Here is a 71,311-nt window from a genome sequence, read left to right as displayed (position 1 = left end):
AACGTTTTTTGAAATGGCCCCTTCAAATTTCAGAAAACCGAAGATCTAACAACATCATACCTTTGTACGAGTGTGCCGCGACCTGCCTTTTTTTAACTTGATATTGCTCGGGCCCCTCGTTCTTTTCCTCGGAATGGGAACATTCTGGAGCCTCGGGTTTAACCCTCGTCCTTTTCCAATGTCAAGTTCTGGTTTCTGTAAATACGAAGTTTTTTTCGTATTTACAGAAATCCCATAAAATCCACATTTTCATCCCGTACGCAGAAAACTTACTCATTCTGCCTGACTGATTCAAGGAACATCGGCCTCGAAATATTACTCAAATTTCATTAGCAGTAACATTTTTGTCTCACTTCGTGTAAGTTTGAGAGAATTCCTATTCACATTTGCCAGATCTTTCAAACTACAGCGCGCGTATACACATTGCTTCCTTCAACACACGAGCCATTTTATTGTAAATAACTCTCGAAAGGGTGTAAAATCTTTGTAGGCACACTGCAGCAACAAAGACTTTTCTGTCTGTTTCCTAATGTTTTGTTTTGATTCTCTGTATGATTTAAAAACGCCAGCTAATTGTAATGGTCTACAATTATTGTTACGGATTGTTGTATTTATGTTTTTATTCATTCATTCATTCATTTATTTTGTTGGCACATTAATATTAACAAACTTGGGAAAATGCCAATAGATGGCTGCACTATGCAGGAAGCAGTTTATTCTAAGTTTTGAGATGGCTTGCCCGCCGCTAGTGTGGAAGTGTAGAATACAAAGTAATCATTAATTGTAAAGTAAAAAGTACTGTTTGATTGTACATATTACAAATTAATTTGTAAAGTGTTTTTTGTAATTTTTCTGTTTGTTTAATTGTTTTAAGGTCCTAATATTTCACTCTGTGTTTTCAACTGCAACGTTTGAACTGAAGAGAGAGAGAGTATCCTCTGTATTATATCACTGTCTTTATATCTTATGTAACCTCAAATTTCCATTATGTATCAACAAACCGCACTGCGTGCGTTATTGAAAGACGTGCCATGGTCTCTCAATACTCTTGTAAAATGGCATGTATAATTTGTAAATAAAAAATTTCTGTTCTTATCAGCTTAATTTGCCGGTTTGATTTATTTTTATAGGTTCACCGGTGGATATGCTGATAGAGTATTTGCCTCATCCGGAGGACGGAGCTGAAGGCGGAGCCAAGGTGGATCTTTGGTAAGTTTTGCTTTATTTTTCCTCTCATTTCTCCTACTGATGCTTGATGGGTTGGTGACCTTTACTTGCGTCAGTAGGAATCTTTCCTTTCCCTGTGAGCGTGCAGGTGTCTTTTCCCGCTTTCACTGAACTAGCCGTTTTCGGTTAATCCATGTGATGGGCGAGGTCTAACTTTTTCTACCTCTTTCCTGTCTATTCTTACTCTTCTTAAGTATTTTTTCGCTATTTAGTGTTAAAATACTTTCGTTGAGCCCTTATTTTTTCCTTTCCACAAACTCACTATTATGGTGGGCGTGGTCTTTCCTTTATTTCATATCTATCTCTTTCCTCTTTCTGGTATCGTTTGTTTCGTTTTATTTATTTTTCCCATGTCCAGGTTAGGTTCGAACTAACTGGTTGGATTTTATGCTTACTCGGATTAGTGTTCCGGAGTAGCCGTGAGCCCTTAGCCTGTGTTCTGCCACAGGTCAGGGATCGAGTAAGCTTCCGATTACCCATCCATGTGAAAAGGACACCCGGCTGGGTGCGGCCTTTAGTGGGGCGTAATCTTCCAAGTCCTGGTCATCGTCTTTGCTTTCCTGTCAATGGTTTTTCCTTTCGATCATTTAGTCTCGGTAGGTGCCTCGACCCCCAGTTCGTCGTGGGTCCAGGGACTTACCTCCATTGGTATCCTTGCAGACAGGCCACTCGGCTGAGTGTATCCTTAGCTCGACACCAATTTCCTTCCGAATCGGCTAGTTGCACGCGCTAGTTTCTCCGCCTACCCCGGTCATGTTTTTTTTCTACCAGAGCCACCGAATCTTCTGCAAAGACTCTTGCTCTCCATTCTCGCTTTGATCTTGCCAATTGCCAATTAGCAGTATTACTAATTATTTGTACTCTCGATTTCGAGCTCTATTTTCAGATGTCAGAGTCACCCGGCTTGCCATGCATTCCTGTGTCTCCACGGCCGCCTCGGATACCGTCGCCGACTACTGGTCTCCCTCCGATGCCACCTGTCCTTGGTGGACTGCCACAGAGTGTTGGATGCCCCGATGGATCGTTGGACATGACGCCACACAGACGTCTGAGCCATTTGCACGCTTCGGGTCACTCCTCCGTGATGACAACGCGGTCTGGTAGTCTTCACCCAGCTCCTGCTCCACGTCGCCACATCTCTGCCTCTGCTGTTCCCTCTGGTCCTCCTCTGCTGAGAAATGGTTCCCTGTGCCAGATGCTCTCCATCATATCTGCCAGGACGTCTGCCTCCTCTCGCATCTGCAATGATGTCTTCGCTTCCTGCTCCCGGACTTCGCCTCCTCCGGAAATGCTCTCTGCACCGCTCGTGCCTCTTACTTCGCCTCCTTCCTTACCTTCTCCTGGCTCCATCCTTGCTACTGCTGCCCCTTCTTCAGATTCCCCAGTGTGTCACCACACAAGGTCACGTGCTGCTGCTGGACACTCCTGCGCGCACACTTCTCCGACTAAGTCTCCTGTTCCTACTTGCTCGATCTGCCACTTCTGCTTCTCCTTCGGGTAGTCCAAGAGTTCGTTCGCCGTCCTCTGCGATCTCTGTTGATGGAACTCCTAGTGCTTCCTCCTCTCCTGTTCCTGCTCCTGCAACTTCTGGCGACAGAGCGTCTTTCCTATATTCCGACGATTCTGCATCTATGCGGGGTGTCTCCTTCACGCCCGGCTTCTGGTAATTCTCCTCCCGCTGCCGTGCCCGCGTCTCCTGGTGTCTCCACTTGCTCTTCTCCGGTTGACTGTCCGACGTGTGGTAAGTCGTTCCTCAACAAGAGACAGCTACGCTTTCACCGCTTCCGCCGTCATCGCCTTGCTCCTCCTCCCTCCTCTCCTGGTGCTGCTGACTTCTCTACCACTGGCCATCCGCAGCTTCCGTCTACTTCTCTTCAGGCCTCGCCGCCTCCTTCCAATGCTACATCTTCAGGCGCTCCTATTCCTTCTACTACCTGCCGCGAGGGTTCCACGCTCCATCTCGTCTTTCCTGTAAGCGAATTCTTCATGTGCACAGAGCCCAATTGCAGCCTCCTGTTCCGCTCCAACTCCTAGTCCTGTATGAAGAGATCCCTCACCAGACACCTTCTCCAGGAACATCTGACCCCCATTTCTTCATGTATGAAATGGTGCAGCCTTTGCAACTCCCGGCTAGCCAACAAGGTATCTGTCCATGCCTGTTTCCGCACCTCTCCTCCCGTCATCTCCACTGGTGCCTCTTTCCGCTGGAAGTGCACAGTTTGTCCGTTCTCCTGTCCTTCCCGGAAAGGGTTATTCAACCACTCCGAATTCCACCGGCGTGCTGAGAGGAACTCTTCCATTGACCACGACATTCCTCTTCCTGCTCCTGTGCCACAGCGACAGCCGCACCCTCCACCTGGTGCCTCTTCTTCACCCGCTGATGTGTCCTCCAGATCTCCGGCTACGTCCGCTCCAGCTCCTCCCGTGACTTCTGTGGACGCTCCTTCTTCACCTGCTCCAGTCCCATCTCCTTGCTCTTCCGATTCGTCTGCTGTATCGGCCTCTCACTCCCTGCCTCCTTCTCCTCATGACGTCTCCAGGACTACTCCTAATGCTCCTCGCCCAAGGCTTCTTCATCCCTCTTCGGCCGCTCCTCCTGCTCCAGTGTTGACTTCTGCCTCGCCTGCTGCCTCCTCCTCCCTTGCTGTTGTTCCTCCAGATTGCCTCGTCTCTGCATTTCCTTCCTCATCATCGTCACCTGCTCATGACACAGTCTTCTGCCGACTTCTCCGCTTCCGAGTTTCCTGATGTCAACCTTCATGAGGTTGTCCCCGTTGTGGCCGCTGATGACCCTGCTCGTATTCCTCCTGCTGACGAAATTCCTGTCACAGAGCCTGCTCTCCTGAACTTCTGGGATTCCCTGCACAGCTTTTCTTCTGGGATTACTGACGACGACGCTTGGGACTCCTTTGAGGTCTGCTTTCTGAACGTCACGGAGTCTGCCTCAGAAATTGTCAAGCTCCCTCCACCTTCTCCTCCTGCGCCTGGTTCTCCGCGCCCGGTCAACACCTCTAACCCTCGGGTCATTCAACGTTTATACCGGAGAAATCGTCGCAGAGCCATCCGTCTCCTTTCCTCTGACTGCTCTCCTCCTTGCTCCATTCCTGCAGAAGAGATTGCCCTCGAATTCTCCTCAAGGTACTCCGCCAGGGACTCCGACTCCTCTATCTTCACTACCTGTATATCGGAACGTCCTCCTCTCGATTTGTCTCCTTTCTCTCCTGCCGAGGTTCTTGCCAAGCTTCGCTCCTGTGAGAACTCTGCGCCCGGCCCTGACCGCCTCTCGTATGCCCACTGGCGAGACGCTGATCCAGACTGCAAGATCTTGTGTGAGATATTCAACATCTGTCTTCGCTTCCGGCGTGTTCCGTCTTCATGGAAATCTTCCCGCTCGTTCCTCATCTTCAAGAAAGGGGACCCGTCGGTGATTGACAACTGGAGGCCAATTGCCCTCAGTTCTTCTATTGCTCGCCTTTTCTCTGGATGTCTCGCGAAACGGCTCACCCACTGGTTATGTGACGAGTTTCTCCACCCCTCACAGAAAGGATTCATGCCGCACGATGGGGTTCTTGAGCACAACTTCATCGTCCAGCAACAGTTCCAGCTTGCCCGTAGGATGAAGTCTGAGCTCTGTCTGGCCTCTCTCGACATTGCCAACGCCTTCCGCTCGATCCCGCACTCTGCGATCTTCACAGCACTTCTCACGTCTGGTGTCGGGGAGGACTTCGTCTCCTTAATCCAAGACCTCTACAGGAATTCCTCTACCTGCTTCCTCTCTTCCGACGGTGCTTCTGGCCATGTAGACATCAATGCCGGTGTTCGTCAGGGGTGTCCCTTGAGCGGCCTCCTGTTTAACCTGGCCATTGATCCTGTTCTCCGCTCTGTTGGCTCTTCTCCTTCCTCGCCTCGTGTCCTCGCCTTCGCTGATGACGTCCTCCTGCTCGCTCCTTCTCCCAACATTCTTCAGGATGACCTGGATCACATTTCTGACGTCTTCTCTCGTCTTGGTCTCCAGCTTAATCCCGGTAAATGCCACATATTTCACCTTGATGCTTCTCGCCCTGCTAGGGTGCGTCCGACCGTCTTCTACCTGGATGGCATCCCTATCCACGCCCTCGGTGATGGTGATCAATTCCGTTTCCTCGGCAAACCCGTGGGCTTCCACCTTCCACCTCTCCGTGCTCAGCTACGTGATTTCTTGATCCTGGCTAAGAAGATTATGGACTCGAAGCTCGCTCCGTGGCAACGCCTGGATGCACTGAAGACTTTCTTTTTTCCCTCTCTCCTCTTCTTCATGAAGACTTCGCAGCACGCAAAGGGAGACTGGAGAAAGATTGACGATTTTCTGCGTCCTGCCCTCAAGAAGACCCTGAATCTTCCTCCCGAGGCTTCTAACAACTATCTCTTTATGGCCTTTCCGGCAAAGGTGCCCTCGGCATTCCACTCGCTGCGGAGGATTCAGACATCGCTGCTGTCGACTCTGCTTTCAAGCTGCTTTGAGCTAGAGATCCCTTTGTTCGTGCTTCCGCCTGGGATGATCTAACCTCCTTCGTCCGTGCACGCATCGGATTCGCTCCTTCTCCTGAGTTAGTGGCACAGTTCCTGTCTGCATCCGACGAAGCTCCCTTTGCCGCCTCTTGCAATTCCATCTCCTCTACGTAGTCTGCCTCAAGGTCCGCATCTCGGCTTCTCAAGATTGTTTGGACTATCGATGCTGGTGGGTCTCCCTCTATTTCCTGTGGTCCTAACACCATCTTCCCGAGCCAAAAGCACACCATCTTCCGGGCCTTCCGGACCCTAAGACGGGCTACCCGTATTAGAGATCTGTCCCTCCTCCCGAACCAGGGTAAGGCTATTGAATGTGTTGCCGTCTCGCGCTCGAGCTCGCACTTCTTCAGAGAGGGGTTCTTCACGCGCTTCGCGGACTGGAGATTTGTTCACCGTGCCAGGCTGAACCTGGTACCTCTCAATGCCTGCAAGCCCTGGGACCATTCACGCCGTGGATGTCGCCGTTGCAACTTCAGTGAAGAAACGCTCCCACATGTCCTCAACCACTGTATGCGTTACTCTTCCATCTTCCAACGACGTCACAATGCTGTGGTTGAACGGGTGAAGAAGGCCGCGAGTGGGCGCTGGGATGTGCTCTTCTGCAACCAAGTCTTCCCTGGTACTTCTCTCCGCCCCGATCTGGTTCTTTACAAAGGCTCCTCCGCTCTGGTAATCGACGTCACCATCCCGTTCGAGAATAGGCTTGCTGCTTTTTCTTCCGCCAGAGAGGAAAAGATTTCTAAGTATCGGCCGGTTGTTGAGCTGCTCAGGAGAGATTACACCGATGTCCAGATCGATCCCATCATCATTGGTTCTCTCGGCTCTTGGGACGACAACAATGACAGAGTGCTACGTAGGCTGTGCAGCAACAAATATGGAAACCTTTTAAAGAAACTCGCAGTTAGCGAAACCATTAAATTTTCTAGGGATATATATGTTGAACACCTCACTGGAATAAAACAATCCTAAATAGACACTGTTGGACTCAGTGACTGGTTTTCAATATGCGATCATTGGATAACATTTGTATAAAGGACCTTCACGGCTAAGTAAATTTTGTAAATTTTGTAAATATGTATATATCTCCCACATCAAATAAATATGAAATCTAAAATCGCACTGTGTGCGTTGTTGGTATAACATGCCATGGTCTTACCAACACTATGTAAAATGGCAAGAAACATTGAACAATAAAAAATTTTTCCCGTTCCATCCCGTCACCATCCCGTTTGAGAATAGGCTTGCTGCTTTTTCTTCCGCCAGAGAGGAAAAGATTTCCAAGTATCGCCCGGTTGTTGAGCTGCTCAGGAGAGATTACACCGATGTCCAGATCCATCCCATCATCATTGGTTCTTTCGGCTCTTGGGACGACAAGAATGACAGAGTGCTACGTAGGCTGTGCAGCAACAAATATGGAAACCTTTTAAAGAAACTCGCAGTTAGCGAAACCATTAAATTTTCTAGGGATATATATGTTGAACACCTCACTGGAATAAAACAATCCTAAATAGACACTGTTGGACTCAGTGACTGGTTTTCAATATGCGATCATTATATAACATTTGTATAAAGGACCTTCACGGCTAAGTAAATTTTGTAAATATGTATATATCTCCCATATCAAATAAATATGAAATCTAAAATCGCACTGTGTGCGTTGTTGGTATAACATGCCATGGTCTTACCAACACTATGTAAAATGGCAAGAAACATTGAACAATAAAAAATTTTTCTGTTCTTATCAGCTTAATATCTGATACGACGTCGACATGACGTCAAGATATTAAACTAATTTTTGCAGATAGGCTTGTGGTTAGGAATTTATTCCGCCCTCGCCACGGGTTGGCCTGCTATGGCACTACTTGCAGGATACGGCCCACAATATATCCAAAAAGCAGAAACTTCACTCCCCCACTGCATCCTCAGGAAAACGTTTTTTGAAATGGCCCCTTCAAATTTCAGAAAACCGAAGATCTAACAACATCATACCTTTGTACGAGTGTGCCGCGACCTGCCTTTTTTTTAACTTGATATTGCTCGGGCCCCTCGTTCTTTTCCTCGGAATGGGAACATTCTGGAGCCTCGGGTTTAACCCTCGTCCTTTTCCAATGTCAAGTTCTGGTTTCTGTAAATACGAAGTTTTTTTCGTATTTACAGAAATCCCATAAAATCCACATTTTCATCCCGTACGCAGAAAACTTACTCATTCTGCCTGACTGATTCAAGGAACATCGGCCTCGAAATATTACTCAAATTTCATTAGCAGTAACATTTTTGTCTCACTTCGTGTAAGTTTGAGAGAATTCCTATTCACATTTGCCAGATCTTTCAAACTACAGCGCGCGTATACACATTGCTTCCTTCAACACACGAGCCATTTTATTGTAAATAACTCTCGAAAGGGTGTAAAATCTTTGTAGGCACACTGCAGCAACAAAGACTTTTCTGTCTGTTTCCTAATGTTTTGTTTTGATTCTCTGTATGATTTAAAAACGCCAGCTAATTGTAATGGTCTACAATTATTGTTACGGATTGTTGTATTTATGTTTTTATTCATTCATTCATTCATTTATTTTGTTGGCACATTAATATTAACAAACTTGGGAAAATGCCAATAGATGGCTGCACTATGCAGGAAGCAGTTTATTCTGAGTTTTGAGATGGCTTGCCCGCCGCTAGTGTGGAAGTGTAGAATACAAAGTAATCATTAATTGTAAAGTAAAAAGTACTGTTTGATTGTACATATTACAAATTAATTTGTAAAGTGTTTTTTGTAATTTTTCTGTTTGTTTAATTGTTTTAAGGTCCTAATATTTCACTCTGTGTTTTCAACTGCAACGTTTGAACTGAAGAGAGAGAGAGTATCCTCTGTATTATATCACTGTCTTTATATCTTATGTAACCTCAAATTTCCATTATGTATCAACAAACCGCACTGCGTGCGTTATTGAAAGACGTGCCATGGTCTCTCAATACTCTTGTAAAATGGCATGTATAATTTGTAAATAAAAAATTTCTGTTCTTATCAGCTTAATTTGCCGGTTTGATTTATTTTTATAGGTTCACCGGTGGATATGCTGATAGAGTATTTGCCTCATCCGGAGGACGGAGCTGAAGGCGGAGCCAAGGTGGATCTTTGGTAAGTTTTGCTTTATTTTTCCTCTCATTTCTCCTACTGATGCTTGATGGGTTGGTGACCTTTACTTGCGTCAGTAGGAATCTTTCCTTTCCCTGTGAGCGTGCAGGTGTCTTTTCCCGCTTTCACTGAACTAGCCGTTTTCGGTTAATCCATGTGATGGGCGAGGTCTAACTTTTTCTACCTCTTTCCTGTCTATTCTTACTCTTCTTAAGTATTTTTTCGCTATTTAGTGTTAAAATACTTTCGTTGAGCCCTTATTTTTTCCTTTCCACAAACTCACTATTATGGTGGGCGTGGTCTTTCCTTTATTTCATATCTATCTCTTTCCTCTTTCTGGTATCGTTTGTTTCGTTTTATTTATTTTTCCCATGTCCAGGTTAGGTTCGAACTAACTGGTTGGATTTTATGCTTACTCGGATTAGTGTTCCGGAGTAGCCGTGAGCCCTTAGCCTGTGTTCTGCCACAGGTCAGGGATCGAGTAAGCTTCCGATTACCCATCCATGTGAAAAGGACACCCGGCTGGGTGCGGCCTTTAGTGGGGCGTAATCTTCCAAGTCCTGGTCATCGTCTTTGCTTTCCTGTCAATGGTTTTTCCTTTCGATCATTTAGTCTCGGTAGGTGCCTCGACCCCCAGTTCGTCGTGGGTCCAGGGACTTACCTCCATTGGTATCCTTGCAGACAGGCCACTCGGCTGAGTGTATCCTTAGCTCGACACCAATTTCCTTCCGAATCGGCTAGTTGCACGCGCTAGTTTCTCCGCCTACCCCGGTCATGTTTTTTTTCTACCAGAGCCACCGAATCTTCTGCAAAGACTCTTGCTCTCCATTCTCGCTTTGATCTTGCCAATTGCCAATTAGCAGTATTACTAATTATTTGTACTCTCGATTTCGAGCTCTATTTTCAGATGTCAGAGTCACCCGGCTTGCCATGCATTCCTGTGTCTCCACGGCCGCCTCGGATACCGTCGCCGACTACTGGTCTCCCTCCGATGCCACCTGTCCTTGGTGGACTGCCACAGAGTGTTGGATGCCCCGATGGATCGCTGGACATGACGCCACACAGACGTCTGAGCCATTTGCACGCTTCGGGTCACTCCTCCGTGATGACAACGCGGTCTGGTAGTCTTCACCCAGCTCCTGCTCCACGTCGCCACATCTCTGCCTCTGCTGTTCCCTCTGGTCCTCCTCTGCTGAGAAATGGTTCCCTGTGCCAGATGCTCTCCATCATATCTGCCAGGACGTCTGCCTCCTCTCGCATCTGCAATGATGTCTTCGCTTCCTGCTCCCGGACTTCGCCTCCTCCGGAAATGCTCTCTGCACCGCTCGTGCCTCTTACTTCGCCTCCTTCCTTACCTTCTCCTGGCTCCATCCTTGCTACTGCTGCCCCTTCTTCAGATTCCCCAGTGTGTCACCACACAAGGTCACGTGCTGCTGCTGGACACTCCTGCGCGCACACTTCTCCGACTAAGTCTCCTGTTCCTACTTGCTCGATCTGCCACTTCTGCTTCTCCTTCGGGTAGTCCAAGAGTTCGTTCGCCGTCCTCTGCGATCTCTGTTGATGGAACTCCTAGTGCTTCCTCCTCTCCTGTTCCTGCTCCTGCAACTTCTGGCGACAGAGCGTCTTTCCTATATTCCGACGATTCTGCATCTATGCGGGGTGTCTCCTTCACGCCCGGCTTCTGGTAATTCTCCTCCCGCTGCCGTGCCCGCGTCTCCTGGTGTCTCCACTTGCTCTTCTCCGGTTGACTGTCCGACGTGTGGTAAGTCGTTCCTCAACAAGAGACAGCTACGCTTTCACCGCTTCCGCCGTCATCGCCTTGCTCCTCCTCCCTCCTCTCCTGGTGCTGCTGACTTCTCTACCACTGGCCATCCGCAGCTTCCGTCTACTTCTCTTCAGGCCTCGCCGCCTCCTTCCAATGCTACATCTTCAGGCGCTCCTATTCCTTCTACTACCTGCCGCGAGGGTTCCACGCTCCATCTCGTCTTTCCTGTAAGCGAATTCTTCATGTGCACAGAGCCCAATTGCAGCCTCCTGTTCCGCTCCAACTCCTAGTCCTGTATGAAGAGATCCCTCACCAGACACCTTCTCCAGGAACATCTGACCCCCATTTCTTCATGTATGAAATGGTGCAGCCTTTGCAACTCCCGGCTAGCCAACAAGGTATCTGTCCATGCCTGTTTCCGCACCTCTCCTCCCGTCATCTCCACTGGTGCCTCTTTCCGCTGGAAGTGCACAGTTTGTCCGTTCTCCTGTCCTTCCCGGAAAGGGTTATTCAACCACTCCGAATTCCACCGGCGTGCTGAGAGGAACTCTTCCATTGACCACGACATTCCTCTTCCTGCTCCTGTGCCACAGCGACAGCCGCACCCTCCACCTGGTGCCTCTTCTTCACCCGCTGATGTGTCCTCCAGATCTCCGGCTACGTCCGCTCCAGCTCCTCCCGTGACTTCTGTGGACGCTCCTTCTTCACCTGCTCCAGTCCCATCTCCTTGCTCTTCCGATTCGTCTGCTGTATCGGCCTCTCACTCCCTGCCTCCTTCTCCTCATGACGTCTCCAGGACTACTCCTAATGCTCCTCGCCCAAGGCTTCTTCATCCCTCTTCGGCCGCTCCTCCTGCTCCAGTGTTGACTTCTGCCTCGCCTGCTGCCTCCTCCTCCCTTGCTGTTGTTCCTCCAGATTGCCTCGTCTCTGCATTTCCTTCCTCATCATCGTCACCTGCTCATGACACAGTCTTCTGCCGACTTCTCCGCTTCCGAGTTTCCTGATGTCAACCTTCATGAGGTTGTCCCCGTTGTGGCCGCTGATGACCCTGCTCGTATTCCTCCTGCTGACGAAATTCCTGTCACAGAGCCTGCTCTCCTGAACTTCTGGGATTCCCTGCACAGCTTTTCTTCTGGGATTACTGACGACGACGCTTGGGACTCCTTTGAGGTCTGCTTTCTGAACGTCACGGAGTCTGCCTCAGAAATTGTCAAGCTCCCTCCACCTTCTCCTCCTGCGCCTGGTTCTCCGCGCCCGGTCAACACCTCTAACCCTCGGGTCATTCAACGTTTATACCGGAGAAATCGTCGCAGAGCCATCCGTCTCCTTTCCTCTGACTGCTCTCCTCCTTGCTCCATTCCTGCAGAAGAGATTGCCCTCGAATTCTCCTCAAGGTACTCCGCCAGGGACTCCGACTCCTCTATCTTCACTACCTGTATATCGGAACGTCCTCCTCTCGATTTGTCTCCTTTCTCTCCTGCCGAGGTTCTTGCCAAGCTTCGCTCCTGTGAGAACTCTGCGCCCGGCCCTGACCGCCTCTCGTATGCCCACTGGCGAGACGCTGATCCAGACTGCAAGATCTTGTGTGAGATATTCAACATCTGTCTTCGCTTCCGGCGTGTTCCGTCTTCATGGAAATCTTCCCGCTCGTTCCTCATCTTCAAGAAAGGGGACCCGTCGGTGATTGACAACTGGAGGCCAATTGCCCTCAGTTCTTCTATTGCTCGCCTTTTCTCTGGATGTCTCGCGAAACGGCTCACCCACTGGTTATGTGACGAGTTTCTCCACCCCTCACAGAAAGGATTCATGCCGCACGATGGGGTTCTTGAGCACAACTTCATCGTCCAGCAACAGTTCCAGCTTGCCCGTAGGATGAAGTCTGAGCTCTGTCTGGCCTCTCTCGACATTGCCAACGCCTTCCGCTCGATCCCGCACTCTGCGATCTTCACAGCACTTCTCACGTCTGGTGTCGGGGAGGACTTCGTCTCCTTAATCCAAGACCTCTACAGGAATTCCTCTACCTGCTTCCTCTCTTCCGACGGTGCTTCTGGCCATGTAGACATCAATGCCGGTGTTCGTCAGGGGTGTCCCTTGAGCGGCCTCCTGTTTAACCTGGCCATTGATCCTGTTCTCCGCTCTGTTGGCTCTTCTCCTTCCTCGCCTCGTGTCCTCGCCTTCGCTGATGACGTCCTCCTGCTCGCTCCTTCTCCCAACATTCTTCAGGATGACCTGGATCACATTTCTGACGTCTTCTCTCGTCTTGGTCTCCAGCTTAATCCCGGTAAATGCCACATATTTCACCTTGATGCTTCTCGCCCTGCTAGGGTGCGTCCGACCGTCTTCTACCTGGATGGCATCCCTATCCACGCCCTCGGTGATGGTGATCAATTCCGTTTCCTCGGCAAACCCGTGGGCTTCCACCTTCCACCTCTCCGTGCTCAGCTACGTGATTTCTTGATCCTGGCTAAGAAGATTATGGACTCGAAGCTCGCTCCGTGGCAACGCCTGGATGCACTGAAGACTTTCTTTTTTCCCTCTCTCCTCTTCTTCATGAAGACTTCGCAGCACGCAAAGGGAGACTGGAGAAAGATTGACGATTTTCTGCGTCCTGCCCTCAAGAAGACCCTGAATCTTCCTCCCGAGGCTTCTAACAACTATCTCTTTATGGCCTTTCCGGCAAAGGTGCCCTCGGCATTCCACTCGCTGCGGAGGATTCAGACATCGCTGCTGTCGACTCTGCTTTCAAGCTGCTTTGCGCTAGAGATCCCTTTGTTCGTGCTTCCGCCTGGGATGATCTAACCTCCTTCGTCCGTGCACGCATCGGATTCGCTCCTTCTCCTGAGTTAGTGGCACAGTTCCTGTCTGCATCCGACGAAGCTCCCTTTGCCGCCTCTTGCAATTCCATCTCCTCTACGTAGTCTGCCTCAAGGTCCGCATCTCGGCTTCTCAAGATTGTTTGGACTATCGATGCTGGTGGGTCTCCCTCTATTTCCTGTGGTCCTAACACCATCTTCCCGAGCCAAAAGCACACCATCTTCCGGGCCTTCCGGACCCTAAGACGGGCTACCCGTATTAGAGATCTGTCCCTCCTCCCGAACCAGGGTAAGGCTATTGAATGTGTTGCCGTCTCGCGCTCGAGCTCGCACTTCTTCAGAGAGGGGTTCTTCACGCGCTTCGCGGACTGGAGATTTGTTCACCGTGCCAGGCTGAACCTGGTACCTCTCAATGCCTGCAAGCCCTGGGACCATTCACGCCGTGGATGTCGCCGTTGCAACTTCAGTGAAGAAACGCTCCCACATGTCCTCAACCACTGTATGCGTTACTCTTCCATCTTCCAACGACGTCACAATGCTGTGGTTGAACGGGTGAAGAAGGCCGCGAGTGGGCGCTGGGATGTGCTCTTCTGCAACCAAGTCTTCCCTGGTACTTCTCTCCGCCCCGATCTGGTTCTTTACAAAGGCTCCTCCGCTCTGGTAATCGACGTCACCATCCCGTTCGAGAATAGGCTTGCTGCTTTTTCTTCCGCCAGAGAGGAAAAGATTTCTAAGTATCGGCCGGTTGTTGAGCTGCTCAGGAGAGATTACACCGATGTCCAGATCGATCCCATCATCATTGGTTCTCTCGGCTCTTGGGACGACAACAATGACAGAGTGCTACGTAGGCTGTGCAGCAACAAATATGGAAACCTTTTAAAGAAACTCGCAGTTAGCGAAACCATTAAATTTTCTAGGGATATATATGTTGAACACCTCACTGGAATAAAACAATCCTAAATAGACACTGTTGGACTCAGTGACTGGTTTTCAATATGCGATCATTGGATAACATTTGTATAAAGGACCTTCACGGCTAAGTAAATTTTGTAAATTTTGTAAATATGTATATATCTCCCACATCAAATAAATATGAAATCTAAAATCGCACTGTGTGCGTTGTTGGTATAACATGCCATGGTCTTACCAACACTATGTAAAATGGCAAGAAACATTGAACAATAAAAAATTTTTCCCGTTCCATCCCGTCACCATCCCGTTTGAGAATAGGCTTGCTGCTTTTTCTTCCGCCAGAGAGGAAAAGATTTCCAAGTATCGCCCGGTTGTTGAGCTGCTCAGGAGAGATTACACCGATGTCCAGATCCATCCCATCATCATTGGTTCTTTCGGCTCTTGGGACGACAAGAATGACAGAGTGCTACGTAGGCTGTGCAGCAACAAATATGGAAACCTTTTAAAGAAACTCGCAGTTAGCGAAACCATTAAATTTTCTAGGGATATATATGTTGAACACCTCACTGGAATAAAACAATCCTAAATAGACACTGTTGGACTCAGTGACTGGTTTTCAATATGCGATCATTATATAACATTTGTATAAAGGACCTTCACGGCTAAGTAAATTTTGTAAATATGTATATATCTCCCATATCAAATAAATATGAAATCTAAAATCGCACTGTGTGCGTTGTTGGTATAACATGCCATGGTCTTACCAACACTATGTAAAATGGCAAGAAACATTGAACAATAAAAAATTTTTCTGTTCTTATCAGCTTAATATCTGATACGACGTCGACATGACGTCAAGATATTAAACTAATTTTTGCAGATAGGCTTGTGGTTAGGAATTTATTCCGCCCTCGCCACGGGTTGGCCTGCTATGGCACTACTTGCAGGATACGGCCCACAATATATCCAAAAAGCAGAAACTTCACTCCCCCACTGCATCCTCAGGAAAACGTTTTTTGAAATGGCCCCTTCAAATTTCAGAAAACCGAAGATCTAACAACATCATACCTTTGTACGAGTGTGCCGCGACCTGCCTTTTTTTTAACTTGATATTGCTCGGGCCCCTCGTTCTTTTCCTCGGAATGGGAACATTCTGGAGCCTCGGGTTTAACCCTCGTCCTTTTCCAATGTCAAGTTCTGGTTTCTGTAAATACGAAGTTTTTTTCGTATTTACAGAAATCCCATAAAATCCACATTTTCATCCCGTACGCAGAAAACTTACTCATTCTGCCTGACTGATTCAAGGAACATCGGCCTCGAAATATTACTCAAATTTCATTAGCAGTAACATTTTTGTCTCACTTCGTGTAAGTTTGAGAGAATTCCTATTCACATTTGCCAGATCTTTCAAACTACAGCGCGCGTATACACATTGCTTCCTTCAACACACGAGCCATTTTATTGTAAATAACTCTCGAAAGGGTGTAAAATCTTTGTAGGCACACTGCAGCAACAAAGACTTTTCTGTCTGTTTCCTAATGTTTTGTTTTGATTCTCTGTATGATTTAAAAACGCCAGCTAATTGTAATGGTCTACAATTATTGTTACGGATTGTTGTATTTATGTTTTTATTCATTCATTCATTCATTTATTTTGTTGGCACATTAATATTAACAAACTTGGGAAAATGCCAATAGATGGCTGCACTATGCAGGAAGCAGTTTATTCTGAGTTTTGAGATGGCTTGCCCGCCGCTAGTGTGGAAGTGTAGAATACAAAGTAATCATTAATTGTAAAGTAAAAAGTACTGTTTGATTGTACATATTACAAATTAATTTGTAAAGTGTTTTTTGTAATTTTTCTGTTTGTTTAATTGTTTTAAGGTCCTAATATTTCACTCTGTGTTTTCAACTGCAACGTTTGAACTGAAGAGAGAGAGAGTATCCTCTGTATTATATCACTGTCTTTATATCTTATGTAACCTCAAATTTCCATTATGTATCAACAAACCGCACTGCGTGCGTTATTGAAAGACGTGCCATGGTCTCTCAATACTCTTGTAAAATGGCATGTATAATTTGTAAATAAAAAATTTCTGTTCTTATCAGCTTAATTTGCCGGTTTGATTTATTTTTATAGGTTCACCGGTGGATATGCTGATAGAGTATTTGCCTCATCCGGAGGACGGAGCTGAAGGCGGAGCCAAGGTGGATCTTTGGTAAGTTTTGCTTTATTTTTCCTCTCATTTCTCCTACTGATGCTTGATGGGTTGGTGACCTTTACTTGCGTCAGTAGGAATCTTTCCTTTCCCTGTGAGCGTGCAGGTGTCTTTTCCCGCTTTCACTGAACTAGCCGTTTTCGGTTAATCCATGTGATGGGCGAGGTCTAACTTTTTCTACCTCTTTCCTGTCTATTCTTGCTCTTCTTAAGTATTTTTTCGCTATTTAGTGTTAAAATACTTTCGTTGAGCCCTTATTTTTTCCTTTCCACAAACTCACTATTATGGTGGGCGTGGTCTTTCCTTTATTTCATATCTATCTCTTTCCTCTTTCTGGTATCGTTTGTTTCGTTTTATTTATTTTTCCCATGTCCAGGTTAGGTTCGAACTAACTGGTTGGATTTTATGCTTACTCGGATTAGTGTTCCGGAGTAGCCGTGAGCCCTTAGCCTGTGTTCTGCCACAGGTCAGGGATCGAGTAAGCTTCCGATTACCCATCCATGTGAAAAGGACACCCGGCTGGGTGCGGCCTTTAGTGGGGCGTAATCTTCCAAGTCCTGGTCATCGTCTTTGCTTTCCTGTCAATGGTTTTTCCTTTCGATCATTTAGTCTCGGTAGGTGCCTCGACCCCCAGTTCGTCGTGGGTCCAGGGACTTACCTCCATTGGTATCCTTGCAGACAGGCCACTCGGCTGAGTGTATCCTTAGCTCGACACCAATTTCCTTCCGAATCGGCTAGTTGCACGCGCTAGTTTCTCCGCCTACCCCGGTCATGTTTTTTTTCTACCAGAGCCACCGAATCTTCTGCAAAGACTCTTGCTCTCCATTCTCGCTTTGATCTTGCCAATTGCCAATTAGCAGTATTACTAATTATTTGTACTCTCGATTTCGAGCTCTATTTTCAGATGTCAGAGTCACCCGGCTTGCCATGCATTCCTGTGTCTCACGGCCGCCTCGAATACCGTCGCCGACTACTGGTCTCCCTCCGATGCCACCTGTCCTTGGTGGACTGCCACAGAGTGTTGGATGCCCCGATGGATCGCTGGACATGACGCCACACAGACGTCTGAGCCATTTGCACGCTTCGGGTCACTCCTCCGTGATGACAACGCGGTCTGGTAGTCTTCACCCAGCTCCTGCTCCACGTCGCCACATCTCTGCCTCTGCTGTTCCCTCTGGTCCTCCTCTGCTGAGAAATGGTTCCCTGTGCCAGATGCTCTCCATCATATCTGCCAGGACGTCTGCCTCCTCTCGCATCTGCAATGATGTCTTCGCTTCCTGCTCCCGGACTTCGCCTCCTCCGGAAATGCTCTCTGCACCGCTCGTGCCTCTTACTTCGCCTCCTTCCTTACCTTCTCCTGGCTCCATCCTTGCTACTGCTGCCCCTTCTTCAGATTCCCCAGTGTGTCACCACACAAGGTCACGTGCTGCTGCTGGACACTCCTGCGCGCACACTTCTCCGACTAAGTCTCCTGTTCCTACTTGCTCGATCTGCCACTTCTGCTTCTCCTTCGGGTAGTCCAAGAGTTCGTTCGCCGTCCTCTGCGATCTCTGTTGATGGAACTCCTAGTGCTTCCTCCTCTCCTGTTCCTGCTCCTGCAACTTCTGGCGACAGAGCGTCTTTCCTATATTCCGACGATTCTGCATCTATGCGGGGTGTCTCCTTCACGCCCGGCTTCTGGTAATTCTCCTCCCGCTGCCGTGCCCGCGTCTCCTGGTGTCTCCACTTGCTCTTCTCCGGTTGACTGTCCGACGTGTGGTAAGTCGTTCCTCAACAAGAGACAGCTACGCTTTCACCGCTTCCGCCGTCATCGCCTTGCTCCTCCTCCCTCCTCTCCTGGTGCTGCTGACTTCTCTACCACTGGCCATCCGCAGCTTCCGTCTACTTCTCTTCAGGCCTCGCCGCCTCCTTCCAATGCTACATCTTCAGGCGCTCCTATTCCTTCTACTACCTGCCGCGAGGGTTCCACGCTCCATCTCGTCTTTCCTGTAAGCGAATTCTTCATGTGCACAGAGCCCAATTGCAGCCTCCTGTTCCGCTCCAACTCCTAGTCCTGTATGAAGAGATCCCTCACCAGACACCTTCTCCAGGAACATCTGACCCCCATTTCTTCATGTATGAAATGGTGCAGCCTTTGCAACTCCCGGCTAGCCAACAAGGTATCTGTCCATGCCTGTTTCCGCACCTCTCCTCCCGTCATCTCCACTGGTGCCTCTTTCCGCTGGAAGTGCACAGTTTGTCCGTTCTCCTGTCCTTCCCGGAAAGGGTTATTCAACCACTCCGAATTCCACCGGCGTGCTGAGAGGAACTCTTCCATTGACCACGACATTCCTCTTCCTGCTCCTGTGCCACAGCGACAGCCGCACCCTCCACCTGGTGCCTCTTCTTCACCCGCTGATGTGTCCTCCAGATCTCCGGCTACGTCCGCTCCAGCTCCTCCCGTGACTTCTGTGGACGCTCCTTCTTCACCTGCTCCAGTCCCATCTCCTTGCTCTTCCGATTCGTCTGCTGTATCGGCCTCTCACTCCCTGCCTCCTTCTCCTCATGACGTCTCCAGGACTACTCCTAATGCTCCTCGCCCAAGGCTTCTTCATCCCTCTTCGGCCGCTCCTCCTGCTCCAGTGTTGACTTCTGCCTCGCCTGCTGCCTCCTCCTCCCTTGCTGTTGTTCCTCCAGATTGCCTCGTCTCTGCATTTCCTTCCTCATCATCGTCACCTGCTCATGACACAGTCTTCTGCCGACTTCTCCGCTTCCGAGTTTCCTGATGTCAACCTTCATGAGGTTGTCCCCGTTGTGGCCGCTGATGACCCTGCTCGTATTCCTCCTGCTGACGAAATTCCTGTCACAGAGCCTGCTCTCCTGAACTTCTGGGATTCCCTGCACAGCTTTTCTTCTGGGATTACTGACGACGACGCTTGGGACTCCTTTGAGGTCTGCTTTCTGAACGTCACGGAGTCTGCCTCAGAAATTGTCAAGCTCCCTCCACCTTCTCCTCCTGCGCCTGGTTCTCCGCGCCCGGTCAACACCTCTAACCCTCGGGTCATTCAACGTTTATACCGGAGAAATCGTCGCAGAGCCATCCGTCTCCTTTCCTCTGACTGCTCTCCTCCTTGCTCCATTCCTGCAGAAGAGATTGCCCTCGAATTCTCCTCAAGGTACTCCGCCAGGGACTCCGACTCCTCTATCTTCACTACCTGTATATCGGAACGTCCTCCTCTCGATTTGTCTCCTTTCTCTCCTGCCGAGGTTCTTGCCATGCTTCGCTCCTGTGAGAACTCTGCGCCCGGCCCTGACCGCCTCTCGTATGCCCACTGGCGAGACGCTGATCCAGACTGCAAGATCTTGTGTGAGATATTCAACATCTGTCTTCGCTTCCGGCGTGTTCCGTCTTCATGGAAATCTTCCCGCTCGTTCCTCATCTTCAAGAAAGGGGACCCGTCGGTGATTGACAACTGGAGGCCAATTGCCCTCAGTTCTTCTATTGCTCGCCTTTTCTCTGGATGTCTCGCGAAACGGCTCACCCACTGGTTATGTGACGAGTTTCTCCACCCCTCACAGAAAGGATTCATGCCGCACGATGGGGTTCTTGAGCACAACTTCATCGTCCAGCAACAGTTCCAGCTTGCCCGTAGGATGAAGTCTGAGCTCTGTCTGGCCTCTCTCGACATTGCCAACGCCTTCCGCTCGATCCCGCACTCTGCGATCTTCACAGCACTTCTCACGTCTGGTGTCGGGGAGGACTTCGTCTCCTTAATCCAAGACCTCTACAGGAATTCCTCTACCTGCTTCCTCTCTTCCGACGGTGCTTCTGGCCATGTAGACATCAATGCCGGTGTTCGTCAGGGGTGTCCCTTGAGCGGCCTCCTGTTTAACCTGGCCATTGATCCTGTTCTCCGCTCTGTTGGCTCTTCTCCTTCCTCGCCTCGTGTCCTCGCCTTCGCTGATGACGTCCTCCTGCTCGCTCCTTCTCCCAACATTCTTCAGGATGACCTGGATCACATTTCTGACGTCTTCTCTCGTCTTGGTCTCCAGCTTAATCCCGGTAAATGCCACATATTTCACCTTGATGCTTCTCGCCCTGCTAGGGTGCGTCCGACCGTCTTCTACCTGGATGGCATCCCTATCCACGCCCTCGGTGATGGTGATCAATTCCGTTTCCTCGGCAAACCCGTGGGCTTCCACCTTCCACCTCTCCGTGCTCAGCTACGTGATTTCTTGATCCTGGCTAAGAAGATTATGGACTCGAAGCTCGCTCCGTGGCAACGCCTGGATGCACTGAAGACTTTCTTTTTTCCCTCTCTCCTCTTCTTCATGAAGACTTCGCAGCACGCAAAGGGAGACTGGAGAAAGATTGACGATTTTCTGCGTCCTGCCCTCAAGAAGACCCTGAATCTTCCTCCCGAGGCTTCTAACAACTATCTCTTTATGGCCTTTCCGGCAAAGGTGCCCTCGGCATTCCACTCGCTGCGGAGGATTCAGACATCGCTGCTGTCGACTCTGCTTTCAAGCTGCTTTGCGCTAGAGATCCCTTTGTTCGTGCTTCCGCCTGGGATGATCTAACCTCCTTCGTCCGTGCACGCATCGGATTCGCTCCTTCTCCTGAGTTAGTGGCACAGTTCCTGTCTGCATCCGACGAAGCTCCCTTTGCCGCCTCTTGCAATTCCATCTCCTCTACGTAGTCTGCCTCAAGGTCCGCATCTCGGCTTCTCAAGATTGTTTGGACTATCGATGCTGGTGGGTCTCCCTCTATTTCCTGTGGTCCTAACACCATCTTCCCGAGCCAAAAGCACACCATCTTCCGGGCCTTCCGGACCCTAAGACGGGCTACCCGTATTAGAGATCTGTCCCTCCTCCCGAACCAGGGTAAGGCTATTGAATGTGTTGCCGTCTCGCGCTCGAGCTCGCACTTCTTCAGAGAGGGGTTCTTCACGCGCTTCGCGGACTGGAGATTTGTTCACCGTGCCAGGCTGAACCTGGTACCTCTCAATGCCTGCAAGCCCTGGGACCATTCACGCCGTGGATGTCGCCGTTGCAACTTCAGTGAAGAAACGCTCCCACATGTCCTCAACCACTGTATGCGTTACTCTTCCATCTTCCAACGACGTCACAATGCTGTGGTTGAACGGGTGAAGAAGGCCGCGAGTGGGCGCTGGGATGTGCTCTTCTGCAACCAAGTCTTCCCTGGTACTTCTCTCCGCCCCGATCTGGTTCTTTACAAAGGCTCCTCCGCTCTGGTAATCGACGTCACCATCCCGTTCGAGAATAGGCTTGCTGCTTTTTCTTCCGCCAGAGAGGAAAAGATTTCTAAGTATCGGCCGGTTGTTGAGCTGCTCAGGAGAGATTACACCGATGTCCAGATCGATCCCATCATCATTGGTTCTCTCGGCTCTTGGGACGACAACAATGACAGAGTGCTACGTAGGCTGTGCAGCAACAAATATGGAAACCTTTTAAAGAAACTCGCAGTTAGCGAAACCATTAAATTTTCTAGGGATATATATGTTGATCACCTCACTGGAATAAAACAATCCTAAATAGACACTGTTGGACTCAGTGACTGGTTTTCAATATGCGATCATTGGATAACATTTGTATAAAGGACCTTCACGGCTAAGTAAATTTTGTAAATTTTGTAAATATGTATATATCTCCCACATCAAATAAATATGAAATCTAAAATCGCACTGTGTGCGTTGTTGGTATAACATGCCATGGTCTTACCAACACTATGTAAAATGGCAAGAAACATTGAACAATAAAAAATTTTTCCCGTTCCATCCCGTCACCATCCCGTTTGAGAATAGGCTTGCTGCTTTTTCTTCCGCCAGAGAGGAAAAGATTTCCAAGTATCGCCCGGTTGTTGAGCTGCTCAGGAGAGATTACACCGATGTCCAGATCCATCCCATCATCATTGGTTCTTTCGGCTCTTGGGACGACAAGAATGACAGAGTGCTACGTAGGCTGTGCAGCAACAAATATGGAAACCTTTTAAAGAAACTCGCAGTTAGCGAAACCATTAAATTTTCTAGGGATATATATGTTGAACACCTCACTGGAATAAAACAATCCTAAATAGACACTGTTGGACTCAGTGACTGGTTTTCAATATGCGATCATTATATAACATTTGTATAAAGGACCTTCACGGCTAAGTAAATTTTGTAAATATGTATATATCTCCCATATCAAATAAATATGAAATCTAAAATCGCACTGTGTGCGTTGTTGGTATAACATGCCATGGTCTTACCAACACTATGTAAAATGGCAAGAAACATTGAACAATAAAAAATTTTTCTGTTCTTATCAGCTTAATATCTGATACGACGTCGACATGACGTCAAGATATTAAACTAATTTTTGCAGATAGGCTTGTGGTTAGGAATTTATTCCGCCCTCGCCACGGGTTGGCCTGCTATGGCACTACTTGCAGGATACGGCCCACAATATATCCAAAAAGCAGAAACTTCACTCCCCCACTGCATCCTCAGGAAAACGTTTTTTGAAATGGCCCCTTCAAATTTCAGAAAACCGAAGATCTAACAACATCATACCTTTGTACGAGTGTGCCGCGACCTGCCTTTTTTTTAACTTGATATTGCTCGGGCCCCTCGTTCTTTTCCTCGGAATGGGAACATTCTGGAGCCTCGGGTTTAACCCTCGTCCTTTTCCAATGTCAAGTTCTGGTTTCTGTAAATACGAAGTTTTTTTCGTATTTACAGAAATCCCATAAAATCCACATTTTCATCCCGTACGCAGAAAACTTACTCATTCTGCCTGACTGATTCAAGGAACATCGGCCTCGAAATATTACTCAAATTTCATTAGCAGTAACATTTTTGTCTCACTTCGTGTAAGTTTGAGAGAATTCCTATTCACATTTGCCAGATCTTTCAAACTACAGCGCGCGTATACACATTGCTTCCTTCAACACACGAGCCATTTTATTGTAAATAACTCTCGAAAGGGTGTAAAATCTTTGTAGGCACACTGCAGCAACAAAGACTTTTCTGTCTGTTTCCTAATGTTTTGTTTTGATTCTCTGTATGATTTAAAAACGCCAGCTAATTGTAATGGTCTACAATTATTGTTACGGATTGTTGTATTTATGTTTTTATTCATTCATTCATTCATTTATTTTGTTGGCACATTAATATTAACAAACTTGGGAAAATGCCAATAGATGGCTGCACTATGCAGGAAGCAGTTTATTCTGAGTTTTGAGATGGCTTGCCCGCCGCTAGTGTGGAAGTGTAGAATACAAAGTAATCATTAATTGTAAAGTAAAAAGTACTGTTTGATTGTACATATTACAAATTAATTTGTAAAGTGTTTTTTGTAATTTTTCTGTTTGTTTAATTGTTTTAAGGTCCTAATATTTCACTCTGTGTTTTCAACTGCAACGTTTGAACTGAAGAGAGAGAGAGTATCCTCTGTATTATATCACTGTCTTTATATCTTATGTAACCTCAAATTTCCATTATGTATCAACAAACCGCACTGCGTGCGTTATTGAAAGACGTGCCATGGTCTCTCAATACTCTTGTAAAATGGCATGTATAATTTGTAAATAAAAAATTTCTGTTCTTATCAGCTTAATTTGCCGGTTTGATTTATTTTTATAGGTTCACCGGTGGATATGCTGATAGAGTATTTGCCTCATCCGGAGGACGGAGCTGAAGGCGGAGCCAAGGTGGATCTTTGGTAAGTTTTGCTTTATTTTTCCTCTCATTTCTCCTACTGATGCTTGATGGGTTGGTGACCTTTACTTGCGTCAGTAGGAATCTTTCCTTTCCCTGTGAGCGTGCAGGTGTCTTTTCCCGCTTTCACTGAACTAGCCGTTTTCGGTTAATCCATGTGATGGGCGAGGTCTAACTTTTTCTACCTCTTTCCTGTCTATTCTTGCTCTTCTTAAGTATTTTTTCGCTATTTAGTGTTAAAATACTTTCGTTGAGCCCTTATTTTTTCCTTTCCACAAACTCACTATTATGGTGGGCGTGGTCTTTCCTTTATTTCATATCTATCTCTTTCCTCTTTCTGGTATCGTTTGTTTCGTTTTATTTATTTTTCCCATGTCCAGGTTAGGTTCGAACTAACTGGTTGGATTTTATGCTTACTCGGATTAGTGTTCCGGAGTAGCCGTGAGCCCTTAGCCTGTGTTCTGCCACAGGTCAGGGATCGAGTAAGCTTCCGATTACCCATCCATGTGAAAAGGACACCCGGCTGGGTGCGGCCTTTAGTGGGGCGTAATCTTCCAAGTCCTGGTCATCGTCTTTGCTTTCCTGTCAATGGTTTTTCCTTTCGATCATTTAGTCTCGGTAGGTGCCTCGACCCCCAGTTCGTCGTGGGTCCAGGGACTTACCTCCATTGGTATCCTTGCAGACAGGCCACTCGGCTGAGTGTATCCTTAGCTCGACACCAATTTCCTTCCGAATCGGCTAGTTGCACGCGCTAGTTTCTCCGCCTACCCCGGTCATGTTTTTTTTCTACCAGAGCCACCGAATCTTCTGCAAAGACTCTTGCTCTCCATTCTCGCTTTGATCTTGCCAATTGCCAATTAGCAGTATTACTAATTATTTGTACTCTCGATTTCGAGCTCTATTTTCAGATGTCAGAGTCACCCGGCTTGCCATGCATTCCTGTGTCTCCACGGCCGCCTCGGATACCGTCGCCGACTACTGGTCTCCCTCCGATGCCACCTGTCCTCGGTGGACTGCCAGAGTGTTGGATGCCCCGATGGATCGCTGGACATGACGCCACACAGACGTCTGAGCCATTTGCACGCTTCGGGTCACTCCTCCGTGATGACAACGCGGTCTGGTAGTCTTCACCCAGCTCCTGCTCCACGTCGCCACATCTCTGCCTCTGCTGTTCCCTCTGGTCCTCCTCTGCTGAGAAATGGTTCCCTGTGCCAGATGCTCTCCATCATATCTGCCAGGACGTCTGCCTCCTCTCGCATCTGCAATGATGTCTTCGCTTCCTGCTCCCGGACTTCGCCTCCTCCGGAAATGCTCTCTGCACCGCTCGTGCCTCTTACTTCGCCTCCTTCCTTACCTTCTCCTGGCTCCATCCTTGCTACTGCTGCCCCTTCTTCAGATTCCCCAGTGTGTCACCACACAAGGTCACGTGCTGCTGCTGGACACTCCTGCGCGCACACTTCTCCGACTAAGTCTCCTGTTCCTACTTGCTCGATCTGCCACTTCTGCTTCTCCTTCGGGTAGTCCAAGAGTTCGTTCGCCGTCCTCTGCGATCTCTGTTGATGGAACTCCTAGTGCTTCCTCCTCTCCTGTTCCTGCTCCTGCAACTTCTGGCGACAGAGCGTCTTTCCTATATTCCGACGATTCTGCATCTATGCGGGGTGTCTCCTTCACGCCCGGCTTCTGGTAATTCTCCTCCCGCTGCCGTGCCCGCGTCTCCTGGTGTCTCCACTTGCTCTTCTCCGGTTGACTGTCCGACGTGTGGTAAGTCGTTCCTCAACAAGAGACAGCTACGCTTTCACCGCTTCCGCCGTCATCGCCTTGCTCCTCCTCCCTCCTCTCCTGGTGCTGCTGACTTCTCTACCACTGGCCATCCGCAGCTTCCGTCTACTTCTCTTCAGGCCTCGCCGCCTCCTTCCAATGCTACATCTTCAGGCGCTCCTATTCCTTCTACTACCTGCCGCGAGGGTTCCACGCTCCATCTCGTCTTTCCTGTAAGCGAATTCTTCATGTGCACAGAGCCCAATTGCAGCCTCCTGTTCCGCTCCAACTCCTAGTCCTGTATGAAGAGATCCCTCACCAGACACCTTCTCCAGGAACATCTGACCCCCATTTCTTCATGTATGAAATGGTGCAGCCTTTGCAACTCCCGGCTAGCCAACAAGGTATCTGTCCATGCCTGTTTCCGCACCTCTCCTCCCGTCATCTCCACTGGTGCCTCTTTCCGCTGGAAGTGCACAGTTTGTCCGTTCTCCTGTCCTTCCCGGAAAGGGTTATTCAACCACTCCGAATTCCACCGGCGTGCTGAGAGGAACTCTTCCATTGACCACGACATTCCTCTTCCTGCTCCTGTGCCACAGCGACAGCCGCACCCTCCACCTGGTGCCTCTTCTTCACCCGCTGATGTGTCCTCCAGATCTCCGGCTACGTCCGCTCCAGCTCCTCCCGTGACTTCTGTGGACGCTCCTTCTTCACCTGCTCCAGTCCCATCTCCTTGCTCTTCCGATTCGTCTGCTGTATCGGCCTCTCACTCCCTGCCTCCTTCTCCTCATGACGTCTCCAGGACTACTCCTAATGCTCCTCGCCCAAGGCTTCTTCATCCCTCTTCGGCCGCTCCTCCTGCTCCAGTGTTGACTTCTGCCTCGCCTGCTGCCTCCTCCTCCCTTGCTGTTGTTCCTCCAGATTGCCTCGTCTCTGCATTTCCTTCCTCATCATCGTCACCTGCTCATGACACAGTCTTCTGCCGACTTCTCCGCTTCCGAGTTTCCTGATGTCAACCTTCATGAGGTTGTCCCCGTTGTGGCCGCTGATGACCCTGCTCGTATTCCACCTGCTGACGAAATTCCTGTCACAGAGCCTGCTCTCCTGAACTTCTGGGATTCCCTGCACAGCTTTTCTTCTGGGATTACTGACGACGACGCTTGGGACTCCTTTGAGGTCTGCTTTCTGAACGTCACGGACTCTGCCTCAGAAATTGTCAAGCTCCCTCCACCTTCTCCTCCTGCGCCTGGTTCTCCGCGCCCGGTCAACACCTCTAACCCTCGGGTCATTCAACGTTTATACCGGAGAAATCGTCGCAGAGCCATCCGTCTCCTTTCCTCTGACTGCTCTCCTCCTTGCTCCATTCCTGCAGAAGAGATTGCCCTCGAATTCTCCTCAAGGTACTCCGCCAGGGACTCCGACTCCTCTATCTTCACTACCTGTATATCGGAACGTCCTCCTCTCGATTTGTCTCCTTTCTCTCCTGCCGAGGTTCTTGCCAAGCTTCGCTCCTGTGAGAACTCTGCGCCCGGCCCTGACCGCCTCTCGTATGCCCACTGGCGAGACGCTGATCCAGACTGCAAGATCTTGTGTGAGATATTCAACATCTGTCTTCGCTTCCGGCGTGTTCCGTCTTCATGGAAATCTTCCCGCTCGTTCCTCATCTTCAAGAAAGGGGACCCGTCGGTGATTGACAACTGGAGGCCAATTGCCCTCAGTTCTTCTATTGCTCGCCTTTTCTCTGGATGTCTCGCGAAACGGCTCACCCACTGGTTATGTGACGAGTTTCTCCACCCCTCACAGAAAGGATTCATGCCGCACGATGGGGTTCTTGAGCACAACTTCATCGTCCAGCAACAGTTCCAGCTTGCCCGTAGGATGAAGTCTGAGCTCTGTCTGGCCTCTCTCGACATTGCCAACGCCTTCCGCTCGATCCCGCACTCTGCGATCTTCACAGCACTTCTCACGTCTGGTGTCGGGGAGGACTTCGTCTCCTTAATCCAAGACCTCTACAGGAATTCCTCTACCTGCTTCCTCTCTTCCGACGGTGCTTCTGGCCATGTAGACATCAATGCCGGTGTTCGTCAGGGGTGTCCCTTGAGCGGCCTCCTGTTTAACCTGGCCATTGATCCTGTTCTCCGCTCTGTTGGCTCTTCTCCTTCCTCGCCTCGTGTCCTCGCCTTCGCTGATGACGTCCTCCTGCTCGCTCCTTCTCCCAACATTCTTCAGGATGACCTGGATCACATTTCTGACGTCTTCTCTCGTCTTGGTCTCCAGCTTAATCCCGGTAAATGCCACATATTTCACCTTGATGCTTCTCGCCCTGCTAGGGTGCGTCCGACCGTCTTCTACCTGGATGGCATCCCTATCCACGCCCTCGGTGATGGTGATCAATTCCGTTTCCTCGGCAAACCCGTGGGCTTCCACCTTCCACCTCTCCGTGCTCAGCTACGTGATTTCTTGATCCTGGCTAAGAAGATTATGGACTCGAAGCTCGCTCCGTGGCAACGCCTGGATGCACTGAAGACTTTCTTTTTTCCCTCTCTCCTCTTCTTCATGAAGACTTCGCAGCACGCAAAGGGAGACTGGAGAAAGATTGACGATTTTCTGCGTCCTGCCCTCAAGAAGACCCTGAATCTTCCTCCCGAGGCTTCTAACAACTATCTCTTTATGGCCTTTCCGGCAAAGGTGCCCTCGGCATTCCACTCGCTGCGGAGGATTCAGACATCGCTGCTGTCGACTCTGCTTTCAAGCTGCTTTGCGCTAGAGATCCCTTTGTTCGTGCTTCCGCCTGGGATGATCTAACCTCCTTCGTCCGTGCACGCATCGGATTCGCTCCTTCTCCTGAGTTAGTGGCACAGTTCCTGTCTGCATCCGACGAAGCTCCCTTTGCCGCCTCTTGCAATTCCATCTCCTCTACGTAGTCTGCCTCAAGGTCCGCATCTCGGCTTCTCAAGATTGTTTGGACTATCGATGCTGGTGGGTCTCCCTCTATTTCCTGTGGTCCTAACACCATCTTCCCGAGCCAAAAGCACACCATCTTCCGGGCCTTCCGGACCCTAAGACGGGCTACCCGTATTAGAGATCTGTCCCTCCTCCCGAACCAGGGTAAGGCTATTGAATGTGTTGCCGTCTCGCGCTCGAGCTCGCACTTCTTCAGAGAGGGGTTCTTCACGCGCTTCGCGGACTGGAGATTTGTTCACCGTGCCAGGCTGAACCTGGTACCTCTCAATGCCTGCAAGCCCTGGGACCATTCACGCCGTGGATGTCGCCGTTGCAACTTCAGTGAAGAAACGCTCCCACATGTCCTCAACCACTGTATGCGTTACTCTTCCATCTTCCAACGACGTCACAATGCTGTGGTTGAACGGGTGAAGAAGGCCGCGAGTGGGCGCTGGGATGTGCTCTTCTGCAACCAAGTCTTCCCTGGTACTTCTCTCCGCCCCGATCTGGTTCTTTACAAAGGCTCCTCCGCTCTGGTAATCGACGTCACCATCCCGTTCGAGAATAGGCTTGCTGCTTTTTCTTCCGCCAGAGAGGAAAAGATTTCTAAGTATCGGCCGGTTGTTGAGCTGCTCAGGAGAGATTACACCGATGTCCAGATCGATCCCATCATCATTGGTTCTCTCGGCTCTTGGGACGACAACAATGACAGAGTGCTACGTAGGCTGTGCAGCAACAAATATGGAAACCTTTTAAAGAAACTCGCAGTTAGCGAAACCATTAAATTTTCTAGGGATATATATGTTGATCACCTCACTGGAATAAAACAATCCTAAATAGACACTGTTGGACTCAGTGACTGGTTTTCAATATGCGATCATTGGATAACATTTGTATAAAGGACCTTCACGGCTAAGTAAATTTTGTAAATTTTGTAAATATGTATATATCTCCCACATCAAATAAATATGAAATCTAAAATCGCACTGTGTGCGTTGTTGGTATAACATGCCATGGTCTTACCAACACTATGTAAAATGGCAAGAAACATTGAACAATAAAAAATTTTTCCCGTTCCATCCCGTCACCATCCCGTTTGAGAATAGGCTTGCTGCTTTTTCTTTCGCCAGAGAGGAAAAGATTTCCAAGTATCGCCCGGTTGTTGAGCTGCTCAGGAGAGATTACACCGATGTCCAGATCCATCCCATCATCATTGGTTCTTTCGGCTCTTGGGACGACAAGAATGACAGAGTGCTACGTAGGCTGTGCAGCAACAAATATGGAAACCTTTTAAAGAAACTCGCAGTTAGCGAAACCATTAAATTTTCTAGGGATATATATGTTGAACACCTCACTGGAATAAAACAATCCTAAATAGACACTGTTGGACTCAGTGACTGGTTTTCAATATGCGATCATTATATAACATTTGTATAAAGGACCTTCACGGCTAAGTAAATTTTGTAAATATGTATATATCTCCCATATCAAATAAATATGAAATCTAAAATCGCACTGTGTGCGTTGTTGGTATAACATGCCATGGTCTTACCAACACTATGTAAAATGGCAAGAAACATTGAACAATAAAAATTTTTTCTGTTCTTATCAGCTTAATATCTGATACGACGTCGACATGACGTCAAGATATTAAACTAATTTTTGCAGATAGGCTTGTGGTTAGGAATTTATTCCGCCCTCGCCACGGGTTGGCCTGCTATGGCACTACTTGCAGGATACGGCCCACAATATATCCAAAAAGCAGAAACTTCACTCCCCCACTGCATCCTCAGGAAAACGTTTTTTGAAATGGCCCCTTCAAATTTCAGAAAACCGAAGATCTAACAACATCATACCTTTGTACGAGTGTGCCGCGACCTGCCTTTTTTTTAACTTGATATTGCTCGGGCCCCTCGTTCTTTTCCTCGGAATGGGAACATTCTGGAGCCTCGGGTTTAACCCTCGTCCTTTTCCAATGTCAAGTTCTGGTTTCTGTAAATACGAAGTTTTTTTCGTATTTACAGAAATCCCATAAAATCCACATTTTCATCCCGTACGCAGAAAACTTACTCATTCTGCCTGACTGATTCAAGGAACATCGGCCTCGAAATATTACTCAAATTTCATTAGCAGTAACATTTTTGTCTCACTTCGTGTAAGTTTGAGAGAATTCCTATTCACATTTGCCAGATCTTTCAAACTACAGCGCGCGTATACACATTGCTTCCTTCAACACACGAGCCATTTTATTGTAAATAACTCTCGAAAGGGTGTAAAATCTTTGTAGGCACACTGCAGCAACAAAGACTTTTCTGTCTGTTTCCTAATGTTTTGTTTTGATTCTCTGTATGATTTAAAAACGCCAGCTAATTGTAATGGTCTACAATTATTGTTACGGATTGTTGTATTTATGTTTTTATTCATTCATTTATTTTGTTGGCACATTAATATTAACAAACTTGGGAAAATGCCAATAGATGGCTGCACTATGCAGGAAGCAGTTTATTCTAAGTTTTGAGATGGCTTGCCCGCCGCTAGTGTGGAAGTGTAGAATACAAAGTAATCATTAATTGTAAAGTAAAAAGTACTGTTTGATTGTACATATTACAAATTAATTTGTAAAGTGTTTTTTGTAATTTTTCTGTTTGTTTAATTGTTTTAAGGTCCTAATATTTCACTCTGTGTTTTCAACTGCAACGTTTGAACTGAAGACAGAGAGAGTATCCTCTGTATTATATCACTGTCTTTATATCTTATGTAACCTCAAATTTCCATTATGTATCAACAAACCGCACTGCGTGCGTTATTGAAAGACGTGCCATGGTCTCTCAATACTCTTGTAAAATGGCATGTATAATTTGTAAATAAAAAATTTCTGTTCTTATCAGCTTAATTTGCCGGTTTGATTTATTTTTATAGGTTCACCGGTGGATATGCTGATAGAGTATTTGCCTCATCCGGAGGACGGAGCTGAAGGCGGAGCCAAGGTGGATCTTTGGTAAGTTTTGCTTTATTTTTCCTCTCATTTCTCCTACTGATGCTTGATGGGTTGGTGACCTTTACTTGCGTCAGTAGGAATCTTTCCTTTCCCTGTGAGCGTGCAGGTGTCTTTTCCCGCTTTCACTGAACTAGCCGTTTTCGGTTAATCCATGTGATGGGCGAGGTCTAACTTTTTCTACCTCTTTCCTGTCTATTCTTACTCTTCTTAAGTATTTTTTCGCTATTTAGTGTTAAAATACTTTCGTTGAGCCCTTATTTTTTCCTTTCCACAAACTCACTATTATGGTGGGCGTGGTCTTTCCTTTATTTCATATCTATCTCTTTCCTCTTTCTGGTATCGTTTGTTTCGTTTTATTTATTTTTCCCATGTCCAGGTTAGGTTCGAACTAACTGGTTGGATTTTATGCTTACTCGGATTAGTGTTCCGGAGTAGCCGTGAGCCCTTAGCCTGTGTTCTGCCACAGGTCAGGGATCGAGTAAGCTTCCGATTACCCATCCATGTGAAAAGGACACCCGGCTGGGTGCGGCCTTTAGTGGGGCGTAATCTTCCAAGTCCTGGTCATCGTCTTTGCTTTCCTGTCAATGGTTTTTCCTTTCGATCATTTAGTCTCGGTAGGTGCCTCGACCCCCAGTTCGTCGTGGGTCCAGGGACTTACCTCCATTGGTATCCTTGCAGACAGGCCACTCGGCTGAGTGTATCCTTAGCTCGACACCAATTTCCTTCCGAATCGGCTAGTTGCACGCGCTAGTTTCTCCGCCTACCCCGGTCATGTTTTTTTTCTACCAGAGCCACCGAATCTTCTGCAAAGACTCTTGCTCTCCATTCTCGCTTTGATCTTGCCAATTGCCAATTAGCAGTATTACTAATTATTTGTACTCTCGATTTCGAGCTCTATTTTCAGATGTCAGAGTCACCCGGCTTGCCATGCATTCCTGTGTCTCCACGGCCGCCTCGGATACCGTCGCCGACTACTGGTCTCCCTCCGATGCCACCTGTCCTTGGTGGACTGCCACAGAGTGTTGGATGCCCCGATGGATCGCTGGACATGACGCCACACAGACGTCTGAGCCATTTGCACGCTTCGGGTCACTCCTCCGTGATGACAACGCGGTCTGGTAGTCTTCACCCAGCTCCTGCTCCACGTCGCCACATCTCTGCCTCTGCTGTTCCCTCTGGTCCTCCTCTGCTGAGAAATGGTTCCCTGTGCCAGATGCTCTCCATCATATCTGCCAGGACGTCTGCCTCCTCTCGCATCTGCAATGATGTCTTCGCTTCCTGCTCCCGGACTTCGCCTCCTCCGGAAATGCTCTCTGCACCGCTCGTGCCTCTTACTTCGCCTCCTTCCTTACCTTCTCCTGGCTCCATCCTTGCTACTGCTGCCCCTTCTTCAGATTCCCCAGTGTGTCACCACACAAGGTCACGTGCTGCTGCTGGACACTCCTGCGCGCACACTTCTCCGACTAAGTCTCCTGTTCCTACTTGCTCGATCTGCCACTTCTGCTTCTCCTTCGGGTAGTCCAAGAGTTCGTTCGCCGTCCTCTGCGATCTCTGTTGATGGAACTCCTAGTGCTTCCTCCTCTCCTGTTCCTGCTCCTGCAACTTCTGGCGACAGAGCGTCTTTCCTATATTCCGACGATTCTGCATCTATGCGGGGTGTCTCCTTCACGCCCGGCTTCTGGTAATTCTCCTCCCGCTGCCGTGCCCGCGTCTCCTGGTGTCTCCACTTGCTCTTCTCCGGTTGACTGTCCGACGTGTGGTAAGTCGTTCCTCAACAAGAGACAGCTACGCTTTCACCGCTTCCGCCGTCATCGCCTTGCTCCTCCTCCCTCCTCTCCTGGTGCTGCTGACTTCTCTACCACTGGCCATCCGCAGCTTCCGTCTACTTCTCTTCAGGCCTCGCCGCCTCCTTCCAATGCTACATCTTCAGGCGCTCCTATTCCTTCTACTACCTGCCGCGAGGGTTCCACGCTCCATCTCGTCTTTCCTGTAAGCGAATTCTTCATGTGCACAGAGCCCAATTGCAGCCTCCTGTTCCGCTCCAACTCCTAGTCCTGTATGAAGAGATCCCTCACCAGACACCTTCTCCAGGAACATCTGACCCCCATTTCTTCATGTATGAAATGGTGCAGCCTTTGCAACTCCCGGCTAGCCAACAAGGTATCTGTCCATGCCTGTTTCCGCACCTCTCCTCCCGTCATCTCCACTGGTGCCTCTTTCCGCTGGAAGTGCACAGTTTGTCCGTTCTCCTGTCCTTCCCGGAAAGGGTTATTCAACCACTCCGAATTCCACCGGCGTGCTGAGAGGAACTCTTCCATTGACCACGACATTCCTCTTCCTGCTCCTGTGCCACAGCGACAGCCGCACCCTCCACCTGGTGCCTCTTCTTCACCCGCTGATGTGTCCTCCAGATCTCCGGCTACGTCCGCTCCAGCTCCTCCCGTGACTTCTGTGGACGCTCCTTCTTCACCTGCTCCAGTCCCATCTCCTTGCTCTTCCGATTCGTCTGCTGTATCGGCCTCTCACTCCCTGCCTCCTTCTCCTCATGACGTCTCCAGGACTACTCCTAATGCTCCTCGCCCAAGGCTTCTTCATCCCTCTTCGGCCGCTCCTCCTGCTCCAGTGTTGACTTCTGCCTCGCCTGCTGCCTCCTCCTCCCTTGCTGTTGTTCCTCCAGATTGCCTCGTCTCTGCATTTCCTTCCTCATCATCGTCACCTGCTCATGACACAGTCTTCTGCCGACTTCTCCGCTTCCGAGTTTCCTGATGTCAACCTTCATGAGGTTGTCCCCGTTGTGGCCGCTGATGACCCTGCTCGTATTCCTCCTGCTGACGAAATTCCTGTCACAGAGCCTGCTCTCCTGAACTTCTGGGATTCCCTGCACAGCTTTTCTTCTGGGATTACTGACGACGACGCTTGGGACTCCTTTGAGGTCTGCTTTCTGAACGTCACGGAGTCTGCCTCAGAAATTGTCAAGCTCCCTCCACCTTCTCCTCCTGCGCCTGGTTCTCCGCGCCCGGTCAACACCTCTAACCCTCGGGTCATTCAACGTTTATACCGGAGAAATCGTCGCAGAGCCATCCGTCTCCTTTCCTCTGACTGCTCTCCTCCTTGCTCCATTCCTGCAGAAGAGATTGCCCTCGAATTCTCCTCAAGGTACTCCGCCAGGGACTCCGACTCCTCTATCTTCACTACCTGTATATCGGAACGTCCTCCTCTCGATTTGTCTCCTTTCTCTCCTGCCGAGGTTCTTGCCAAGCTTCGCTCCTGTGAGAACTCTGCGCCCGGCCCTGACCGCCTCTCGTATGCCCACTGGCGAGACGCTGATCCAGACTGCAAGATCTTGTGTGAGATATTCAACATCTGTCTTCGCTTCCGGCGTGTTCCGTCTTCATGGAAATCTTCCCGCTCGTTCCTCATCTTCAAGAAAGGGGACCCGTCGGTGATTGACAACTGGAGGCCAATTGCCCTCAGTTCTTCTATTGCTCGCCTTTTCTCTGGATGTCTCGCGAAACGGCTCACCCACTGGTTATGTGACGAGTTTCTCCACCCCTCACAGAAAGGATTCATGCCGCACGATGGGGTTCTTGAGCACAACTTCATCGTCCAGCAACAGTTCCAGCTTGCCCGTAGGATGAAGTCTGAGCTCTGTCTGGCCTCTCTCGACATTGCCAACGCCTTCCGCTCGATCCCGCACTCTGCGATCTTCACAGCACTTCTCACGTCTGGTGTCGGGGAGGACTTCGTCTCCTTAATCCAAGACCTCTACAGGAATTCCTCTACCTGCTTCCTCTCTTCCGACGGTGCTTCTGGCCATGTAGACATCAATGCCGGTGTTCGTCAGGGGTGTCCCTTGAGCGGCCTCCTGTTTAACCTGGCCATTGATCCTGTTCTCCGCTCTGTTGGCTCTTCTCCTTCCTCGCCTCGTGTCCTCGCCTTCGCTGATGACGTCCTCCTGCTCGCTCCTTCTCCCAACATTCTTCAGGATGACCTGGATCACATTTCTGACGTCTTCTCTCGTCTTGGTCTCCAGCTTAATCCCGGTAAATGCCACATATTTCACCTTGATGCTTCTGGCCCTGCTAGGGTGCGTCCGACCGTCTTCTACCTGGATGGCATCCCTATCCACGCCCTCGGTGATGGTGATCAATTCCGTTTCCTCGGCAAACCCGTGGGCTTCCACCTTCCACCTCTCCGTGCTCAGCTACGTGATTTCTTGATCCTGGCTAAGAAGATTATGGACTCGAAGCTCGCTCCGTGGCAACGCCTGGATGCACTGAAGACTTTCTTTTTTCCCTCTCTCCTCTTCTTCATGAAGACTTCGCAGCACGCAAAGGGAGACTGGAGAAAGATTGACGATTTTCTGCGTCCTGCCCTCAAGAAGACCCTGAATCTTCCTCCCGAGGCTTCTAACAACTATCTCTTTATGGCCTTTCCGGCAAAGGTGCCCTCGGCATTCCACTCGCTGCGGAGGATTCAGACATCGCTGCTGTCGACTCTGCTTTCAAGCTGCTTTGCGCTAGAGATCCCTTTGTTCGTGCTTCCGCCTGGGATGATCTAACCTCCTTCGTCCGTGCACGCATCGGATTCGCTCCTTCTCCTGAGTTAGTGGCACAGTTCCTGTCTGCATCCGACGAAGCTCCCTTTGCCGCCTCTTGCAATTCCATCTCCTCTACGTAGTCTGCCTCAAGGTCCGCATCTCCGCTTCTCAAGATTGTTTGGACTATCGATGCTGGTGGGTCTCCCTCTATTTCCTGTGGTCCTAACACCATCTTCCCGAGCCAAAAGCACACCATCTTCCGGGCCTTCCGGACCCTAAGACGGGCTACCCGTATTAGAGATCTGTCCCTCCTCCCGAACCAGGGTAAGGCTATTGAATGTGTTGCCGTCTCGCGCTCGAGCTCGCACTTCTTCAGAGAGGGGTTCTTCACGCGCTTCGCGGACTGGAGATTTGTTCACCGTGCCAGGCTGAACCTGGTACCTCTCAATGCCTGCAAGCCCTGGGACCATTCACGCCGTGGATGTCGCCGTTGCAACTTCAGTGAAGAAACGCTCCCACATGTCCTCAACCACTGTATGCGTTACTCTTCCATCTTCCAACGACGTCACAATGCTGTGGTTGAACGGGTGAAGAAGGCCGCGAGTGGGCGCTGGGATGTGCTCTTCTGCAACCAAGTCTTCCCTGGTACTTCTCTCCGCCCCGATCTGGTTCTTTACAAAGGCTCCTCCGCTCTGGTAATCGACGTCACCATCCCGTTCGAGAATAGGCTTGCTGCTTTTTCTTCCGCCAGAGAGGAAAAGATTTCTAAGTATCGGCCGGTTGTTGAGCTGCTCAGGAGAGATTACACCGATGTCCAGATCGATCCCATCATCATTGGTTCTCTCGGCTCTTGGGACGACAACAATGACAGAGTGCTACGTAGGCTGTGCAGCAACAAATATGGAAACCTTTTAAAGAAACTCGCAGTTAGCGAAACCATTAAATTTTCTAGGGATATATATGTTGAACACCTCACTGGAATAAAACAATCCTAAATAGACACTGTTGGACTCAGTGACTGGTTTTCAATATGCGATCATTGGATAACATTTGTATAAAGGACCTTCACGGCTAAGTAAATTTTGTAAATTTTGTAAATATGTATATATCTCCCACATCAAATAAATATGAAATCTAAAATCGCACTGTGTGCGTTGTTGGTATAACATGCCATGGTCTTACCAACACTATGTAAAATGGCAAGAAACATTGAACAATAAAAAATTTTTCCCGTTCCATCCCGTCACCATCCCGTTTGAGAATAGGCTTGCTGCTTTTTCTTCCGCCAGAGAGGAAAAGATTTCCAAGTATCGCCCGGTTGTTGAGCTGCTCAGGAGAGATTACACCGATGTCCAGATCCATCCCATCATCATTGGTTCTCTCGGCTCTTGGGACGACAAGAATGACAGAGTGCTACGTAGGCTGTGCAGCAACAAATATGGAAACCTTTTAAAGAAACTCGCAGTTAGCGAAACCATTAAATTTTCTAGGGATATATATGTTGAACACCTCACTGGAATAAAACAATCCTAAATAGACACTGTTGGACTCAGTGACTGGTTTTCAATATGCGATCATTATATAACATTTGTATAAAGGACCTTCACGGCTAAGTAAATTTTGTAAATATGTATATATCTCCCACATCAAATAAATATGAAATCTAAAATCGCACTGTGTGCGTTGTTGGTATAACATGCCATGGTCTTACCAACACTATGTAAAATGGCAAGAAACATTGAACAATAAAAAATTTTTCTGTTCTTATCAGCTTAATATCTGATACGACGTCGACATGACGTCAAGATATTAAACTAATTTTTGCAGATAGGCTTGTGGTTAGGAATTTATTCCGCCCTCGCCACGGGTTGGCCTGCTATGGCACTACTTGCAGGATACGGCCCACAATATATCCAAAAAGCAGAAACTTCACTCCCCCACTGCATCCTCAGGAAAACGTTTTTTTGAAATGGCCCCTTCAAATTTCAGAAAACCGAAGATCTAACAACATCATACCTTTGTACGAGTGTGCGGCGACCTGCCTTTTTTTTAACTTGATATTGCTCGGGCCCCTCGTTCTTTTCCTCGGAATGGGAACATTTTGGAGCCTCGGGTTTAACCCTCGTCCTTTTCCAATGTCAAGTTCTGGTTTCTGTAAATACGAAGTTTTTTTCGTATTTACAGAAATCCCATAAAATCCACATTTTCATCCCGTACGCAGAAAACTTACTCATTCTGTCTGACTGATTCAAGGAACATCGGCCTCGAAATATTACTCAAATTTCATTAGCAGTAACATTTTTGTCTCACTTCGTGTAAGTTTGAGAGAATTCCTATTCACATTTGCCAGATCTTTCAAACTACAGCGCGCGTATACACATTGCTTCCTTCAACACACGAGCCATTTTATTGTAAATAACTCTCGAAAGGGTGTAAAATCTTTGTAGGCACACTGCAGCAACAAAGACTTTTCTGTCTGTTTCCTAATGTTTTGTTTTGATTCTCTGTATGATTTAAAAACGCCAGCTAATTGTAATGGTCTACAATTATTGTTACGAATTGTTGTATTTATGTTTTTATTCATTCATTCATTCATTTATTTTGTTGGCACATTAATATTAACAAACTTGGGAAAATGCCAATAGATGGCTGCACTATGCAGGAAGCAGTTTATTCTGAGTTTTGAGATGGCTTGCCCGCCGCTAGTGTGGAAGTGTAGAATACAAAGTAATCATTAATTGTAAAGTAAAAAGTACTGTTTGATTGTACATATTACAAATTAATTTGTAAAGTGTTTTTTGTAATTTTTCTGTTTGTTTAATTGTTTTAAGGTCCTAATATTTCACTCTGTGTTTTCAACTGCAACGTTTGAACTGAAGAGAGAGAGAGTATCCTCTGTATTATATCACTGTCTTTATATCTTATGTAACCTCAAATTTCCATTATGTATCAACAAACCGCACTGCGTGCGTTATTGAAAGACGTGCCATGGTCTCTCAATACTCTTGTAAAATGGCATGTATAATTTGTAAGTAAAAAATTTCTGTTCTTATCAGCTTAATTTGCCGGTTTGATTTATTTTTATAGGTTCACCGGTGGATATGCTGATAGAGTATTTGCCTCATCCGGAGGACGGAGCTGAAGGCGGAGCCAAGGTGGATCTTTGGTAAGTTTTGCTTTATTTTTCCTCTCATTTCTCCTACTGATGCTTGATGGGTTGGTGACCTTTACTTGCGTCAGTAGGAATCTTTCCTTTCCCTGTGAGCGTGCAGGTGTCTTTTCCCGCTTTCACTGAACTAGCCGTTTTCGGTTAATCCATGTGATGGGCGAGGTCTAACTTTTTCTACCTCTTTCCTGTCTATTCTTGCTCTTCTTAAGTATTTTTTCGCTATTTAGTGTTAAAATACTTTCGTTGAGCCCTTATTTTTTCCTTTCCACAAACTCACTATTATGGTGGGCGTGGTCTTTCCTTTATTTCATATCTATCTCTTTCCTCTTTCTGGTATCGTTTGTTTCGTTTTATTTATTTTTCCCATGTCCAGGTTAGGTTCGAACTAACTGGTTGGATTTTATGCTTACTCGGATTAGTGTTCCGGAGTAGCCGTGAGCCCTTAGCCTGTGTTCTGCCACAGGTCAGGGATCGAGTAAGCTTCCGATTACCCATCCATGTGAAAAGGACACCCGGCTGGGTGCGGCCTTTAGTGGGGCGTAATCTTCCAAGTCCTGGTCATCGTCTTTGCTTTCCTGTCAATGGTTTTTCCTTTCGATCATTTAGTCTCGGTAGGTGCCTCGACCCCCAGTTCGTCGTGGGTCCAGGGACTTACCTCCATTGGTATCCTTGCAGACAGGCCACTCGGCTGAGTGTATCCTTAGCTCGACACCAATTTCCTTCCGAATCGGCTAGTTGCACGCGCTAGTTTCTCCGCCTACCCCGGTCATGTTTTTTTTCTACCAGAGCCACCGAATCTTCTGCAAAGACTCTTGCTCTCCATTCTCGCTTTGATCTTGCCAATTGCCAATTAGCAGTATTACTAATTATTTGTACTCTCGATTTCGAGCTCTATTTTCAGATGTCAGAGTCACCCGGCTTGCCATGCATTCCTGTGTCTCCACGGCCGCCTCGGATACCGTCGCCGACTACTGGTCTCCCTCCGATGCCACCTGTCCTTGGTGGACTGCCACAGAGTGTTGGATGCCCCGATGGATCGCTGGACATGACGCCACACAGACGTCTGAGCCATTTGCACGCTTCGGGTCACTCCTCCGTGATGACAACGCGGTCTGGTAGTCTTCACCCAGCTCCTGCTCCACGTCGCCACATCTCTGCCTCTGCTGTTCCCTCTGGTCCTCCTCTGCTGAGAAATGGTTCCCTGTGCCAGATGCTCTCCATCATATCTGCCAGGACGTCTGCCTCCTCTCGCATCTGCAATGATGTCTTCGCTTCCTGCTCCCGGACTTCGCCTCCTCCGGAAATGCTCTCTGCACCGCTCGTGCCTCTTACTTCGCCTCCTTCCTTACCTTCTCCTGGCTCCATCCTTGCTACTGCTGCCCCTTCTTCAGATTCCCCAGTGTGTCACCACACAAGGTCACGTGCTGCTGCTGGACACTCCTGCGCGCACACTTCTCCGACTAAGTCTCCTGTTCCTACTTGCTCGATCTGCCACTTCTGCTTCTCCTTCGGGTAGTCCAAGAGTTCGTTCGCCGTCCTCTGCGATCTCTGTTGATGGAACTCCTAGTGCTTCCTCCTCTCCTGTTCCTGCTCCTGCAACTTCTGGCGACAGAGCGTCTTTCCTATATTCCGACGATTCTGCATCTATGCGGGGTGTCTCCTTCACGCCCGGCTTCTGGTAATTCTCCTCCCGCTGCCGTGCCCGCGTCTCCTGGTGTCTCCACTTGCTCTTCTCCGGTTGACTGTCCGACGTGTGGTAAGTCGTTCCTCAACAAGAGACAGCTACGCTTTCACCGCTTCCGCCGTCATCGCCTTGCTCCTCCTCCCTCCTCTCCTGGTGCTGCTGACTTCTCTACCACTGGCCATCCGCAGCTTCCGTCTACTTCTCTTCAGGCCTCGCCGCCTCCTTCCAATGCTACATCTTCAGGCGCTCCTATTCCTTCTACTACCTGCCGCGAGGGTTCCACGCTCCATCTCGTCTTTCCTGTAAGCGAATTCTTCATGTGCACAGAGCCCAATAGCAGCCTCCTGTTCCGCTCCAACTCCTAGTCCTGTATGAAGAGATCCCTCACCAGACAACTGCTCCAGGAACATCTGACCCCCATTTCTTCATGTATGAAATGGTGCAGCCTTTGCAACTCCCGGCTAGCCAACAACGTATCTGTCCATGCCTGTTTCCGCACCTCTCCTCCCGTCATCTCCACTGGTGCCTCTTTCCGCTGGAAGTGCACAGTTTGTCCGTTCTCCTGTCCTTCCCGGAAAGGGTTATTCAACCACTCCGAATTCCACCGGCGTGCTGAGAGGAACTCTTCCATTGACCACGACATTCCTCTTCCTGCTCCTGTGCCACAGCGACAGCCGCACCCTCCACCTGGTGCCTCTTCTTCACCCGCTGATGTGTCCTCCAGATCTCCGGCTACGTCCGCTCCAGCTCCTCCCGTGACTTCTGTGGACGCTCCTTCTTCACCTGCTCCAGTCCCATCTCCTTGCTCTTCCGATTCGTCTGCTGTATCGGCCTCTCACTCCCTGCCTCCTTCTCCTCATGACGTCTCCAGGACTACTCCTAATGCTCCTCGCCCAAGGCTTCTTCATCCCTCTTCGGCCGCTCCTCCTGCTCCAGTGTTGACTTCTGCCTCGCCTGCTGCCTCCTCCTCCCTTGCTGTTGTTCCTCCAGATTGCCTCGTCTCTGCATTTCCTTCCTCCTCATCGTCACCTGCTCATGACACAGTCTTCTGCCGACTTCTCCGCTTCCGAGTTTCCTGATGTCAACCTTCATGAGGTTGTCCCCGTTGTGGCCGCTGATGACCCTGCTCGTATTCCTCCTGCTGACGAAATTCCTGTCACAGAGCCTGCTCTCCTGAACTTCTGGGATTCCCTGCACAGCTTTTCTTCTGGGATTACTGACGACGACGCTTGGGACTCCTTTGAGGTCTGCTTTCTGAACGTCACGGAGTCTGCCTCAGAAATTGTCAAGCTCCCTCCACCTTCTCCTCCTGCGCCTGGTTCTCCGCGCCCGGTCAACACCTCTAACCCTCGGGTCATTCAACGTTTATACCGGAGAAATCGTCGCAGAGCCATCCGTCTCCTTTCCTCTGACTGCCCTTCTCCTTGCTCCATTCCTGCAGAAGAGATTGCCCTCGAATTCTCCTCAAGGTACTCCGCCAGGGACTCCGACTCCTCTATCTTCACTACCTGTATATCGGAACGTCCTCCTCTCGATTTGTCTCCTTTCTCTCCTGCCGAGGTTCTTGCCAAGCTTCGCTCCTGTGAGAACTCTGCGCCCGGCCCTGACCGCCTCTCGTATGCCCACTGGCGAGACGCTGATCCAGACTGCAAGATCTTGTGTGAGATATTCAACATCTGTCTTCGCTTCCGGCGTGTTCCGTCTTCATGGAAATCTTCCCGCTCGTTCCTCATCTTCAAGAAAGGGGACCCGTCGGTGATTGACAACTGGAGGCCAATTGCCCTCAGTTCTTCTATTGCTCGCCTTTTCTCTGGATGTCTCGCGAAACGGCTCACCCACTGGTTATGTGACGAGTTTCTCCACCCCTCACAGAAAGGATTCATGCCGCACGATGGGGTTCTTGAGCACAACTTCATCGTCCAGCAACAGTTCCAGCTTGCCCGTAGGATGAAGTCTGAGCTCTGTCTGGCCTCTCTCGACATTGCCAACGCCTTCCGCTCGATCCCGCACTCTGCGATCTTCACAGCACTTCTCACGTCTGGTGTCGGGGAGGACTTCGTCTCCTTAATCCAAGACCTCTACAGGAATTCCTCTACCTGCTTCCTCTCTTCCGACGGTGCTTCTGGCCATGTAGACATCAATGCCGGTGTTCGTCAGGGGTGTCCCTTGAGCGGCCTCCTGTTTAACCTGGCCATTGATCCTGTTCTCCGCTCTGTTGGCTCTTCTCCTTCCTCGCCTCGTGTCCTCGCCTTCGCTGATGACGTCCTCCTGCTCGCTCCTTCTCCCAACATTCTTCAGGATGACCTGGATCACATTTCTGACGTCTTCTCTCGTCTTGGTCTCCAGCTTAATCCCGGTAAATGCCACATATTTCACCTTGATGCTTCTCGCCCTGCTAGGGTGCGTCCGACCGTCTTCTACCTGGATGGCATCCCTATCCACGCCCTCGGTGATGGTGATCAATTCCGTTTCCTCGGCAAACCCGTGGGCTTCCACCTTCCACCTCTCCGTGCTCAGCTACGTGATTTCTTGATCCTGGCTAAGAAGATTATGGACTCGAAGCTCGCTCCGTGGCAACGCCTGGATGCACTGAAGACTTTCTTTTTTCCCTCTCTCCTCTTCTTCATGAAGACTTCGCAGCACGCAAAGGGAGACTGGAGAAAGATTGACGATTTTCTGCGTCCTGCCCTCAAGAAGACCCTGAATCTTCCTCCCGAGGCTTCTAACAACTATCTCTTTATGGCCTTTCCGGCAAAGGTGCCCTCGGCATTCCACTCGCTGCGGAGGATTCAGACATCGCTGCTGTCGACTCTGCTTTCAAGCTGCTTTGCGCTAGAGATCCCTTTGTTCGTGCTTCCGCCTGGGATGATCTAACCTCCTTCGTCCGTGCACGCATCGGATTCGCTCCTTCTCCTGAGTTAGTGGCACAGTTCCTGTCTGCATCCGACGAAGCTCCCTTTGCCGCCTCTTGCAATTCCATCTCCTCTACGTAGTCTGCCTCAAGGTCCGCATCTCCGCTTCTCAAGATTGTTTGGACTATCGATGCTGGTGGGTCTCCCTCTATTTCCTGTGGTCCTAACACCATCTTCCCGAGCCAAAAGCACACCATCTTCCGGGCCTTCCGGACCCTAAGACGGGCTACCCGTATTAGAGATCTGTCCCTCCTCCCGAACCAGGGTAAGGCTATTGAATGTGTTGCCGTCTCGCGCTCGAGCTCGCACTTCTTCAGAGAGGGGTTCTTCACGCGCTTCGCGGACTGGAGATTTGTTCACCGTGCCAGGCTGAACCTGGTACCTCTCAATGCCTGCAAGCCCTGGGACCATTCACGCCGTGGATGTCGCCGTTGCAACTTCAGTGAAGAAACGCTCCCACATGTCCTCAACCACTGTATGCGTTACTCTTCCATCTTCCAACGACGTCACAATGCTGTGGTTGAACGGGTGAAGAAGGCCGCGAGTGGGCGCTGGGATGTGCTCTTCTGCAACCAAGTCTTCCCTGGTACTTCTCTCCGCCCCGATCTGGTTCTTTACAAAGGCTCCTCCGCTCTGGTAATCGACGTCACCATCCCGTTCGAGAATAGGCTTGCTGCTTTTTCTTCCGCCAGAGAGGAAAAGATTTCTAAGTATCGGCCGGTTGTTGAGCTGCTCAGGAGAGATTACACCGATGTCCAGATCGATCCCATCATCATTGGTTCTCTCGGCTCTTGGGACGACAACAATGACAGAGTGCTACGTAGGCTGTGCAGCAACAAATATGGAAACCTTTTAAAGAAACTCGCAGTTAGCGAAACCATTAAATTTTCTAGGGATATATATGTTGAACACCTCACTGGAATAAAACAATCCTAAATAGACACTGTTGGACTCAGTGACTGGTTTTCAATATGCGATCATTGGATAACATTTGTATAAAGGACCTTCACGGCTAAGTAAATTTTGTAAATTTTGTAAATATGTATATATCTCCCACATCAAATAAATATGAAATCTAAAATCGCACTGTGTGCGTTGTTGGTATAACATGCCATGGTCTTACCAACACTATGTAAAATGGCAAGAAACATTGAACAATAAAAAATTTTTCCCGTTCCATCCCGTCACCATCCCGTTTGAGAATAGGCTTGCTGCTTTTTCTTCCGCCAGAGAGGAAAAGATTTCCAAGTATCGCCCGGTTGTTGAGCTGCTCAGGAGAGATTACACCGATGTCCAGATCCATCCCATCATCATTGGTTCTCTCGGCTCTTGGGACGACAAGAATGACAGAGTGCTACGTAGGCTGTGCAGCAACAAATATGGAAACCTTTTAAAGAAACTCGCAGTTAGCGAAACCATTAAATTTTCTAGGGATATATATGTTGAACACCTCACTGGAATAAAACAATCCTAAATAGACACTGTTGGACTCAGTGACTGGTTTTCAATATGCGATCATTATATAACATTTGTATAAAGGACCTTCACGGCTAAGTAAATTTTGTAAATATGTATATATCTCCCACATCAAATAAATATGAAATCTAAAATCGCACTGTGTGCGTTGTTGGTATAACATGCCATGGTCTTACCAACACTATGTAAAATGGCAAGAAACATTGAACAATAAAAAATTTTTCTGTTCTTATCAGCTTAATATCTGATACGACGTCGACATGACGTCAAGATATTAAACTAATTTTTGCAGATAGGCTTGTGGTTAGGAATTTATTCCGCCCTCGCCACGGGTTGGCCTGCTATGGCACTACTTGCAGGATACGGCCCACAATATATCCAAAAAGCAGAAACTTCACTCCCCCACTGCATCCTCAGGAAAACGTTTTTTTGAAATGGCCCCTTCAAATTTCAGAAAACCGAAGATCTAACAACATCATACCTTTGTACGAGTGTGCGGCGACCTGCCTTTTTTTTAACTTGATATTGCTCGGGCCCCTCGTTCTTTTCCTCGGAATGGGAACATTCTGGAGCCTCGGGTTTAACCCTCGTCCTTTTCCAATGTCAAGTTCTGGTTTCTGTAAATACGAAGTTTTTTTCGTATTTACAGAAATCCCATAAAATCCACATTTTCATCCCGTACGCAGAAAACTTACTCATTCTGTCTGACTGATTCAAGGAACATCGGCCTCGAAATATTACTCAAATTTCATTAGCAGTAACATTTTTGTCTCACTTCGTGTAAGTTTGAGAGAATTCCTATTCACATTTGCCAGATCTTTCAAACTACAGCGCGCGTATACACATTGCTTCCTTCAACACACGAGCCATTTTATTGTAAATAACTCTCGAAAGGGTGTAAAATCTTTGTAGGCACACTGCAGCAACAAAGACTTTTCTGTCTGTTTCCTAATGTTTTGTTTTGATTCTCTGTATGATTTAAAAACGCCAGCTAATTGTAATGGTCTACAATTATTGTTACGAATTGTTGTATTTATGTTTTTATTCATTCATTCATTCATTTATTTTGTTGGCACATTAATATTAACAAACTTGGGAAAATGCCAATAGATGGCTGCACTATGCAGGAAGCAGTTTATTCTGAGTTTTGAGATGGCTTGCCCGCCGCTAGTGTGGAAGTGTAGAATACAAAGTAATCATTAATTGTAAAGTAAAAAGTACTGTTTGATTGTACATATTACAAATTAATTTGTAAAGTGTTTTTTGTAATTTTTCTGTTTGTTTAATTGTTTTAAGGTCCTAATATTTCACTCTGTGTTTTCAACTGCAACGTTTGAACTGAAGAGAGAGAGAGTATCCTCTGTATTATATCACTGTCTTTATATCTTATGTAACCTCAAATTTCCATTATGTATCAACAAACCGCACTGCGTGCGTTATTGAAAGACGTGCCATGGTCTCTCAATACTCTTGTAAAATGGCATGTATAATTTGTAAGTAAAAAATTTCTGTTCTTATCAGCTTAATTTGCCGGTTTGATTTATTTTTATAGGTTCACCGGTGGATATGCTGATAGAGTATTTGCCTCATCCGGAGGACGGAGCTGAAGGCGGAGCCAAGGTGGATCTTTGGTAAGTTTTGCTTTATTTTTCCTCTCATTTCTCCTACTGATGCTTGATGGGTTGGTGACCTTTACTTGCGTCAGTAGGAATCTTTCCTTTCCCTGTGAGCGTGCAGGTGTCTTTTCCCGCTTTCACTGAACTAGCCGTTTTCGGTTAATCCATGTGATGGGCGAGGTCTAACTTTTTCTACCTCTTTCCTGTCTATTCTTGCTCTTCTTAAGTATTTTTTCGCTATTTAGTGTTAAAATACTTTCGTTGAGCCCTTATTTTTTCCTTTCCACAAACTCACTATTATGGTGGGCGTGGTCTTTCCTTTATTTCATATCTATCTCTTTCCTCTTTCTGGTATCGTTTGTTTCGTTTTATTTATTTTTCCCATGTCCAGGTTAGGTTCGAACTAACTGGTTGGATTTTATGCTTACTCGGATTAGTGTTCCGGAGTAGCCGTGAGCCCTTAGCCTGTGTTCTGCCACAGGTCAGGGATCGAGTAAGCTTCCGATTACCCATCCATGTGAAAAGGACACCCGGCTGGGTGCGGCCTTTAGTGGGGCGTAATATTCCAAGTCCTGGTCATCGTCTTTGCTTTCCTGTCAATGGTTTTTCCTTTCGATCATTTAGTCTCGGTAGGTGCCTCGACCCCCAGTTCGTCGTGGGTCCAGGGACTTACCTCCATTGGTATCCTTGCAGACAGGCCACTCGGCTGAGTGTATCCTTAGCTCGACACCAATTTCCTTCCGAATCGGCTAGTTGCACGCGCTAGTTTCTCCGCCTACCCCGGTCATGTTTTTTTTCTACCAGAGCCACCGAATCTTCTGCAAAGACTCTTGCTCTCCATTCTCGCTTTGATCTTGCCAATTGCCAATTAGCAGTATTACTAATTATTTGTACTCTCGATTTCGAGCTCTATTTTCAGATGTCAGAGTCACCCGGCTTGCCATGCATTCCTGTGTCTCCACGGCCGCCTCGGATACCGTCGCCGACTACTGGTCTCCCTCCGATGCCACCTGTCCTTGGTGGACTGCCACAGAGTGTTGGATGCCCCGATGGATCGCTGGACATGACGCCACACAGACGTCTGAGCCATTTGCACGCTTCGGGTCACTCCTCCGTGATGACAACGCGGTCTGGTAGTCTTCACCCAGCTCCTGCTCCACGTCGCCACATCTCTGCCTCTGCTGTTCCCTCTGGTCCTCCTCTGCTGAGAAATGGTTCCCTGTGCCAGATGCTCTCCATCATATCTGCCAGGACGTCTGCCTCCTCTCGCATCTGCAATGATGTCTTCGCTTCCTGCTCCCGGACTTCGCCTCCTCCGGAAATGCTCTCTGCACCGCTCGTGCCTCTTACTTCGCCTCCTTCCTTACCTTCTCCTGGCTCCATCCTTGCTACTGCTGCCCCTTCTTCAGATTCCCCAGTGTGTCACCACACAAGGTCACGTGCTGCTGCTGGACACTCCTGCGCGCACACTTCTCCGACTAAGTCTCCTGTTCCTACTTGCTCGATCTGCCACTTCTGCTTCTCCTTCGGGTAGTCCAAGAGTTCGTTCGCCGTCCTCTGCGATCTCTGTTGATGGAACTCCTAGTGCTTCCTCCTCTCCTGTTCCTGCTCCTGCAACTTCTGGCGACAGAGCGTCTTTCCTATATTCCGACGATTCTGCATCTATGCGGGGTGTCTCCTTCACGCCCGGCTTCTGGTAATTCTCCTCCCGCTGCCGTGCCCGCGTCTCCTGGTGTCTCCACTTGCTCTTCTCCGGTTGACTGTCCGACGTGTGGTAAGTCGTTCCTCAACAAGAGACAGCTACGCTTTCACCGCTTCCGCCGTCATCGCCTTGCTCCTCCTCCCTCCTCTCCTGGTGCTGCTGACTTCTCTACCACTGGCCATCCGCAGCTTCCGTCTACTTCTCTTCAGGCCTCGCCGCCTCCTTCCAATGCTACATCTTCAGGCGCTCCTATTCCTTCTACTACCTGCCGCGAGGGTTCCACGCTCCATCTCGTCTTTCCTGTAAGCGAATTCTTCATGTGCACAGAGCCCAATTGCAGCCTCCTGTTCCGCTCCAACTCCTAGTCCTGTATGAAGAGATCCCTCACCAGACACCTTCTCCAGGAACATCTGACCCCCATTTCTTCATGTATGAAATGGTGCAGCCTTTGCAACTCCCGGCTAGCCAACAAGGTATCTGTCCATGCCTGTTTCCGCACCTCTCCTCCCGTCATCTCCACTGGTGCCTCTTTCCGCTGGAAGTGCACAGTTTGTCCGTTCTCCTGTCCTTCCCGGAAAGGGTTATTCAACCACTCCGAATTCCACCGGCGTGCTGAGAGGAACTCTTCCATTGACCACGACATTCCTCTTCCTGCTCCTGTGCCACAGCGACAGCCGCACCCTCCACCTGGTGCCTCTTCTTCACCCGCTGATGTGTCCTCCAGATCTCCGGCTACGTCCGCTCCAGCTCCTCCCGTGACTTCTGTGGACGCTCCTTCTTCACCTGCTCCAGTCCCATCTCCTTGCTCTTCCGATTCGTCTGCTGTATCGGCCTCTCACTCCCTGCCTCCTTCTCCTCATGACGTCTCCAGGACTACTCCTAATGCTCCTCGCCCAAGGCTTCTTCATCCCTCTTCGGCCGCTCCTCCTGCTCCAGTGTTGACTTCTGCCTCGCCTGCTGCCTCCTCCTCCCTTGCTGTTGTTCCTCCAGATTGCCTCGTCTCTGCATTTCCTTCCTCATCATCGTCACCTGCTCATGACACAGTCTTCTGCCGACTTCTCCGCTTCCGAGTTTCCTGATGTCAACCTTCATGAGGTTGTCCCCGTTGTGGCCGCTGATGACCCTGCTCGTATTCCTCCTGCTGACGAAATTCCTGTCACAGAGCCTGCTCTCCTGAACTTCTGGGATTCCCTGCACAGCTTTTCTTCTGGGATTACTGACGACGACGCTTGGGACTCCTTTGAGGTCTGCTTTCTGAACGTCACGGAGTCTGCCTCAGAAATTGTCAAGCTCCCTCCACCTTCTCCTCCTGCGCCTGGTTCTCCGCGCCCGGTCAACACCTCTAACCCTCGGGTCATTCAACGTTTATACCGGAGAAATCGTCGCAGAGCCATCCGTCTCCTTTCCTCTGACTGCTCTCCTCCTTGCTCCATTCCTGCAGAAGAGATTGCCCTCGAATTCTCCTCAAGGTACTCCGCCAGGGACTCCGACTCCTCTATCTTCACTACCTGTATATCGGAACGTCCTCCTCTCGATTTGTCTCCTTTCTCTCCTGCCGAGGTTCTTGCCAAGCTTCGCTCCTGTGAGAACTCTGCGCCCGGCCCTGACCGCCTCTCGTATGCCCACTGGCGAGACGCTGATCCAGACTGCAAGATCTTGTGTGAGATATTCAACATCTGTCTTCGCTTCCGGCGTGTTCCGTCTTCATGGAAATCTTCCCGCTCGTTCCTCATCTTCAAGAAAGGGGACCCGTCGGTGATTGACAACTGGAGGCCAATTGCCCTCAGTTCTTCTATTGCTCGCCTTTTCTCTGGATGTCTCGCGAAACGGCTCACCCACTGGTTATGTGACGAGTTTCTCCACCCCTCACAGAAAGGATTCATGCCGCACGATGGGGTTCTTGAGCACAACTTCATCGTCCAGCAACAGTTCCAGCTTGCCCGTAGGATGAAGTCTGAGCTCTGTCTGGCCTCTCTCGACATTGCCAACGCCTTCCGCTCGATCCCGCACTCTGCGATCTTCACAGCACTTCTCACGTCTGGTGTCGGGGAGGACTTCGTCTCCTTAATCCAAGACCTCTACAGGAATTCCTCTACCTGCTTCCTCTCTTCCGACGGTGCTTCTGGCCATGTAGACATCAATGCCGGTGTTCGTCAGGGGTGTCCCTTGAGCGGCCTCCTGTTTAACCTGGCCATTGATCCTGTTCTCCGCTCTGTTGGCTCTTCTCCTTCCTCGCCTCGTGTCCTCGCCTTCGCTGATGACGTCCTCCTGCTCGCTCCTTCTCCCAACATTCTTCAGGATGACCTGGATCACATTTCTGACGTCTTCTCTCGTCTTGGTCTCCAGCTTAATCCCGGTAAATGCCACATATTTCACCTTGATGCTTCTGGCCCTGCTAGGGTGCGTCCGACCGTCTTCTACCTGGATGGCATCCCTATCCACGCCCTCGGTGATGGTGATCAATTCCGTTTCCTCGGCAAACCCGTGGGCTTCCACCTTCCACCTCTCCGTGCTCAGCTACGTGATTTCTTGATCCTGGCTAAGAAGATTATGGACTCGAAGCTCGCTCCGTGGCAACGCCTGGATGCACTGAAGACTTTCTTTTTTCCCTCTCTCCTCTTCTTCATGAAGACTTCGCAGCACGCAAAGGGAGACTGGAGAAAGATTGACGATTTTCTGCGTCCTGCCCTCAAGAAGACCCTGAATCTTCCTCCCGAGGCTTCTAACAACTATCTCTTTATGGCCTTTCCGGCAAAGGTGCCCTCGGCATTCCACTCGCTGCGGAGGATTCAGACATCGCTGCTGTCGACTCTGCTTTCAAGCTGCTTTGCGCTAGAGATCCCTTTGTTCGTGCTTCCGCCTGGGATGATCTAACCTCCTTCGTCCGTGCACGCATCGGATTCGCTCCTTCTCCTGAGTTAGTGGCACAGTTCCTGTCTGCATCCGACGAAGCTCCCTTTGCCGCCTCTTGCAATTCCATCTCCTCTACGTAGTCTGCCTCAAGGTCCGCATCTCCGCTTCTCAAGATTGTTTGGACTATCGATGCTGGTGGGTCTCCCTCTATTTCCTGTGGTCCTAACACCATCTTCCCGAGCCAAAAGCACACCATCTTCCGGGCCTTCCGGACCCTAAGACGGGCTACCCGTATTAGAGATCTGTCCCTCCTCCCGAACCAGGGTAAGGCTATTGAATGTGTTGCCGTCTCGCGCTCGAGCTCGCACTTCTTCAGAGAGGGGTTCTTCACGCGCTTCGCGGACTGGAGATTTGTTCACCGTGCCAGGCTGAACCTGGTACCTCTCAATGCCTGCAAGCCCTGGGACCATTCACGCCGTGGATGTCGCCGTTGCAACTTCAGTGAAGAAACGCTCCCACATGTCCTCAACCACTGTATGCGTTACTCTTCCATCTTCCAACGACGTCACAATGCTGTGGTTGAACGGGTGAAGAAGGCCGCGAGTGGGCGCTGGGATGTGCTCTTCTGCAACCAAGTCTTCCCTGGTACTTCTCTCCGCCCCGATCTGGTTCTTTACAAAGGCTCCTCCGCTCTGGTAATCGACGTCACCATCCCGTTCGAGAATAGGCTTGCTGCTTTTTCTTCCGCCAGAGAGGAAAAGATTTCTAAGTATCGGCCGGTTGTTGAGCTGCTCAGGAGAGATTACACCGATGTCCAGATCGATCCCATCATCATTGGTTCTCTCGGCTCTTGGGACGACAACAATGACAGAGTGCTACGTAGGCTGTGCAGCAACAAATATGGAAACCTTTTAAAGAAACTCGCAGTTAGCGAAACCATTAAATTTTCTAGGGATATATATGTTGAACACCTCACTGGAATAAAACAATCCTAAATAGACACTGTTGGACTCAGTGACTGGTTTTCAATATGCGATCATTGGATAACATTTGTATAAAGGACCTTCACGGCTAAGTAAATTTTGTAAATTTTGTAAATATGTATATATCTCCCACATCAAATAAATATGAAATCTAAAATCGCACTGTGTGCGTTGTTGGTATAACATGCCATGGTCTTACCAACACTATGTAAAATGGCAAGAAACATTGAACAATAAAAAATTTTTCCCGTTCCATCCCGTCACCATCCCGTTTGAGAATAGGCTTGCTGCTTTTTCTTCCGCCAGAGAGGAAAAGATTTCCAAGTATCGCCCGGTTGTTGAGCTGCTCAGGAGAGATTACACCGATGTCCAGATCCATCCCATCATCATTGGTTCTCTCGGCTCTTGGGACGACAAGAATGACAGAGTGCTACGTAGGCTGTGCAGCAACAAATATGGAAACCTTTTAAAGAAACTCGCAGTTAGCGAAACCATTAAATTTTCTAGGGATATATATGTTGAACACCTCACTGGAATAAAACAATCCTAAATAGACACTGTTGGACTCAGTGACTGGTTTTCAATATGCGATCATTATATAACATTTGTATAAAGGACCTTCACGGCTAAGTAAATTTTGTAAATATGTATATATCTCCCACATCAAATAAATATGAAATCTAAAATCGCACTGTGTGCGTTGTTGGTATAACATGCCATGGTCTTACCAACACTATGTAAAATGGCAAGAAACATTGAACAATAAAAAATTTTTCTGTTCTTATCAGCTTAATATCTGATACGACGTCGACATGACGTCAAGATATTAAACTAATTTTTGCAGATAGGCTTGTGGTTAGGAATTTATTCCGCCCTCGCCACGGGTTGGCCTGCTATGGCACTACTTGCAGGATACGGCCCACAATATATCCAAAAAGCAGAAACTTCACTCCCCCACTGCATCCTCAGGAAAACGTTTTTTTGAAATGGCCCCTTCAAATTTCAGAAAACCGAAGATCTAACAACATCATACCTTTGTACGAGTGTGCGGCGACCTGCCTTTTTTTTAACTTGATATTGCTCGGGCCCCTCGTTCTTTTCCTCGGAATGGGAACATTTTGGAGCCTCGGGTTTAACCCTCGTCCTTTTCCAATGTCAAGTTCTGGTTTCTGTAAATACGAAGTTTTTTTCGTATTTACAGAAATCCCATAAAATCCACATTTTCATCCCGTACGCAGAAAACTTACTCATTCTGTCTGACTGATTCAAGGAACATCGGCCTCGAAATATTACTCAAATTTCATTAGCAGTAACATTTTTGTCTCACTTCGTGTAAGTTTGAGAGAATTCCTATTCACATTTGCCAGATCTTTCAAACTACAGCGCGCGTATACACATTGCTTCCTTCAACACACGAGCCATTTTATTGTAAATAACTCTCGAAAGGGTGTAAAATCTTTGTAGGCACACTGCAGCAACAAAGACTTTTCTGTCTGTTTCCTAATGTTTTGTTTTGATTCTCTGTATGATTTAAAAACGCCAGCTAATTGTAATGGTCTACAATTATTGTTACGAATTGTTGTATTTATGTTTTTATTCATTCATTCATTCATTTATTTTGTTGGCACATTAATATTAACAAACTTGGGAAAATGCCAATAGATGGCTGCACTATGCAGGAAGCAGTTTATTCTGAGTTTTGAGATGGCTTGCCCGCCGCTAGTGTGGAAGTGTAGAATACAAAGTAATCATTAATTGTAAAGTAAAAAGTACTGTTTGATTGTACATATTACAAATTAATTTGTAAAGTGTTTTTTGTAATTTTTCTGTTTGTTTAATTGTTTTAAGGTCCTAATATTTCACTCTGTGTTTTCAACTGCAACGTTTGAACTGAAGAGAGAGAGAGTATCCTCTGTATTATATCACTGTCTTTATATCTTATGTAACCTCAAATTTCCATTATGTATCAACAAACCGCACTGCGTGCGTTATTGAAAGACGTGCCATGGTCTCTCAATACTCTTGTAAAATGGCATGTATAATTTGTAAGTAAAAAATTTCTGTTCTTATCAGCTTAATTTGCCGGTTTGATTTATTTTTATAGGTTCACCGGTGGATATGCTGATAGAGTATTTGCCTCATCCGGAGGACGGAGCTGAAGGCGGAGCCAAGGTGGATCTTTGGTAAGTTTTGCTTTATTTTTCCTCTCATTTCTCCTACTGATGCTTGATGGGTTGGTGACCTTTACTTGCGTCAGTAGGAATCTTTCCTTTCCCTGTGAGCGTGCAGGTGTCTTTTCCCGCTTTCACTGAACTAGCCGTTTTCGGTTAATCCATGTGATGGGCGAGGTCTAACTTTTTCTACCTCTTTCCTGTCTATTCTTGCTCTTCTTAAGTATTTTTTCGCTATTTAGTGTTAAAATACTTTCGTTGAGCCCTTATTTTTTCCTTTCCACAAACTCACTATTATGGTGGGCGTGGTCTTTCCTTTATTTCATATCTATCTCTTTCCTCTTTCTGGTATCGTTTGTTTCGTTTTATTTATTTTTCCCATGTCCAGGTTAGGTTCGAACTAACTGGTTGGATTTTATGCTTACTCGGATTAGTGTTCCGGAGTAGCCGTGAGCCCTTAGCCTGTGTTCTGCCACAGGTCAGGGATCGAGTAAGCTTCCGATTACCCATCCATGTGAAAAGGACACCCGGCTGGGTGCGGCCTTTAGTGGGGCGTAATCTTCCAAGTCCTGGTCATCGTCTTTGCTTTCCTGTCAATGGTTTTTCCTTTCGATCATTTAGTCTCGGTAGGTGCCTCGACCCCCAGTTCGTCGTGGGTCCAGGGACTTACCTCCATTGGTATCCTTGCAGACAGGCCACTCGGCTGAGTGTATCCTTAGCTCGACACCAATTTCCTTCCGAATCGGCTAGTTGCACGCGCTAGTTTCTCCGCCTACCCCGGTCATGTTTTTTTTCTACCAGAGCCACCGAATCTTCTGCAAAGACTCTTGCTCTCCATTCTCGCTTTGATCTTGCCAATTGCCAATTAGCAGTATTACTAATTATTTGTACTCTCGATTTCGAGCTCTATTTTCAGATGTCAGAGTCACCCGGCTTGCCATGCATTCCTGTGTCTCCACGGCCGCCTCGGATACCGTCGCCGACTACTGGTCTCCCTCCGATGCCACCTGTCCTTGGTGGACTGCCACAGAGTGTTGGATGCCCCGATGGATCGCTGGACATGACGCCACACAGACGTCTGAGCCATTTGCACGCTTCGGGTCACTCCTCCGTGATGACAACGCGGTCTGGTAGTCTTCACCCAGCTCCTGCTCCACGTCGCCACATCTCTGCCTCTGCTGTTCCCTCTGGTCCTCCTCTGCTGAGAAATGGTTCCCTGTGCCAGATGCTCTCCATCATATCTGCCAGGACGTCTGCCTCCTCTCGCATCTGCAATGATGTCTTCGCTTCCTGCTCCCGGACTTCGCCTCCTCCGGAAATGCTCTCTGCACCGCTCGTGCCTCTTACTTCGCCTCCTTCCTTACCTTCTCCTGGCTCCATCCTTGCTACTGCTGCCCCTTCTTCAGATTCCCCAGTGTGTCACCACACAAGGTCACGTGCTGCTGCTGGACACTCCTGCGCGCACACTTCTCCGACTAAGTCTCCTGTTCCTACTTGCTCGATCTGCCACTTCTGCTTCTCCTTCGGGTAGTCCAAGAGTTCGTTCGCCGTCCTCTGCGATCTCTGTTGATGGAACTCCTAGTGCTTCCTCCTCTCCTGTTCCTGCTCCTGCAACTTCTGGCGACAGAGCGTCTTTCCTATATTCCGACGATTCTGCATCTATGCGGGGTGTCTCCTTCACGCCCGGCTTCTGGTAATTCTCCTCCCGCTGCCGTGCCCGCGTCTCCTGGTGTCTCCACTTGCTCTTCTCCGGTTGACTGTCCGACGTGTGGTAAGTCGTTCCTCAACAAGAGACAGCTACGCTTTCACCGCTTCCGCCGTCATCGCCTTGCTCCTCCTCCCTCCTCTCCTGGTGCTGCTGACTTCTCTACCACTGGCCATCCGCAGCTTCCGTCTACTTCTCTTCAGGCCTCGCCGCCTCCTTCCAATGCTACATCTTCAGGCGCTCCTATTCCTTCTACTACCTGCCGCGAGGGTTCCACGCTCCATCTCGTCTTTCCTGTAAGCGAATTCTTCATGTGCACAGAGCCCAATAGCAGCCTCCTGTTCCGCTCCAACTCCTAGTCCTGTATGAAGAGATCCCTCACCAGACAACTGCTCCAGGAACATCTGACCCCCATTTCTTCATGTATGAAATGGTGCAGCCTTTGCAACTCCCGGCTAGCCAACAACGTATCTGTCCATGCCTGTTTCCGCACCTCTCCTCCCGTCATCTCCACTGGTGCCTCTTTCCGCTGGAAGTGCACAGTTTGTCCGTTCTCCTGTCCTTCCCGGAAAGGGTTATTCAACCACTCCGAATTCCACCGGCGTGCTGAGAGGAACTCTTCCATTGACCACGACATTCCTCTTCCTGCTCCTGTGCCACAGCGACAGCCGCACCCTCCACCTGGTGCCTCTTCTTCACCCGCTGATGTGTCCTCCAGATCTCCGGCTACGTCCGCTCCAGCTCCTCCCGTGACTTCTGTGGACGCTCCTTCTTCACCTGCTCCAGTCCCATCTCCTTGCTCTTCCGATTCGTCTGCTGTATCGGCCTCTCACTCCCTGCCTCCTTCTCCTCATGACGTCTCCAGGACTACTCCTAATGCTCCTCGCCCAAGGCTTCTTCATCCCTCTTCGGCCGCTCCTCCTGCTCCAGTGTTGACTTCTGCCTCGCCTGCTGCCTCCTCCTCCCTTGCTGTTGTTCCTCCAGATTGCCTCGTCTCTGCATTTCCTTCCTCCTCATCGTCACCTGCTCATGACACAGTCTTCTGCCGACTTCTCCGCTTCCGAGTTTCCTGATGTCAACCTTCATGAGGTTGTCCCCGTTGTGGCCGCTGATGACCCTGCTCGTATTCCTCCTGCTGACGAAATTCCTGTCACAGAGCCTGCTCTCCTGAACTTCTGGGATTCCCTGCACAGCTTTTCTTCTGGGATTACTGACGACGACGCTTGGGACTCCTTTGAGGTCTGCTTTCTGAACGTCACGGAGTCTGCCTCAGAAATTGTCAAGCTCCCTCCACCTTCTCCTCCTGCGCCTGGTTCTCCGCGCCCGGTCAACACCTCTAACCCTCGGGTCATTCAACGTTTATACCGGAGAAATCGTCGCAGAGCCATCCGTCTCCTTTCCTCTGACTGCCCTTCTCCTTGCTCCATTCCTGCAGAAGAGATTGCCCTCGAATTCTCCTCAAGGTACTCCGCCAGGGACTCCGACTCCTCTATCTTCACTACCTGTATATCGGAACGTCCTCCTCTCGATTTGTCTCCTTTCTCTCCTGCCGAGGTTCTTGCCAAGCTTCGCTCCTGTGAGAACTCTGCGCCCGGCCCTGACCGCCTCTCGTATGCCCACTGGCGAGACGCTGATCCAGACTGCAAGATCTTGTGTGAGATATTCAACATCTGTCTTCGCTTCCGGCGTGTTCCGTCTTCATGGAAATCTTCCCGCTCGTTCCTCATCTTCAAGAAAGGGGACCCGTCGGTGATTGACAACTGGAGGCCAATTGCCCTCAGTTCTTCTATTGCTCGCCTTTTCTCTGGATGTCTCGCGAAACGGCTCACCCACTGGTTATGTGACGAGTTTCTCCACCCCTCACAGAAAGGATTCATGCCGCACGATGGGGTTCTTGAGCACAACTTCATCGTCCAGCAACAGTTCCAGCTTGCCCGTAGGATGAAGTCTGAGCTCTGTCTGGCCTCTCTCGACATTGCCAACGCCTTCCGCTCGATCCCGCACTCTGCGATCTTCACAGCACTTCTCACGTCTGGTGTCGGGGAGGACTTCGTCTCCTTAATCCAAGACCTCTACAGGAATTCCTCTACCTGCTTCCTCTCTTCCGACGGTGCTTCTGGCCATGTAGACATCAATGCCGGTGTTCGTCAGGGGTGTCCCTTGAGCGGCCTCCTGTTTAACCTGGCCATTGATCCTGTTCTCCGCTCTGTTGGCTCTTCTCCTTCCTCGCCTCGTGTCCTCGCCTTCGCTGATGACGTCCTCCTGCTCGCTCCTTCTCCCAACATTCTTCAGGATGACCTGGATCACATTTCTGACGTCTTCTCTCGTCTTGGTCTCCAGCTTAATCCCGGTAAATGCCACATATTTCACCTTGATGCTTCTCGCCCTGCTAGGGTGCGTCCGACCGTCTTCTACCTGGATGGCATCCCTATCCACGCCCTCGGTGATGGTGATCAATTCCGTTTCCTCGGCAAACCCGTGGGCTTCCACCTTCCACCTCTCCGTGCTCAGCTACGTGATTTCTTGATCCTGGCTAAGAAGATTATGGACTCGAAGCTCGCTCCGTGGCAACGCCTGGATGCACTGAAGACTTTCTTTTTTCCCTCTCTCCTCTTCTTCATGAAGACTTCGCAGCACGCAAAGGGAGACTGGAGAAAGATTGACGATTTTCTGCGTCCTGCCCTCAAGAAGACCCTGAATCTTCCTCCCGAGGCTTCTAACAACTATCTCTTTATGGCCTTTCCGGCAAAGGTGCCCTCGGCATTCCACTCGCTGCGGAGGATTCAGACATCGCTGCTGTCGACTCTGCTTTCAAGCTGCTTTGCGCTAGAGATCCCTTTGTTCGTGCTTCCGCCTGGGATGATCTAACCTCCTTCGTCCGTGCACGCATCGGATTCGCTCCTTCTCCTGAGTTAGTGGCACAGTTCCTGTCTGCATCCGACGAAGCTCCCTTTGCCGCCTCTTGCAATTCCATCTCCTCTACGTAGTCTGCCTCAAGGTCCGCATCTCCGCTTCTCAAGATTGTTTGGACTATCGATGCTGGTGGGTCTCCCTCTATTTCCTGTGGTCCTAACACCATCTTCCCGAGCCAAAAGCACACCATCTTCCGGGCCTTCCGGACCCTAAGACGGGCTACCCGTATTAGAGATCTGTCCCTCCTCCCGAACCAGGGTAAGGCTATTGAATGTGTTGCCGTCTCGCGCTCGAGCTCGCACTTCTTCAGAGAGGGGTTCTTCACGCGCTTCGCGGACTGGAGATTTGTTCACCGTGCCAGGCTGAACCTGGTACCTCTCAATGCCTGCAAGCCCTGGGACCATTCACGCCGTGGATGTCGCCGTTGCAACTTCAGTGAAGAAACGCTCCCACATGTCCTCAACCACTGTATGCGTTACTCTTCCATCTTCCAACGACGTCACAATGCTGTGGTTGAACGGGTGAAGAAGGCCGCGAGTGGGCGCTGGGATGTGCTCTTCTGCAACCAAGTCTTCCCTGGTACTTCTCTCCGCCCCGATCTGGTTCTTTACAAAGGCTCCTCCGCTCTGGTAATCGACGTCACCATCCCGTTCGAGAATAGGCTTGCTGCTTTTTCTTCCGCCAGAGAGGAAAAGATTTCTAAGTATCGGCCGGTTGTTGAGCTGCTCAGGAGAGATTACACCGATGTCCAGATCGATCCCATCATCATTGGTTCTCTCGGCTCTTGGGACGACAACAATGACAGAGTGCTACGTAGGCTGTGCAGCAACAAATATGGAAACCTTTTAAAGAAACTCGCAGTTAGCGAAACCATTAAATTTTCTAGGGATATATATGTTGAACACCTCACTGGAATAAAACAATCCTAAATAGACACTGTTGGACTCAGTGACTGGTTTTCAATATGCGATCATTGGATAACATTTGTATAAAGGACCTTCACGGCTAAGTAAATTTTGTAAATTTTGTAAATATGTATATATCTCCCACATCAAATAAATATGAAATCTAAAATCGCACTGTGTGCGTTGTTGGTATAACATGCCATGGTCTTACCAACACTATGTAAAATGGCAAGAAACATTGAACAATAAAAAATTTTTCCCGTTCCATCCCGTCACCATCCCGTTTGAGAATAGGCTTGCTGCTTTTTCTTCCGCCAGAGAGGAAAAGATTTCCAAGTATCGCCCGGTTGTTGAGCTGCTCAGGAGAGATTACACCGATGTCCAGATCCATCCCATCATCATTGGTTCTCTCGGCTCTTGGGACGACAAGAATGACAGAGTGCTACGTAGGCTGTGCAGCAACAAATATGGAAACCTTTTAAAGAAACTCGCAGTTAGCGAAACCATTAAATTTTCTAGGGATATATATGTTGAACACCTCACTGGAATAAAACAATCCTAAATAGACACTGTTGGACTCAGTGACTGGTTTTCAATATGCGATCATTATATAACATTTGTATAAAGGACCTTCACGGCTAAGTAAATTTTGTAAATATGTATATATCTCCCACATCAAATAAATATGAAATCTAAAATCGCACTGTGTGCGTTGTTGGTATAACATGCCATGGTCTTACCAACACTATGTAAAATGGCAAGAAACATTGAACAATAAAAAATTTTTCTGTTCTTATCAGCTTAATATCTGATACGACGTCGACATGACGTCAAGATATTAAACTAATTTTTGCAGATAGGCTTGTGGTTAGGAATTTATTCCGCCCTCGCCACGGGTTGGCCTGCTATGGCACTACTTGCAGGATACGGCCCACAATATATCCAAAAAGCAGAAACTTCACTCCCCCACTGCATCCTCAGGAAAACGTTTTTTTGAAATGGCCCCTTCAAATTTCAGAAAACCGAAGATCTAACAACATCATACCTTTGTACGAGTGTGCGGCGACCTGCCTTTTTTTTAACTTGATATTGCTCGGGCCCCTCGTTCTTTTCCTCGGAATGGGAACATTTTGGAGCCTCGGGTTTAACCCTCGTCCTTTTCCAATGTCAAGTTCTGGTTTCTGTAAATACGAAGTTTTTTTCGTATTTACAGAAATCCCATAAAATCCACATTTTCATCCCGTACGCAGAAAACTTACTCATTCTGTCTGACTGATTCAAGGAACATCGGCCTCGAAATATTACTCAAATTTCATTAGCAGTAACATTTTTGTCTCACTTCGTGTAAGTTTGAGAGAATTCCTATTCACATTTGCCAGATCTTTCAAACTACAGCGCGCGTATACACATTGCTTCCTTCAACACACGAGCCATTTTATTGTAAATAACTCTCGAAAGGGTGTAAAATCTTTGTAGGCACACTGCAGCAACAAAGACTTTTCTGTCTGTTTCCTAATGTTTTGTTTTGATTCTCTGTATGATTTAAAAACGCCAGCTAATTGTAATGGTCTACAATTATTGTTACGAATTGTTGTATTTATGTTTTTATTCATTCATTCATTCATTTATTTTGTTGGCACATTAATATTAACAAACTTGGGAAAATGCCAATAGATGGCTGCACTATGCAGGAAGCAGTTTATTCTGAGTTTTGAGATGGCTTGCCCGCCGCTAGTGTGGAAGTGTAGAATACAAAGTAATCATTAATTGTAAAGTAAAAAGTACTGTTTGATTGTACATATTACAAATTAATTTGTAAAGTGTTTTTTGTAATTTTTCTGTTTGTTTAATTGTTTTAAGGTCCTAATATTTCACTCTGTGTTTTCAACTGCAACGTTTGAACTGAAGAGAGAGAGAGTATCCTCTGTATTATATCACTGTCTTTATATCTTATGTAACCTCAAATTTCCATTATGTATCAACAAACCGCACTGCGTGCGTTATTGAAAGACGTGCCATGGTCTCTCAATACTCTTGTAAAATGGCATGTATAATTTGTAAGTAAAAAATTTCTGTTCTTATCAGCTTAATTTGCCGGTTTGATTTATTTTTATAGGTTCACCGGTGGATATGCTGATAGAGTATTTGCCTCATCCGGAGGACGGAGCTGAAGGCGGAGCCAAGGTGGATCTTTGGTAAGTTTTGCTTTATTTTTCCTCTCATTTCTCCTACTGATGCTTGATGGGTTGGTGACCTTTACTTGCGTCAGTAGGAATCTTTCCTTTCCCTGTGAGCGTGCAGGTGTCTTTTCCCGCTTTCACTGAACTAGCCGTTTTCGGTTAATCCATGTGATGGGCGAGGTCTAACTTTTTCTACCTCTTTCCTGTCTATTCTTGCTCTTCTTAAGTATTTTTTCGCTATTTAGTGTTAAAATACTTTCGTTGAGCCCTTATTTTTTCCTTTCCACAAACTCACTATTATGGTGGGCGTGGTCTTTCCTTTATTTCATATCTATCTCTTTCCTCTTTCTGGTATCGTTTGTTTCGTTTTATTTATTTTTCCCATGTCCAGGTTAGGTTCGAACTAACTGGTTGGATTTTATGCTTACTCGGATTAGTGTTCCGGAGTAGCCGTGAGCCCTTAGCCTGTGTTCTGCCACAGGTCAGGGATCGAGTAAGCTTCCGATTACCCATCCATGTGAAAAGGACACCCGGCTGGGTGCGGCCTTTAGTGGGGCGTAATCTTCCAAGTCCTGGTCATCGTCTTTGCTTTCCTGTCAATGGTTTTTCCTTTCGATCATTTAGTCTCGGTAGGTGCCTCGACCCCCAGTTCGTCGTGGGTCCAGGGACTTACCTCCATTGGTATCCTTGCAGACAGGCCACTCGGCTGAGTGTATCCTTAGCTCGACACCAATTTCCTTCCGAATCGGCTAGTTGCACGCGCTAGTTTCTCCGCCTACCCCGGTCATGTTTTTTTTCTACCAGAGCCACCGAATCTTCTGCAAAGACTCTTGCTCTCCATTCTCGCTTTGATCTTGCCAATTGCCAATTAGCAGTATTACTAATTATTTGTACTCTCGATTTCGAGCTCTATTTTCAGATGTCAGAGTCACCCGGCTTGCCATGCATTCCTGTGTCTCCACGGCCGCCTCGGATACCGTCGCCGACTACTGGTCTCCCTCCGATGCCACCTGTCCTTGGTGGACTGCCACAGAGTGTTGGATGCCCCGATGGATCGCTGGACATGACGCCACACAGACGTCTGAGCCATTTGCACGCTTCGGGTCACTCCTCCGTGATGACAACGCGGTCTGGTAGTCTTCACCCAGCTCCTGCTCCACGTCGCCACATCTCTGCCTCTGCTGTTCCCTCTGGTCCTCCTCTGCTGAGAAATGGTTCCCTGTGCCAGATGCTCTCCATCATATCTGCCAGGACGTCTGCCTCCTCTCGCATCTGCAATGATGTCTTCGCTTCCTGCTCCCGGACTTCGCCTCCTCCGGAAATGCTCTCTGCACCGCTCGTGCCTCTTACTTCGCCTCCTTCCTTACCTTCTCCTGGCTCCATCCTTGCTACTGCTGCCCCTTCTTCAGATTCCCCAGTGTGTCACCACACAAGGTCACGTGCTGCTGCTGGACACTCCTGCGCGCACACTTCTCCGACTAAGTCTCCTGTTCCTACTTGCTCGATCTGCCACTTCTGCTTCTCCTTCGGGTAGTCCAAGAGTTCGTTCGCCGTCCTCTGCGATCTCTGTTGATGGAACTCCTAGTGCTTCCTCCTCTCCTGTTCCTGCTCCTGCAACTTCTGGCGACAGAGCGTCTTTCCTATATTCCGACGATTCTGCATCTATGCGGGGTGTCTCCTTCACGCCCGGCTTCTGGTAATTCTCCTCCCGCTGCCGTGCCCGCGTCTCCTGGTGTCTCCACTTGCTCTTCTCCGGTTGACTGTCCGACGTGTGGTAAGTCGTTCCTCAACAAGAGACAGCTACGCTTTCACCGCTTCCGCCGTCATCGCCTTGCTCCTCCTCCCTCCTCTCCTGGTGCTGCTGACTTCTCTACCACTGGCCATCCGCAGCTTCCGTCTACTTCTCTTCAGGCCTCGCCGCCTCCTTCCAATGCTACATCTTCAGGCGCTCCTATTCCTTCTACTACCTGCCGCGAGGGTTCCACGCTCCATCTCGTCTTTCCTGTAAGCGAATTCTTCATGTGCACAGAGCCCAATAGCAGCCTCCTGTTCCGCTCCAACTCCTAGTCCTGTATGAAGAGATCCCTCACCAGACAACTGCTCCAGGAACATCTGACCCCCATTTCTTCATGTATGAAATGGTGCAGCCTTTGCAACTCCCGGCTAGCCAACAACGTATCTGTCCATGCCTGTTTCCGCACCTCTCCTCCCGTCATCTCCACTGGTGCCTCTTTCCGCTGGAAGTGCACAGTTTGTCCGTTCTCCTGTCCTTCCCGGAAAGGGTTATTCAACCACTCCGAATTCCACCGGCGTGCTGAGAGGAACTCTTCCATTGACCACGACATTCCTCTTCCTGCTCCTGTGCCACAGCGACAGCCGCACCCTCCACCTGGTGCCTCTTCTTCACCCGCTGATGTGTCCTCCAGATCTCCGGCTACGTCCGCTCCAGCTCCTCCCGTGACTTCTGTGGACGCTCCTTCTTCACCTGCTCCAGTCCCATCTCCTTGCTCTTCCGATTCGTCTGCTGTATCGGCCTCTCACTCCCTGCCTCCTTCTCCTCATGACGTCTCCAGGACTACTCCTAATGCTCCTCGCCCAAGGCTTCTTCATCCCTCTTCGGCCGCTCCTCCTGCTCCAGTGTTGACTTCTGCCTCGCCTGCTGCCTCCTCCTCCCTTGCTGTTGTTCCTCCAGATTGCCTCGTCTCTGCATTTCCTTCCTCCTCATCGTCACCTGCTCATGACACAGTCTTCTGCCGACTTCTCCGCTTCCGAGTTTCCTGATGTCAACCTTCATGAGGTTGTCCCCGTTGTGGCCGCTGATGACCCTGCTCGTATTCCTCCTGCTGACGAAATTCCTGTCACAGAGCCTGCTCTCCTGAACTTCTGGGATTCCCTGCACAGCTTTTCTTCTGGGATTACTGACGACGACGCTTGGGACTCCTTTGAGGTCTGCTTTCTGAACGTCACGGAGTCTGCCTCAGAAATTGTCAAGCTCCCTCCACCTTCTCCTCCTGCGCCTGGTTCTCCGCGCCCGGTCAACACCTCTAACCCTCGGGTCATTCAACGTTTATACCGGAGAAATCGTCGCAGAGCCATCCGTCTCCTTTCCTCTGACTGCCCTTCTCCTTGCTCCATTCCTGCAGAAGAGATTGCCCTCGAATTCTCCTCAAGGTACTCCGCCAGGGACTCCGACTCCTCTATCTTCACTACCTGTATATCGGAACGTCCTCCTCTCGATTTGTCTCCTTTCTCTCCTGCCGAGGTTCTTGCCAAGCTTCGCTCCTGTGAGAACTCTGCGCCCGGCCCTGACCGCCTCTCGTATGCCCACTGGCGAGACGCTGATCCAGACTGCAAGATCTTGTGTGAGATATTCAACATCTGTCTTCGCTTCCGGCGTGTTCCGTCTTCATGGAAATCTTCCCGCTCGTTCCTCATCTTCAAGAAAGGGGACCCGTCGGTGATTGACAACTGGAGGCCAATTGCCCTCAGTTCTTCTATTGCTCGCCTTTTCTCTGGATGTCTCGCGAAACGGCTCACCCACTGGTAATGTGACGAGTTTCTCCACCCCTCACAGAAAGGATTCATGCCGCACGATGGGGTTCTTGAGCACAACTTCATCGTCCAGCAACAGTTCCAGCTTGCCCGTAGGATGAAGTCTGAGCTCTGTCTGGCCTCTCTCGACATTGCCAACGCCTTCCGCTCGATCCCGCACTCTGCGATCTTCACAGCACTTCTCACGTCTGGTGTCGGGGAGGACTTCGTCTCCTTAATCCAAGACCTCTACAGGAATTCCTCTACCTGCTTCCTCTCTTCCGACGGTGCTTCTGGCCATGTAGACATCAATGCCGGTGTTCGTCAGGGGTGTCCCTTGAGCGGCCTCCTGTTTAACCTGGCCATTGATCCTGTTCTCCGCTCTGTTGGCTCTTCTCCTTCCTCGCCTCGTGTCCTCGCCTTCGCTGATGACGTCCTCCTGCTCGCTCCTTCTCCCAACATTCTTCAGGATGACCTGGATCACATTTCTGACGTCTTCTCTCGTCTTGGTCTCCAGCTTAATCCCGGTAAATGCCACATATTTCACCTTGATGCTTCTCGCCCTGCTAGGGTGCGTCCGACCGTCTTCTACCTGGATGGCATCCCTATCCACGCCCTCGGTGATGGTGATCAATTCCGTTTCCTCGGCAAACCCGTGGGCTTCCACCTTCCACCTCTCCGTGCTCAGCTACGTGATTTCTTGATCCTGGCTAAGAAGATTATGGACTCGAAGCTCGCTCCGTGGCAACGCCTGGATGCACTGAAGACTTTCTTTTTTCCCTCTCTCCTCTTCTTCATGAAGACTTCGCAGCACGCAAAGGGAGACTGGAGAAAGATTGACGATTTTCTGCGTCCTGCCCTCAAAAAGACCCTGAATCTTCCTCCCGAGGCTTCTAACAACTATCTCTTTATGGCCTTTCCGGCAAAGGTGCCCTCGGCATTCCACTCGCTGCGGAGGATTCAGACATCGCTGCTGTCGACTCTGCTTTCAAGCTGCTTTGCGCTAGAGATCCCTTTGTTCGTGCTTCCGCCTGGGATGATCTAACCTCCTTCGTCCGTGCACGCATCGGATTCGCTCCTTCTCCTGAGTTAGTGGCACAGTTCCTGTCTGCATCCGACGAAGCTCCCTTTGCCGCCTCTTGCAATTCCATCTCCTCTACGTAGTCTGCCTCAAGGTCCGCATCTCGGCTTCTCAAGATTGTTTGGACTATCGATGCTGGTGGGTCTCCCTCTATTTCCTGTGGTCCTAACACCATCTTCCCGAGCCAAAAGCACACCATCTTCCGGGCCTTCCGGACCCTAAGACGGGCTACCCGTATTAGAGATCTGTCCCTCCTCCCGAACCAGGGTAAGGCTATTGAATGTGTTGCCGTCTCGCGCTCGAGCTCGCACTTCTTCAGAGAGGGGTTCTTCACGCGCTTCGCGGACTGGAGATTTGTGCACCGTGCCAGGCTGAACCTGGTACCTCTCAATGCCTGCAAGCCCTGGGACCATTCACGCCGTGGATGTCGCCGTTGCAACTTCAGTGAAGAAACGCTCCCACATGTCCTCAACCACTGTATGCGTTACTCTTCCATCTTCCAACGACGTCACAATGCTGTGGTTGAACGGGTGAAGAAGGCCGCGAGTGGGCGCTGGGATGTGCTCTTCTGCAACCAAGTCTTCCCTGGTACTTCTCTCCGCCCCGATCTGGTTCTTTACAAAGGCTCCTCCGCTCTGGTAATCGACGTCACCATCCCGTTCGAGAATAGGCTTGCTGCTTTTTCTTCCGCCAGAGAGGGAGTGAGTGAGTGAGTGATTATGGCGCAAAAACCAGAGATGATTATGACGCGCCAAACAAAAGATGAGATGATTACAATTGATGACATTAAAATTCAATAAATAAAAACAAGTAGATAAATGTACCAAATCCAGAGGATGAAGTCATATAAAAACAAGTTAAAAGCACATATTAACATTCAAGACACAGTCTTCAAAACAAATTACATTTGGTAATAAAAGCCAATCTCTTTTAAATAATAAGATAAATTAGAATTGACCTCTCTTCCGATTAAACGGTCGAGAGGTAAGTCACAGCTATTAAAATATTTCTGGCGAAGACTATTAAAACATTGACACTCAATTAAAATATGACGAACAGATAAACAAACATTACAATTAAAACAAACAGGCTCATTTTCAGCTTTAAGAAGATAGCTATGTGTGACTCTGGTATGACCAATTCTGAGTCGAGTCAAAAGAACGTCCTCTTTACGATTTCCAGCAAAATCCCAATGCTCAATTCTAGGTTTGATGTTTCTCAACTTGTTGTGATGCTGAAGATCCCAAATTTGCTGCCATTTTTTTCGTATCTTTCCCTTGATGACACAGCAGATGTCTCTAAAAGGGATAAGGCGACTGGACAGTTCGACAGCAGATTTTGCCGCGATGTCTGCAAGCTCGTTTCCCTTTATTCCCGTATGCCCGGGAACCCAGCAGTACAGGATTTCATATCCTCGTATCATTAAATTTCTATGAATTTTGAGAACATCCACTACCACAGGATTCTGAGCGTTGGGAAAAGCTTCCAAGGATTTAAGAGCACTATACGAGTCTGTGTAAACTATGAACTTTTTGTGGCAGAGCTTTGGGATGTACAAAAGAGCATAATATATTGCAGTTAGTTCAGATGTTAGGACAGAGAAAGCATGGTGCAGGCATCTGCCCTCTATGTAATTTTCAAATACAAAAGCCATCCCGACATGATCATTTGACTTTGATCCATCTGTGTATATCGGATAATAACTGCTATATTTGTGCCTGTGCTCAGCGAAAAGTTGTCTGTAAACGATCTCGTTAGTGCTCACCTTTACGTGATGTTTAAAAACATCAAGAAGCTGGATCCGTGAATTTTCCCAAGGTGGAATTTCAAAATTCTGTACTGCTTGGGGGTGCATATCAGAGAGGGAGAGTTCCTCAATGACAGGGCGAACTCTTAAAGGGAAAGTAGGAACACAGGATGGACGTGTTTCAAATAATGTGTTACACTCATTATTAAGTAAGCACAGCTTATTGGGATGTTCAGGTTGAGATAGAGTATTAAAATATTGCAAAAGGGACAATTGCTCACGCCTCAGATGAAGTGATGGTTCGTTACAGTCAACATATAGGCTCTGCACAGGAGAAGTCCTGAAAGCTCCTGAACAAATCCGCAGACCTTGATGGTGAACAGGATCCAGTTTTAACAAAACAGATGAGCGAGCGGATCCATAAACAACTGAGCCATAGTCCAGTTTAGAGCGGATAAGCGCTCTGTAAATGCGAAGCATGGAGCAACTCTCTGCACCCCAGGAGGTGTTCGCCAACACTTTTAAAATATTTAGTGTTTTTAGACTCTTCTTTCTCAGGTTTAAAACATGAGAAAGGAAAGTCAATTTTCGGTCGAACGTCACTCCTAAAAATTTTACTTCAGGCGCAACTGGAATAATTGTACCATTCAAGTATAACTCAGGTTCAGGATGGAGACCTCGCTTCCTACAAAAGTGCACGCAGACAGTTTTCTGTTTCGAAAATGTAAATCCCTGTTTGTCTGACCATTCTTGGATCTTAATCAGAGCCATCTGCAGTTGCCTCTCTACATATCTCATGTCTGCTCCTCGACAGCTAATCTGCAGATCATCAACATATAGAGATCCCAAGATGGTGGGAGGAAGTTCTTTTAGTACAGAATTTATTTTTAAACTAAACAGGGTTACACTGAGCACACAGCCTTGAGGCACACCCTCTTCCTGTTCAAAAACATCCGAAAAAACAGAGCCAATTCTTACTTGAAAAGTTCTAGTGTTCAAGAAATTTTGAATGAAAATTGGTAGGTTGCCGCGCAAGCCACTCTCGTGAAGATCCCGGAGTATACCGTATCTCCATGCCTTATCATAAGCTTTTTCAATGTCGAAGAATATCGAGACAAGGTGGCTTCTTCTTACAAATGCTTTTCGAATAGATGTCTCTAAGAGGAGCATGTTATCTACAGTTGTTCTTCCCTTTCGAAAACCACTCTGATAAGGCGATATAATATCATTCTTTTCCAAGAAGTAGACTAGGCGGCTGTTTACCATCTTTTCAAACAGTTTGCAAACACAGCTGGTAAGGGCAATTGGCCGATAGTTCGAGGGATTCCTCGGGTCTTTCCCTGGCTTCGCAATAGGAATGACAATAGCTCTCCTCCATGCACTGGGAAATGTACGCTCCTTCTACACTCTATTGTAAAGTGTGAGAAGGGCACTCAGTGACTTACAGGACAGATGCTTTAGCATTTCATAATTCACTCCATCAAGACCCGGAGAAGACCTATGTGTCTGCAATAAAGCACTCCTTAATTCAAGCATAGTAAAGTCTCTATTGTAAGGCTCAGATTTGGAAGAGTTGAATGCGATGGGATTTATTTCAGAGTGCTGCTTCATAGAATGAAATGCAGGTGTATAGTTTCTGCTGGAAGAAACGGAAGCAAATGTCTCACCAATAGTATTCGCAATTTCTTCTATGGAGCTAATCACTCGGCCATCTTTTTCCAAAAAGGAAAGTGAGTGGTCTTTATATATGCCGCATGCTTTTTGAACTCTTTCCCAAACCCGCTTGCTAGGCGTGGAGGTTGTTATTGACGACACATATGAAATCCAGGAATCCCTCTGGCTCTGCCTTCTTACTTTTCGTGCATTTGCTTTGGCTCTTTTAAAGGCTATGAGGTTTCGCAGAGTAGGATATCTACGAAAAATACCCCATGCTTTTTTCTGTTTTTTCAGTGCTTCATGACAGTCGCGATTCCACCATGGTTTTGAATATTTTAGTAGTTTTCCTGATGTTCTAGGAATCGAAAGCATAGCTGCCTGAATAATAGTATTAGTAACAGCTTCAACAGCGTCATCGATATGCGCATCTTCTACCATTTCATCTGTGAGCTCTGCAATGGAAGAGAAG

The 71,311-nt window shown here is 48.5% G+C and overlaps 1 non-coding gene and 7 pseudogenes across 1 annotated transcript; all 8 read left to right on the top strand.

Moving 5' to 3' along the window:
- The first annotated feature begins 7,482 nt into the window (after positions 1–7,482).
- On the top strand, positions 7,483–7,660 carry LOC146994526 (U2 spliceosomal RNA; annotated as a pseudogene).
- Positions 7,661–15,187: 7,527 nt separating this feature from the next.
- LOC146994525 (U2 spliceosomal RNA) lies at positions 15,188–15,365 on the top strand (annotated as a pseudogene).
- Positions 15,366–22,891: 7,526 nt separating this feature from the next.
- Positions 22,892–23,069, top strand: LOC146994524 (U2 spliceosomal RNA; annotated as a pseudogene).
- A 7,504-nt stretch (positions 23,070–30,573) lies between these two features.
- LOC146994523 (U2 spliceosomal RNA) lies at positions 30,574–30,772 on the top strand. The gene has a single exon (XR_015044313.1). It is a non-coding gene; the product is annotated as a U2 spliceosomal RNA (small nuclear RNA).
- Positions 30,773–38,291: 7,519 nt separating this feature from the next.
- Positions 38,292–38,469, top strand: LOC146994522 (U2 spliceosomal RNA; annotated as a pseudogene).
- A 7,528-nt stretch (positions 38,470–45,997) lies between these two features.
- On the top strand, positions 45,998–46,175 carry LOC146994521 (U2 spliceosomal RNA; annotated as a pseudogene).
- Positions 46,176–53,703: 7,528 nt separating this feature from the next.
- Positions 53,704–53,881, top strand: LOC146994520 (U2 spliceosomal RNA; annotated as a pseudogene).
- A 7,528-nt stretch (positions 53,882–61,409) lies between these two features.
- LOC146994519 (U2 spliceosomal RNA) lies at positions 61,410–61,587 on the top strand (annotated as a pseudogene).
- The last annotated feature ends 9,724 nt before the right edge of the window (positions 61,588–71,311 follow it).

This window comes from Stegodyphus dumicola, chromosome 11, assembly GCF_044657685.1.
Source record: "Stegodyphus dumicola isolate Sdum_Otavi_A_Nest chromosome 11, ASM4465768v1".
NCBI classification, from domain to species: domain Eukaryota; kingdom Metazoa; phylum Arthropoda; class Arachnida; order Araneae; family Eresidae; genus Stegodyphus; species Stegodyphus dumicola.
The sequence above is the reverse complement of the archived record's forward strand: the minus strand, read 5'-3'. Positions and strand labels throughout refer to the sequence as shown.